This window comes from Emys orbicularis, chromosome 11, assembly GCF_028017835.1.
Source record: "Emys orbicularis isolate rEmyOrb1 chromosome 11, rEmyOrb1.hap1, whole genome shotgun sequence".
Classification (NCBI taxonomy): domain Eukaryota; kingdom Metazoa; phylum Chordata; order Testudines; family Emydidae; genus Emys; species Emys orbicularis.
In genome coordinates, this window is record NC_088693.1 from 53680282 (window position 1) to 53752370 (window position 72089).

A 72089-nucleotide genomic window follows, 5' to 3' on the forward strand; every position below is an offset into this window, starting at 1 on the left:
TATATGACCTTGGTGCATATCATTTGGATCAGGCGCTAGAAGTATTTCCTTGACAGGTATTCCAGCTATAAACTAAAGCCTCCTTCCTGAATCATGTCCTGACATGAAGGGTATCTCCTGTTTGTTTCTAATATATAGTAATTCCATTATTGCATTTTAGGTTGGCAGGGTTATGAAGCTTTAGCTGTGGTCAGTGGCGGATTAGCCACTGGGCCAACTGGGCCTGTGCCCACAGGCCCCGGCCAATTGGAGAGCTCCAGAGAAATGGGAGCCCCTGCACCCTGACCTGCATGCCTGCCCGCCACTTCTGCCGCAGATCTACTGTATTTCTGATTGTCCTTCTAACTGTACCAGTCCCTGGAAAACATCCTGATTCAGAGAGGATTCTTCCTTACATTGCCTTATCTGTCTAAATATCTGGCATCACATTCTTCCCTCCTAAGAGATGCAAAACTTACATAAGTTATCAAGCTTGTTGACTCTAATGGGACAACTTATGGTATGTTATTAAGTGCCCCTCTATGTAAGGCCTGCAAGATCAGGACCTCAGGAAGCATACAGGAGAAATGCACTAACTCTCAGTTGAGAATAGTTTATCTGTACTCAGTTCCTTCTATTCTTCACTGGCCCGCCAGGAACAAAAGGGTATTATGGCAAATGACAGCATTTCTAACATTGCTGGGAAAAATAATACTTCCCTTTGCTTGAGAAAATCAATCAGTAAGAAGTATTATTGACACAATATTGTAATCACCCATTAACTTTCAAGGAATCTTTTTTAAGTGCTGGAAACTGTTGAGTTCTTCATAATGACTGCGCCACAACTAAAGGTGGGGCAGAATTTGTGTGGGCTTACCCAAAGAGGAACAGCTCTGCTTTGTGGTTGGGGGAGGGGGAGGAGAGAGGAAGAAGGTCAGAAACTGCTGCAAAAGGTGCTTGGTGGTCAACTTTGCAGCAATGACTCACCCCCACCCCCCAGGAATGTGCATAAAGGTATGAAACCTGGGTGGGGCAAGTCTCTATGTGAAAGCAGCGAGGAAGCCAGCACCCACCCTCCCCTCCCCTAGTAGCCAGCAAGTGGAAGCGAATGGCAGGCTGGGTTTGGACCTGCTGTGGGCATTGCGCTAGTTGCCCCTTTTAAAGGGGGGCTGGGAAGGAATTTTCCCCACACCATCAAAATTGGCTTCGGTGAAGTGCGTTTTTTTCGCCTTCCTCACAGCGGGTGTGAGGATGGACCTTTTTGGTAGAGACTAAAGCTTTAATTTTGGACTATTTAAGTCTTAATGTTTAGGAAGAAAAGACAACATCAACAAATGAATTGTATATTTCAATTGCATCTTCAGCATTTCCAGGTATTTCTCAAAAAAAAAGAAAGTTGGTTAAAACTTACCATTAAAAGGAATGGTTTTATCTGAGCAGTTTCAACCCTAATTATTCAGAGTTTTGAAATGTCAATTTATTATTGAATTACCTAAAACCAAAATAAAATTGATGATAAACAAAATTCAGCTGCACAGAAGACAGTTGCAAAACACCCACTGACTTCACTGGGAGAAAAATCAGATTCAACTGTTTAAATATAAAAAAAGCAAACTATTCCATTTTCTGGAACACTTGAGGTCTGCAGGGTGTTCCAAGTTACATTTTTAAAATATATGTCAGCACTTTGGTTAGTTCCGTAAGATTGAAATTTTAACTTAGCAGAAGAACAAAGACTCAGTCTTCACATAAATTCTTACACTGATCATAAGAGATAAAGGAAAGAAAAGAATCTCTGCACTTTTATGTTTAGAGTTATAACAGACATTGCAGAAGTAGAAGAGAGTACTTTTGAAAAAATTGAACACACTGGGAATTTTGTCATTGACTTCAGTGTGGGCAAAGATGGACTCTGTGTGTTCAAGAGGACTAATAAAAATGCTGAAATTACAACTATTCAGATTAGATTAGAACAGAAAGAAAGTACTTGAGAGAGAGACTAGAATTGATGTATTGGAATATGGCACGCATACTCTGAGGTTACCACAAAAACATTAGCCAAAGACATAGACTGACCAGCAGTTTAGCTAAGACTAGTTAGTTTGTCACAGAGACTTTTGTGAAGTGTTGTTGGAAACCTATACACATAATATAGTAGGGCATAACTTCGCAACCTATATTATATCTTAGATGTATAGCTAGTAAAGAAAAATTGGGAATCAGTATTCCCATGGTATGAACAATAACTTTCACATGTCTAAATAAGTTTTTTTCCCTAAATGGAAACACTGATAAAGTTGTCCCAGGCCTGATATAATTAGTGCTATATTTTATCACCTAGGTATTAAATACCTGAAAGTGTACAGGGATAAGAAGAATACATTGGCCAGGTATGTGTGATAGATTAGTGTAGGTCTGTGCGTGTCTATGCTGTGTAGTTGTAGCCATGTTGGTCCCAAGATATTAGAAAGACAAGGCGGGTGAGGTAATATCTTTTATTGGACCAACTTCTGTTGGTGAGAGAGACGAGCTTTTGATCCACACAGATCTCTTCTCTGCTCAATGTGCAGCAGTCAAAAAAGCTAACAATGTTAGAAACCATTAGGACAGGGAAAGATAATCAGACAATAAATATCACAATGCCACTGTATAAATCCACGGTATGCCCACACTTTGTACTGTGTACAGCTCTGGTCACCATCTAAAAATATATATATTATAAATTGAAAAGGTACAGAGAAGGGCAACAAAAATGATTAGGAATATGGAACAGCTTCCATATGAGGACAGATTAAAAAGACTACCACTATTCAGCTTGGAAAAGAGAAGATTAAGGAGGGATATAATAATGCTCTATAAAATCATGAATGGCGTGGAGAAAGAGAATAAGCAAGTGTAATTTACCCCTTCACATGACACAAGAACCAAGCATCAGCCAATGAAATTAATAGGCAACAGGTTTAAAACAAACTAAAAAAGGAAGTACTTCTTCACACAATGCACAGTCAACCTGTGGAACTCATTGCCAGAGGATGTTGTGAAGGCCAAAATATAACTCGGTTCAAAAAAGAATTAGATAAATTCATGGAGGATATGTCCATCAATGGCTATTAGCCAAAATTGTCAGGGATGCAACCCACACTCTGTGTGTCCCATAGTCTCTGACTGCCAGTTGCCCCTGGACTACAGGGGATGGATCACTTCATGATTGTCCTGTTTTGTACATTCCCTTTGAAGCATCTGGCATTGGTCACTACTGGGGTACATGGACCACTGGTCTCATCCATAGGCCCCTAACAAATTCGTGGCCATGAAAAACGCGTCACAGACTATTAAATCTGGTCTTCCACCATGAAATCTGGTCTTTTGTGTGATTTTACCCTACACAATACAGATTTCAGGAGGGAAACCAGTGTTTCTCAAATTTTGGGTCCTGACCTAAAAGGGAGTAGCAGGGGGGATCACAAGATTATTTTAGGGAGGTTGCGGTATTGCCACTCTTACTTCTGCGCTGCCTTCAGAGCTGGGCAGATGGAGAGTGGCGGCTGCTGACTGAGGTCCCAGCTCTGCAGGCACCAGCGCAGAAGTAAAGGTGGTAATACCACACCATACCATCCTTACTTCTGCTGCCAGCAGCAGCACAGGGGTCTGCCTTCAGAGCTGGGCTCCTGGCCAGCAGCCGCTGCTCTCCAGCTGCTCAGCTCTGAAGGCAGCGCAGAAGTAAGAATAGCGGTACCACAACCCACCCTAGAATAACCTTGTGACCCCCACACAACTCCTTTTGGGGTCAAGACCCCGACAATTACAATGGTGTGAAATTTCAGATTTAAATAGCTGAAATCATTATATTTATGATTTTTAAAACCCTATGACTGTGAAATTGACCAAAATAGACTGTGAATTTGATAGGGCCCTACTCATCCAGTATGGCCAGTCTTATGTTCTTAGTGAGGCAGACATGGGCTAATGTTAGACATCAGGATTGGGAGCAAGGAGAACAAACAAGCTATGTTGCCATTTGAACTACTTATGAGAATTTTAGTAGCCCATGAGAACTGCTTATGTAACAGCGACATTTATACACCTTGTGAAATGTTTTCCACTGAATGGCAATATGCCACCTCACCCCCTCTTTTCAACTTTTCACCTTTGTTGTTATTTGGGACTAGATTAACCCATTCTTTAAAAAAACAAAGTAGTAACAAAAATACTACTTAGTACATAGAATTTATAAGAGATGTAGATGCGCTAATGATGAGGGTATTTTGATGGAATTTTCATCACCCAGCTCTTAGAACCACAAAGCATTTCTTTAACTGCAATTCTACTCACATGATTCCTTTTTGCTCTGTGTTTGTACAGTGTAACACAATGGACCCTTGTCTCTGACTGGAGCTCCTATGTGCCACCCCCATACAAACACTAAATAGTATAATCATTTGTGCTGCAAACTGTAACTAAAGATACAGGAATTATTTTCCTTTTTTACAAACACAAAAACAAAGTGAAAAGGAAAATAATCCCTAGTATGCCATAGATTTTATCGAATTCAGTTGAAACTCCAAGAAATAGCTTGGCCCTGTAGCCTTTATCTAAAATTGACTTGGCAGTTCTGTGTTAAACTATACTATCCATAGAGATTGAGCCCAGCTTCTGCGGTGCTACAGTTTTCAGATGAATAGGGTGAAAGTTACCCTTTACAATTCTCTTAGATTAGAAGACTCTTAGGAGCACACGAAGAATGAATACAGTGACCACAAACACAGTTACAAGTAAAAAATATTGTTTGTATTATAAGTTATACCAAGCAGCTAATTAAAGTTACACTCACACATCAGTATATGAAACCTGAGAGAATCCATGCGATAGCTACTGCTCTATTCATACTCACATAACCAAAGATGTTAGAGAGCATGATGGATCTCTCAACAGGTGGTCATTGATCAAGGGTTTGTTCCTTCAGGGATCTTCCCAATGAGGTCTTCCCACCCATATCCATACTAAGAACCCTTTAATCTTGTTGTTCTGACCATGCCTAACACCAAATGCATCTGCATAAGGGTTCCAACCTCCTTTTCCTGATCTTGCACACGCAATCAATTTTGGGGTGCCCTGCTTTTCATAGGTTATTCTCTAGTTCCCCTTATTCTCATTAGCATGTATGTAAACATGTTTCCATGGTAACCTGTGGTCCTAGCAGAGATTTCTGTGATGTTACAATCTGGTGTCTTGAGGTCTAGACGAGTTCGTTGTGACATATTTTTCAGGAACATCACCTAATGGCACACCCTTTACAGTAATCTTGTAACCTTACCGGCATAGGGTCATACCTGGATCACCCACTCATATCAAGTCTCCTTAAACCTGAGGCTTAGTGTGGCTAAACTGAAATTTTATAGGCCTTAACCTGTAGGCCTTGCTTTACTTATAAAGGTAACACACACATCACTCCTAAATACTTATCAGTTTTATACTCCTATGACCCTACAACTTAAATCTATTAATCACACATTGATTACATATGAAATAACATATGAGTTAACCATGACAATAACATAATTAAATGATAACATGAACTAAATGGCTATAGTACCCTGGATGTTTTCACTGTCCAGATTAATAATTTTACAAATGCTGACTACAGATCATTTTATGGTATGATATACCAAGGGTAATAACAACAATCAGACATCATTGACTAATTGCAGCCCTCATAAGTAGGCCTTGAGCTGCCCTTAGCACAGCTGTGAATTTCACGCAGCACGAGGAGTTTCGTTCTCTCTGAAGCTTGCTTGATGGCTGAAGAAGAAAGTTTAATCTGAAGAAGAAAGTTGTTTAAATGTGAGAAGAAGTCGTCTTAGTGTCTCTCTTACTGTGTGACTAATGAGCCCTTTTGATTTTTGTTGTATGGAAATCCACTGGGAGGTTTAAGATAGGTTTCTGCAATAAAACTATCAGGTCTTACTGGCCTTCTAGGCTGATTAGTGATAGATTGTTTCTCATTGTTCTCTTTTGTTCTATATCACTGTGCCGCTCCTTGAGCTACTCCAGTGATGTTTATGATACTAAATCTTATTTTTCAGGAAAGTGCAGGATGGTTTCTACAGCCTGATTTCTATGTCACAAGCAATTGCATAAAATATCCTTAGCAAAAAGTAACAGAAATGGTTATGGAGGGTCTTTCTTTTCAGTTCATAAATTGTATTGATTTTTATCAAATACAAAATACCATTAAATTCAAAGAGCAGATGGATATTATAAACCTTCCAGAGAAATAAGGGCTCTGATTCTCTGCTGTGTTCCAGCCTCTTTGTTGAGAAGCTGTCCTAATGCTGGTGTAGCTGGCCATGGGAAATTCAGGAGTTTCTCTGGTGGTATACAACAAGCATAGAGGCTATTACACTGTTCAAAAGGCGGTGTGATTAGAGCTTCCTTATGTCCTAGCAATTTCTGGCTGCTGTAATGACCCATTGGGGCCTTTGGCAGCTAGCACAACTTAGAGCAGCCCTCAAGCTGTTCTAACTTAGGCAGGAGACTGTCCCAACACACAGCCAGACAGCAGTGATGGCTCCTTTGCTACCGTTGCGGATCATGATAAAAGTATTCTGGTTACAACATAAATAAATAAATAACTGGAGTTCAGGGGGAAAAAATAGTTACTGAAAAATATTCGTGCAGAATTTAGGTAAATTAAAACTGGAGATGGCTCAAACCAACCCACCCAGATCTGAACATCCCTAATCTTTGGAAAAGTTTGTATCTATAATCAAACTTTGCAATCAGTCTCTATAATCTATAACAAAATGAACCAATAACTTAACTCCTTACATCTCTGAACTTTGGGATGGTTTAGATCTTCATCTGTAGCCAAACTTTGGGGCTCAGACTCTCCTCCAGTTAAAAGCTCAAATGTTAATCACAGATGTTGCCTTCTAATGACTTGTGTTATTACCTTGTTCCTTCACATTCAGTGTGATCAAATATGTCCATTTATCATGAACCTTCTTAGGACATTTCTTTCTTTAAGACACACCTTCTTCAAATGCAGAGAGAACAACTAAAATTAATCCAGACATTAACATTCAGTAATGTCTAAAAAGTACTTCCAATAGCCCAAGATTAATTCCAAAACAATAAGAATTAGAATGTCAATGCATTTTTGAAGATGGTATTGCTACTTCCTATGTGCATCAGTCCATGATTCAGTAACTACCACACAGAAAACATTTCACTGAAATACTAAGCAAGTTATAAAACACAGTTTGTGATTCACTTACACAGTATTTTTTCTTTTGTCCTTATAAAACCAGCTAATTAGGGCAACACATAGGATGGAAACAAGGATAAATGTATTCTTCCTCACAAGTTAACTGCTTTGTTTCAATGTGGTACCTAAAATTAAGTTTTGCCTTATAATTTTTCAGATTTATACAGTGATCTTCATCCCAAAGGATTTCTTCCATTTTTCTGCTTAAACATAAACTATGGCCCAATTTCTGGCCTGATTTATAAATATTTCAGCCACAGAGTTTTTAAGTTAGGACAGTACTTTGACCTATATATATATATATATATATATATATATGGTATGTACAAGTCTTATACAGCCACATATAGGATGTAAAGGGATCACGTAGGGTCTGATCCAAAGTCCATTAAAGTCAATTACTTTTGTCATTAACTTCAGTGGGCATTGGACCAGGCCAATAATTAGTACACTATGCTGCACAATAGGTTGGGAATGGAATTTTTTTTGTGGGCAAACCCCTCATTTTAATAAAAAGTGTTTTTGGGGATTTTAGTGTCAATGCAAAGCAGCCAGAACCTTGATTTATGAAGTAGAGAGAGACTCAAAGTGCCATATTTGGATCCTGGATACTCCAGTTGTTGGGATGACCATGGTGTTTACATTCCAATCTCTTTTCTGCCCATTATAAAGATAGTTTCTCATCCTTACCTCAGAAAGGTGTTGTGAAATTAAATTAATTAATTAATGGTTGTGAAGTACTCTGAGATCCTTGACAAAAGGTATTACAGAGCAGAAAAGTATTATTATTATTTGTAATTATGGAATTTAAATGGGTCCAGATTTCAAAATTCTTTCTGCATCCCTCCTCATCCTTTACCCAGCCTCACATTTGTGAGATATTTGGATATAGGGTTCCTGTTTGATCCATTATCCAAATCAGCCCTAAATATGAAATTCAGATCCAGGATCAGGTCCAGATTTCAAAGGCACATCTGCCACCAAACTCTGGAGGCAGTTTGGATTAGGGATTCCAGTTCAAACCATCTCTGTAGTAAGTAACATTCAAGGGACACTAATCAGCAAGTTGCAGAGAAGTTAATTTATCTTACCCGGAAGGATGAAAGGTTCCTTCTGCTAACAGTAACCTGAACAAGCTCTGAAATGTGAACTTTTCTGGGTTAGTCATTTCACTTTCTCAGATCATTTCACCTTCCTGAGATCTGGTGATGGACTCGCAAAGCAGAGTTCTTCTTGGTCAGTGACATAACAACACAGTTTCGCAATGTCGCAATGCACATGTCTAAAATCTAAGATATATCTACCAATTTAAACACAATGTAATGGTCAAGTTCAGCATTCTCATAACCACACTCCCATGTCCACCCAACTCCTTTAATTAAGCAGTCACTCTGCATCAATGCAGTTTTTTCAGTCTGTTTTCTCTCTCATTATTTCCTTTCCCTTCCTACCTTTAATCCCTATACTGTTATTAAGACATAAAATACAGGAAAACCCAACCATAAGGGCCAAATCCTTCTCTCAGTATTATGGATATAGAGAACATAGGGAATATTGCCCCTTTCACACAGTGTGTAGGAGAACAGACTCCTTGCCTAGTTCTCAAGGGACCAGTAGTAGAAGATGAGCCTGAGTGGCTTTCACATAAAATCATTAGTAATTGTTAAGGTCCTACCAGACTTTATAGAATCTCTGGCAAGTCTTTTTTCCTACTGTAAATGTCTGCCTAGGGTAGGATTTGGGTTTTGTTGGTGGGTTGTTGGTTGATATAGGCTTGGGAGTAGAAGGAGGGGAATGGTTGTATAACGAGCATCACTCATTAGGTTTGCATGTTTCCTAAAGACTCTGGATCAAAAGATATCTTATTAGGCAATTATCTTACAGACCTATAGATAAGAACCTGTGCTTGACCCCCCCAAAATTTGTATACCTTAACTTTTAGGTGATCTTCATTTCCTGTTTGAGGAAGCTGAAAGTACTTGAAGAGGCTGCAGTGTTGAAGTAGCTTTATGGTGATCTATAGTTTACCATCCCAGAACCTCCATGAGAAGATTCAGAGTAAAGTGCTTATAAAAGGTTTGGAGCACTTCAATAATTTCAAATCAATTTGCACAGTGAAGAGCAATTTGCAATTGTTGGAGTGCTTTAATATTTTTGTTATAAGTGCTTCAATTTGGAAATAAGTCAAGCTGTATGCTCTTAGAATAGTTCAAGAAATACTGAACTCATAAAAAAATTAAACATCCAATATGGAAAATAAAAATATAGGCAAGCACAATTTTCAGGGGGAAAATAGTGCCCCCAAAATGCAAGAAATCAATTTCGTCTGAATAAGACACAGGCAATTGGAATAAAAGCTGTTTGTGGTCAGCTGTGGTTACTGAGGTGAGATGAGGGAAAGTAAAGTGTGATTTTCCTGTTTTAGGAGAATAAGATAGAAGGAATGAACCTATAAAGCCTAAGCAACAGGTGGATGTCTTTTTATGCCTGTTAACACTCTTTTTCCAGGCTGACTTTTCTAGGGTTATTTCTTTCACATACCCAGGAGTATATATGTATTTCCTTACTTAATAGAACTACAAACATAGTCCATAAATCTCTACAGATGTACAACATCTGTAATGCTAGCAAACTAAGTATATTAATGAATTCAAACCTCAACATATAAAATCTGTACTTCCCCGATCTTGTTTTTCTTTTTATTAAATCACAAACAAAAGCATCTGATCCTCTTCATGCAAACTGCCCTTTTGTATGTGGATTGTAGTACTGTATTGTAATACTATGATACATACATATGGTATGATAAGTGGATATCCTTGCAGATGTTAAAGGTAGACTTTATCCTGACAAAAGTAAAACTGCTTTGTTTTTATTCCCATGTCTAGCAGTGGCCACATGAACGTTATAGGGCTGCGCCTTCTTCCACTCTCCTAACGTCACAGGAGAGTTTTCAAACCTAGACGGGTAGGTCCAGTAGACTTTAGATCAGACCATTAAAAAAAAGCAAAAAACCCACATTTGAAATTCTACACCAACATAGTGATGGTTTTCTCATACTGTTTTTGTCCTGTTAGTGATCTCATGAGAAGAGGTAACATAACCAACAAGGAAAAATAAAACTTGAAGAGAGATATGTAGTCCGTTCCCAGTTTCTCCAGGGTGAAATACACTCCAGTGTAAGGCACCAGCACAAGGCCTATGCATCACTTACATCCCAAACCATGTAAGCCCCATTTTGAGGACTCAAGTGAGAATTAATGATGCAAAGCCAATGTTGGCTCTCCGCACAGGGATGAATTTCACCCCTACCAAGAAACAAGTACATTAGACAACTCACATTCTGCACATGGGTCATACCCCAATATAGCTTCATGCTGATACTGCACCTTGAGAAGATTTTAAGACTTCAAATTATGGGAAAATCATGGACGTGCTGTAATTTTCTCTTCACATTAATTTGGGGTTTATTTCCATATTATGCAATCAATTTCTGGAGCTGTGTTTTGGTTACCTAAGAGACAGTCACTGGGTAACATTTGACTGATTGTGTTGTCAGAATGACTGTCAGAAACGTGGGTAGAGTTTCGTGGGGTAGATGCGTGTGTGGGATGTACAAAATTTAAATAAATACTTGGCAATGTTATTTCATTTTAGTTATATCATGAAAGGAAGTATATGAACAGTGGAGGGAAATGTACTTTCAAAAATTTGATTAGCTAGTGAATTATATATTGAAGTTAATTTATATAAAAGAAGAAATATAATGTAAGTCTAAGTCCCAAAAAGAGGGATATAGTTAGAATGTGATCTGTGTGGAAGAATTGGTACTAATATAAATGTATTTATACTGACAGTCTTGAAAATAACAGCATGTGTGTGCTGAACTTATCAACAACTGTAGCAGAACTCTCTTTTGTCATTGTTTTGCACAAGATGGATGAACAATGACTATATTTTGTAAATTTCTAACATCTGAATACACACTGTCTTATTGACTTTGGGTGCTGGGGCTGGATACAATTGCTTTCAGACCAGGTAAATTCAGATTAGAAGAACTTGCTCTACCAATTAAAGTTACTGAAAGCACTGATGAGGAGTGGATTTATTTATTTATTTATTTTCAATTCGGATGCCTGCAAGTAATGTTATCATATATTGTAGGAAAGAAAAAGTTCAAGTTCAGCCAGATATCATGAAGACAGACAGTGGAGGTACATTATGGTACAGGCTTTGCTTTATAGACTTAGCAATCCAGAACCTTAGCTGCTTTATATCAGTGTAGACCCATGTCTGTGGCCCATTGTATTTATAATTGTGGGATAGAGAGAAATAAAGTCACTTTAAATGCTATGGATCAAATTCTACTCAATCACACAGGTCTAAACTCAGAATAAATCCATTGAGGTAAATGGAGTTATGTTGTTCTTTCACTGGTGTAGCTGAGAGCATAATTTGACCCTGTATTTTTTAGAAAGAGGGGGCAACTATCTTAAGAACTGGTAAAGAGAGCTGGCTGGACATTTCTTGTTGGAATGCTCATTTCACAAAACCTGGTTTCCCATGGGGGAATTTTTTTTTTTTTTTTCAAAACTGAAAAGTCAATTTTCTGTCATGAAAATCAAAATAATGGCTCCCAGTTTGCCTGCCCGGAGGGCTCTGAGGTACTGAGCACTTGGCTTTCTGGTCCCAGAGCTGGGGAGGAGGCAGGGAGGCTGAATGCCCAGACTCTCTGCCGCTCTGGCCCCCAGAGCTGGGAGTGGGGGTGGGGAGAAAGGAAGTGATGCTGAGTGGCTGCGCTCTCTGTTTGCAGCAACTGTGGGGAGGGTGAGTGGCCAGACTGCTTCTCTGGCAACCAGTTTGCCAGGAAGCCAAAAAATCCCTTTTTGATTTCCAAAACTGGAATTGTTCTTGAAATCCCTTCCACAATTAAATGTTGCGGTTTTGCCATTTTGTCCCATTTTGAGACTTTTTTTCTCCTCAAAAAATGCAGAATTTTTCACAGGAAGAGATTTCCATTTCCTGGCCATCTCTTCAAGTAAATACCCAAACTGGGGCAAAAGTAAACTACATAGAACAGACTTTTTGTGCAATTTAAAGCCATTTCCTTTAGGTAGTATAACATTTCACAGTACTTCTACAGCTATTTCTTTCCACCTGTTATTTCATTCACCTGATTATAGTTGTCCCTATAATAGTGGGTTGGTTAAGCACATTTATGACATACTAGCATTTTCAGTTGTTTTCCCTACGACTGCTGGTACTGTATCAGAAAATGTCAGAAAGTATGCTGACAGATAAAACACGGCTGTTTTTTGCCTCTCCCTCTTCCCCTGTAAGATGAATTGTGTTTGAGCACTTTAGCATCAGTGATCCTAAAGTGGATGCTGAATATTTCAAATGAGAATGGAATTTTCTCTTTTGAAACAGAATTCTCTTTGGGCACAAGTAGTTACTGATGACTGTTTAGCAATGGCAAGGAAATTCTGAGTCTCTTCTTCTCTAACACTGAGCATGACACATTTGCTTTTAAAATGTTCTTGTGTCTGGATAGAAGCTGGGGTTTCTGGGTTCAAGTCTCAACAAGGTCAGTTATTTTTCTCTGATTTTAAAAAAAAAGTATACAAACTACTATAGCAAGGGTCGGCAAACTTTCAGAAGTGGTGTGCCGAGTCTTCATTTATTCACCCTAATTTAAGGTTTTGAGTGCCAGTAATACATTTTAACATTTTTAGAAGGTCTCTTTCTGTAAATCTATAATATATAACTAAACTATTGTATGTAAAGTAAATAAGGTTTTAAAAATGTTTGAGAAGCTTCATTTAAAATTAAATTAAAATGCAGAGCCCCCCAGACTGGTGGCCAGGACTCGGGCAGTGTGAGTGCCACTGAAAATCGGCTCGCGTGCCGCCTTTGGCACGCGTGCCATAGGTTGCCTACCCCTGTTATAGCATGGTGCCTAAACAGTCTAATATAGCCTCTTTAGTATATTGGCCTTCTGCTCTCAAGTACCAGTGGGGAATTTAAATGCACAATGAGACTACAATGAATTTCTGGGTCTGGGGCACTGGAATAGAGGGGGATATGAGACAGGTCTTTAGTTTTCGGTATTAAGAAGGTGTTTGGCCTTTGGGAAGGTAAACAGACCATATGTTTGAAGAGATGACTGACTTGTGCAGGGATTTGAAAGAACACAGATCTATTTTGCTGATTATTTGTAAAATGAGGATAGAGTGGAGAAACACATTAGGAAAAAATATCCAGTGTTCTAGAAGACTGCCCTGAGCCAGTGTGTTGCAATATACTTTAGATTATTTTGCTGCTAGTTACTGTGCATTAACAATAGGGATGGCCAGAAAACAAGAATTCCATTTTGTGAAAAATTTCAAGATTTTTTGTTCTGCTTGAAAATGAGACCTTTAAATTTTTTTTTGAAAAAAAATGTGACAGCCCCGCCCCTAGCATAGCCTTAAACTTCAGTCCCCCATATGTTAGGTGAGTGCCTTAACCACTAGGCTATAGAGTTACCTTGCTCTTTTTAGTTCACTGAATATTTAATTTATACAAAGGGAAACAGCTCCAACAGGAGAAATTGAGAAAGAAGGACTCTACAGCCCAAAAACAGGGCACTCATGTGATATGCAGGTTAAAGTCCCTGTTCCAAATCAGGAGGAGCAAGGATGTGACCCTGGGTTTGTCAGAGTCCATGTGAGTGCCTAAACCATTGAGCTATTGACTATTCAGGGTGTGGGATTAGGGGGTCCTATCTTTCCTCCTCCTCTAAAAGTCCATCCCGGACCTGAGGAATTTTCACTGAAACAGATATGTTTTCATGAATCAGTATTTTCCAATGACAAAATGTTTTGTCAAAAAAATTCTGATCACTGCTATAATGTAGAGTTTATAATTGAGGTGTGGCAAATTGGGGTATAAATCTACAGCACTCCAGCCTCACCCTGACTGTCTGTGTGGACCCTGCTGCTGTGCACTAGAAGTTCCCCAGTGCACTTTGACCTACTGCTATTTGAAGTGAAATGTAAGGCACAGTGCACTAACGAACTTCTAGTGTTCAGCAGCAGGATCCATGTGGCAGCTTAGTGGATAGCCCATGGGAGTGCTGTACATTTAAATTCCAGCTTGCCATGCACTAACTCTTCGTCTAACTAGACATGTGCTAAGAGGCAATAGGTCAAATCAGTGCTTTCATGGGCCTCCTCTAGAGAAATCCAGGTACTGCAGCATGTTGTGTTATTAATTCAGGTAGCAGGCCTAATTTACACTAGAAAGGGCTTGCTGGGCTATGCTGGCAAACTGACTTTTTAGGTGGTATAACTATATCTAGACTAGGGCTTTTAAGAGTGCGAGTGTGAGTGTGAGTGAGAGCGATTTGACACTTCTAAGGACATAGCTATTCTGGTACACTTTTAAGTGTAGACCAGACCTCAGTAGGAGGCACTTTTTTCTCTGAGTCATTATGGAAGCAATGCCCCATAGCAAGCTTCTGTCTTTCCAATGAAATGTAAAATCAAGGTTAAGATCCATTCTAAAGAGTAAAGATCACACAGACGTCTCTTCAAAAACAGAGCGTGATCTTTTTTGTCTTTTTTTTTTTTTAAGGTTGCTACTTAGCATTAGGTCATTGGTGTATTTTATCTCTGAAGTAAGTGTGAACTTAAAGATCTCATAAATTGTACATATTGTGTACAGAACATTTCACCTATCACTTCAGCATGTGCACCTCTCATGTGAAACAATATAGATACATATGGGGATTTCTCCATGTGTGATCCAAATGTTATGAGCTGGGTTACAACCTTAATGGGACTGATGGATGTGAATACCCTTCAATTAAAATATCTAAGGATAAGTTTATCACAAAGCCCCACCTAAAACAAAAGGGTTATATTAATCTGCCCAGGAGTTTTGGACTGTGTGGGCAGAGGGGCTTTGGAATGTGTGTGTTGGAAGGGGAGGGAGTAGAATACGGAATGAGAGAGTGACAGAGACAGCCTGAAGAAATCCAAACAGAAGCCTGTAAGCACAGTATGGCCCTGGAAGAAGCTAGAGTGACAGCTCTTGAGTCTTGTGCTGGCTAAAGAGGTTTGGGGTTGTAAGCCAGGAGGCTAGCCCCTGGTTTTGGTTTCTCCTGCATTCAAAGAAGCAGGATTTTATACATTCCTTATAAATAAACAAGACTGCATCAAAGAAAACACCAGACTCCATTATCAATTTCTATTCCCAACTGGAACATTCCCTGGGCCCTGAACTTTGACTAGCACTCAATTCAAAAAAGGGTAAACACTAACCAAGCAGAAACAAAGTGAAATCTATTCAAAGCCACAATCAGTCATGTTGATGTAATGTGGTGTAACGGTGAAACATCCATGTAGGCTGCAGGCAGGAAGCATTGCAGTTCAGCACAAGCCAGACAAAGGTATCAGTAAAAGCATGCCCGATCCATAAGGAAGATGCATTCTTTGTTAGAAGACACTGCTTTTTGGCTGAGGGAGAGATCATTGGCGAGTTTCTGGCCCACTCTCCAGAAACTATATGTTGCTGCAGCCATAATTGGGACACAATATCTGGAGGGGAGAATTTCCCAAGTGCAGGAGCAATTTAGCTGCACCACTCACTTTTAACATGCAGTATATAGCCATGCCAGGAGCAGGAGGGAGTGTGGTTTTAGTGTTTTGTACCCAATTGACAGCCAGGGGGAAGCAGCTGTAAATTAGAGAGTACAGACAGAAACTCAGTCCTTTATTTGGCTATTTATGAGACTTTTGAGGTATTTTCCAACTATACTATGCAAAGTAGAGGCTTATAATACAAACTATTGTGACTGGGATTTAACCTTATGTTTCAGGATTTTCTCATTATTTTGCTCATCTGTTAACAAAATCTGCTTTTATTGATGGCATTTAGAAAATGATCATCTTGGGCATTATTAAATGGGAACAATTAGAGACAGGTGCCTCAGAGCAACATTTAATTCTAACCCTCTGGGGAAGCAGGGAGAGAAATCGGTAATAGCCTGAGCACATATTGAAGGCTGAAGGAGGCTACAGTGTTCTATCCTCAACCACTGCAATGACCAGTGTATTGTTGACAAGCACAGAACATATGCATCCGAAGAAGTGGGCTGTAACCCACGAAAGCTTATGCTCAATAAATTTGTTAGTCTCTAAGGTGCCACAAGTACTCCTGTTCTTTTTACAGAACATAAGATATATGTACAGTGTATCTGTATATTTCAGTTCAGTAACTAAATAATGAATTTGTTACCAGCTAATGTTTTCTTACTGACTATAAATTACCTTTGGCCCAAAGAGGATATATTGTTGCAACTAGTGCCATAGCTTCCCTTTGTATTTAATTTGAAGTGAGACATTTATGTACAAGCTTAACTTGAAAGTTTCTAGTTAGAAGCTTGCATGGCATTGGTTAGACTGCTATCTAGATGTCTCACTTTCTGGACTCTCTTTTCTCTGTTAAAAGAAAGAAACATTCTGTTAAAGATATCCAAGGGGGTGTCTAGTGACTATTCAGTACGACTACTTGGGATAATCTTACACCATCAGCCATACAACCATGGAGGTGGTGCACATGGGGGATGGTGAAGCTTTCTCTGGGCCACTGAGCAAGGAATCATCTGCCAATATCCTGTGGATGTGTCACACAGTCAATTTCCTAGAATAGCACAGATGCTAGGTCCATCATCTATTACAGTTCTGTTTTTATAATTAGTGATTATATAATCACACCATTAGATTACTTTACGATAGTCAGCACACGATTAAAATACTTCCTACACAGAGTTAATTAAGCATTAACATTTCCTAGTTAATTTCCTAGTCATTAGGTCTGTATGATTCTCAGGGAATATTATAAAATTATCATTGGATTCTATTCTCCAACTTACTCCAGAATTTACTGCATTTTCTCGTATCTAAAGCATTGTGAATGCAACTGCTGGATGAGATAACGTGTCTAGATTCAGTTTGTATGTTTTTTCCCATACTAAGGGCTGAATTCAGTTCTACTCCAATATTCTGTATTCAGTGAGGAAAAAAATAAACTATTAGGCTTCTAGTGAATCTCCCCATTAGATAGTACAAATGAACTTTTCTCGAGTTCTATTTAGGCTGCTTTTAAGGCAACAATGCAGAGTCACATATTAAATTACACCACTTATGCTGTAGAAGGGGGGAAACTTCAGGGGGGAAATGAAACAATTACAAAGCCAAGGTAAACTTAATTGACACTTAACATTCAAACAGAGAGGAATATAATATTCAAACAGGTGGTAATAATGTCCTTTTTCATCTTTGCCTATGTTCAGCAAAATACACTTGCATGAGAGTTCTGTCTCACACGAGTAGTCCCAGTGAAATCAAGGGAGTACTAACAGCATAAGTCATTATGTCTGATTATGCCCTAAAACAAACTCTTGGTGAAAGACTTTGCATTTGTCTACACGGTCTGCATCAGAGGGGTGTAAATTTTATTTTGCACTTGTATGTCATGCATTGACAGGCCTGTGTGGACCCTGCTGGCATGCACTAAAAGTTCCCTGATGCCCAATAATGTGGTCCCATTTCAAGCAGTACAACATTCATGTGCACTAAGGTTTTTGTGCATCTGGATGGCTACAACACTTGAACAACAAGTTCTGAAATTGTAACCAAAACCACAAAAAAGGAAAAAAAGGAGTTTAACTGGGAATGGAATTCATCCACAGATGTATAGGAAATGTTAACCACAAAATGTGATATTAAGGTATTATTGGATAATGCAAATATATTCTAAACTGTAAAGCGCAAAATGAAATGATTGGTTGAGAAGTGTTTCACAACTAACCAACAAACCTACCTTTGTTGATAAGTAGGCCAAAACATCCATTATAAGAGCATCAAGTTGTAAAATTAGGTTTCATTAATCTACGACTTAATCTTGAGTGTTAATCGAAAGGTTGACATTTGACGGTGATTGGATAGTGATCGGTGTCTAGCTAACCACAACTGTAGAAAGGTGCAAGATGTTAAAGCCCATAACATTATAATCAATTCAAACCAATCTGAGCTGCATGCCAGGACCCTGGATTGGCAAGTGTCTCCTTTCTGTATTTGTTCTGATTTATCTTTAGTTACAGAAATTTGATTAAAAAAAAAAAAAACAGTTGAACTTGGCTGTTTGATGTCTCATGATTTATAACCTAAACCAAACACATCACTAACACTGTTGACATACCTAAAAACTAGGGCTGTCAAGCGATTTAAAAAATTCATCGCTATTAATTGCACTGTTAAACAATAGCAGAATACCATTTATTTAAATATTTTTGGATGTTTCAACAATGTTCAAATATATTAATTTCAATTACACAGAATACAAAGTGTACAGTGTTCACTTTTTATTTATTTTTGTTTACAAGTATTTGCACTGTAAAAGAAATAGTATTTTGCAATTCACCTAATACAAGTACTGTAGTTCAATCTTTTTATCATGAAAGTTGAACTTACACATGTAGAATTATATACAAAAAAACTGCATTCAAAAATAAAAATGTAAAATTTTAGAGCCTACAAGTCCACTCAGTCCTACTTCTTGTTCAGCCAATCTCTAAGAGAAATAAGTTTGTTTACATTTGCAGGAGATAATGCTGCCCTCTTCTTGTTTACAATGTCCCCGGCATTGCAAGATATTTATGTGCCAGATGTGCTAAAGATTCATCTGTCCCTTCATGCTTCAACCACCATTCCAGGGAACATGCGTCCATGCTGATGACAGGTTCTGTTTGATAAGAATCCAAAACAGTACGGACTGATGCATGTTCATTTTCGGATGCCACCAGAAGAAGGTTGATTTTCTTTTTTGGTGGTTTGTGTTCTCTAGTTTCCGCATCGGAGTATTGCTCTTTTAAGACTTCTGAAAGCATGCTCCACGCCTTGTCGCTCTTAGATTTTGGAAGGCACTTCAGATTCTTAAACCTTGGGTCGAGTACTGTAGCTATCTTTAAAAACCTCACATTGGTACCTCCTTTGCGTTTTGTCAAATCTGCAGTGAAAGTGTTCTTAAAATGAACAACATGTGCTGAGTCATCATCTGAGACAGCTATAACATGAAATATATGGCAGGATGTAGGTAAAACAGAGCAGGGGGACATACAATTCTCCCCTCAAGGAGTTCAGTCACAAATTTAATTAACCAGTGTCATCAGCATGGAAGCATGTTCTCTGGAATGGTGGCTGAAGCATGAAGGGGCATACAAATGTTTAGCATATCTGGCACATAAATAACTTGCAATGCCGGCTACAAAAGTGCCATGCAAATGTCTGTTCTCACTTTCTGGTAACATTGTAAATAAGAAGAGGGCAGCATTATCTCCTGTAAATGTAAACAAACTTATTTCTCTTAGCAATTGGCTGAACAAGAAGGAGGTCTGAATGGACTTGTAGGCTCTGAAGTTTTACATTGTTTTGTTTTTGTGTGTGGTTATGTAACAACAACAAAAAATCAACATTTGTAAGTTGCACTTTCACGACAAAGATTGAACTACAGTACTTGTATGAGGTGAATTGAAAAATACTATTTCTTTTATCATTTTTACAGTGCAAATATTTGCAATCAAAAATATACACTTTGATTTCAATTGCAACACAGAATACATTATATATGAAAATGTAGAAGAAACATACAAAATATTTAATACATTCCAATTGGTATGCTGTTGTTTAACAATGTGATTAAAACTGGGATTAATTGCAATTAATTTTTTTAATCATGATTAATTTTTTGAGTTAATTGTGTGAGTTAACTGCAATTAATCGACAGTCCTACTAAAAACAAAGCGGTGATGACAGAGATAGAAGGTCAGAGCTAAAGCACTTGTGTCTCTGTATAATGTGTATTATACCACATATGCATATTACGTTTTATATCTGTTTGATATTTACTAGCTTCCTTGATTAAGTTTTCACAGTATTTCCAGATATTGACATCTTGGAAAGGAGCTACTGTCACCCACAGGTGGATGCCATCTGGATATTGGTTAGTCTCCTGTTGGATGCATTGTGGCAAGGAGGAGCCATCTCTGGCTGATGGAAAATGGGGTCTCCAGGAAGTGCAATAGGTTTACCCAGCTTTCTACTGCTGCCAGGTGCCTCTATGTCACACCAGGAAGTAGCTAAGTAAGGAATCTCATATACAACGTGATACTGAAATTGTGGCAGAAACAAGAAGTCAGAATGTGTGGGTGGCCGGCAGAGCCATTGTTGAGTAGATGTAGATGGCAAAAGTGAAGATCTCTTCCAAGTCCTGAGCCAAAGCCCATAGAACTTAATTGAAAGATTCCCATTGATTTCAATTAATTTTGTGTCATGCCCTGGTGTGCACAAAAGGTAGGAAGGAAGGTAGAACAGAAATGGGTAAAGGGACAGGGCTTGTGGGTGCATATGTATACAGTCTCAGAACCTAAGAGTAGAATAAGGAGAAGTATTTTCAATACTGTGGTCTTAATGTTTAACTAGGTCAAATAATTGAGGGATGCAGCAAACAACTGTATCAGACTGCCATCCTCTCACCCTCTTCAGATGGAAATGCAAAGGAGTGTATACTGCAGTGTCAGTGTTGTGTGTGTACTGAATTTGAATTACACAATATTTTGCCTGACATTAGTGTAACTACAATCTAGGAATGCTCTTGGCACTAAAATGGTCACCGCTGAATTTGACGTGGTGGGGAAGATAGCATTCTACTAAAATGAACACAAGATCTTGAAGGAGATTTAGTTGAGACTATTGCTTATCCTGCCTTTACCCAGACATTTAGGGAACGGGACAGCTTCACAAGGCATTTGTGTAGAAGAATAAGCCTGAATAAATAATACAATTTTTTGTCAATAAAGAAAAAAGCCCATGTATTTTGTGTTGCTAATTTTCCTGTCAGTTCTATCATTACTTGTTTATTCTGAGATAAGGATCTACAGTATTGGATATGCTTCTAATCTTGTTTGTAAACCAAGCTAGCTAGCAGTTGAGGAATCACTTGTCTCTCCTCATCAGATAACTACTCTACCATTAATGATATATGCTAATCTCTTAATCAACACCCATTTTTCAAAGCCACCCAGCATGTCTTCATAAATATGGATACATTTGCTGTAGTCAAGTTCTCTTTCAGAGACTACTTAGTTATGGCACAAGCTAGGTCTTTAAAACTGATTACAAAAGTTATAACTCTTCACTAACAGATGGTTTGTTGGAAAAGTCAACCTTTAATCTTTCACTGAACTACTGCTAATGCAGACTATCGTGAACATTCATGTATTCAAATACTGACTAATATATGTATGAGAAATTAGCAGAATCATGTAAAAATATGAGAGGAGGCAGAAAGAGTCTCTTTTAAAAATGAAAATAACTGATGCTTCTGTCTGCACAGTGCATTCTGGAAAAGTGAAAAATAGAGTCAGTGATTAAGGGATACCAAACCCTTGGGATCTGACTTTTGGATTCATTTAGAAAATTCAATGGCTTGAATTCGATCTGACTTTGTCAATCCTCAACATAAATAAAAGTAGCTTGCTTCATGCTACATAAAAACCAACCCGAATGCCTGCTGGAAAGTGTTAGGAATAGGTGATATGCACCTTTACTTGGAAGCCCAATGTCTTTGTGAAATGCTTAATCCCCACAATGTACTGCAGCATAAGAATGTAATGCATGGTTTTCGAATTTTTGGAAACTACTCTATTCATTTTAGCATCTATTTTCAATATGGATCTTTCCAGGCCATTAGGTTTTTGGTTTTGTTTTCCAGATTGGTTCTATGTAAGAATTCCATCCATAGGAGTAGTGGTTGCACTACTAACATTAGGTTTAGAAAATTTTAGCTGTTGACCTTGTCCAAAACTAAAAGAAAGCAAAAGGTGAAAAAGTACTGCTAACTTGTTTTGAGTGGTATACTCCAGACTCTTCCTGACCCTGATATGGGTGCAGAGTTCCTTCCCAAGCAAACTTTGTCCAACTGGGGCAAGTGAGCCCTCTTTGAATATAATATTTATATTTTCATTTCAAAATCATATCTCTTGCACATACCTGAGACATTGACAAGAACATATATATTGTTTTGTTTACAGAAACTGACTCTAAGGCCTGGTCTACACTAGGTGTTTATGTCGAATTTAGCGCCGTTACATCGAATTAACCCTGCACCCGTCCACACCACGAAGCTATTTAGTTTGACATAGAGGTCTCTTAAATTTGACTTCTGTACTCCTCCCCAACGAGGGGAGTAGCGCTAAATTCGACATGGCCATGTCGAATTAGGCTAGGTGTGGATGGAAATCGACGCTAATAGCTCCGGGAGCTATCCCACAGTGCACCACTCTGTTGACGCTCTGGACAGCAGTCCGAGCTCGGATGCTCTGACCAGCCACACAGGAAAAGCCCCGGGAAAATTTGAATTCCTTTTCCTGTCTGGGCAGTTTGAATCTCATTTCCTGTTTGGACATCGTGGCGAGCTCAGCAGCACTGGCAACGATGCAGAGCTCTCCAGCAGAGATGGCCGTGCAATCTCAGAATAGAAAGAGGGCCCCAGCATGGACTGATCGGGAAGTCTTGGATCTGATCGCTGTGTGTGGCGATGAGTCCGTGCTTTCCGAGCTGCGCTCCAAAAGACGGAATGCAAAGATCTACGAGAAGATCTCTAAAGCCATGGCAGAGAGAGGATACAGCCGGGATGCAACGCAGTGCCGCGTGAAAATCAAGGAGCTGAGACAAGGCTACCAGAAGACCAAAGTGGCAAACGGACGCTCCGGATCCCAGCCACAGACATCCCGTTTCTACGAGACACTGCATTCCATCCTAGGTGCGGCCGCCACCACTACCCCACCACTGACCGTGGACTCTGAGGATGGGATATTGTCAACGGCCGGTTCCTCGGACATGTTAGCGGACGGGGAAGATGAGGAGGATGAGGCAGTCGACAGCGCTTACAACGCTGATTTCCCCGACAGCCAGGAACTCTTCATCACCCTTACAGAGATCCCCTACCAACCGTCCCCAGCCGTTAACCCGGACACAGAATCAGGGGAAGGATCAGCCAGTAAGTGTTTTAAACATCTAAACATTTATTTTTAACAGAACAGGAATATTAACAATAACAACAATGGGTTTCTCATGATTAGTGTGCCCTAGGCACTTAACGTTTCAGTCCTGGGCAGTGCAACTATTGAAAAAAAAATCTAACAATGTCCGGTTTTGCATGATTGTTCTGCCCAAGCCGCTCTACTGTTTAGTCCCTGCCAGTGCAGCTACAGTAAAATGCGGTCTATATGTCCGGGGATAGAGCTGAAATCCTCAATGGACATCTCCACAAAGCTCTCCTGGAGGTAATTGGAAAGCCTTTGCATCAGGTTCCTGGGGAGAGCGGCCTTATTGGGTCCTCCGTAATAGCAGACATTTCCGCGCCAGGAGACAAGCAAGTACTCCGGGATCATTGCCCTGCAGAGCATGGCAGCATACGGCCCTGGTCTTTGCAGGCTTTCCCGAAGCATTCTTTCTTTTTCCGTGTCTGAGATCCTTATCGGGGTCATGTCGCTCATGGTGACCTGCTTTGAATTAGGTAGGGGAATGTTAGTATTGGGACTGCTTGCCCGTTCCTTTACAGAACTGTAACCGGCGGTTTACAGCCACGCGGTGGAGGCGGGAGAGGGGCAGCATACAGGGATCTTTCCCTGGGACAGCCGCGAGGGGGTGGGACAGGGGCAGAGTTCATGCTTGCCGGATTGCTGGCAGCAGGGACTGGCATTGCTTTCAATGTGAAAGGAGGCCAGTGCAACTATTAAAGTTTTAAGCAGCCACAAGTCTACGGCTTACCATGTCGGCCTGCTACACAAATTCCGGTGTCCTGCCCCGCTTCTCTGATCTGCACTGCAAGACCCCAGGCACTGAATGCGAAGGCCGAAAATTCGACCTTGTCCTGAGTGCGCATGTGATAGGTGCTGTGCATGGTCTTCTTCACAGAGAAAGACTACGTTCTTTGTTCACAACTAAATTTATCTTTCTGAGGAATTCACTCCCTTTTCCCCATTCCCACAGCTGCGACTGTCTCCCAACGTAGCCTGGCATCACACTCCCAGAGGCTAGCGCAGATTAGGCGTAGGAAGAAGCGGACACGGGAGGACATGTTCTCGGAACTTATGGGCTGCTCCCGAGCCCAGGCAGCACAGCAGACCCAGTGGAGGGAGAACTTGTCCCAAATGCACCGTTCACACATGGAACGGGAGGAGAGGTGGCGGCAGGAAGACCAGCAGGCGACTCAAACACTGCTTGGACTAATGAGGGAGCAAACGGACACGGTCCGGCGCCTTGTGGATGTTCTGCAGGACCGGAGGCAGGAGGACAGAGCCCCGCTGCAGTCTATCTGTAACCGCCTTCCCCCGCCACCAAGTCCCATACCCCCCTCGCCCAAAGTCCAAAGAAGGAGGGGCGGCAGAGTCCGTGAAAACTCTCACTCCACCCCTGCAGACTGCTCTAGTACTAGAAGGCTCTCATTCCCCAAAATTTGACAAGTCCTTTCCTTCCCGCCTCACCCAAGCCCCCGTCCAAGTTTCACCCCCCAGTTTCATGTGTAGTTGCTAATAAAAAATATGTTTCTGTTAATTACTGTTTCCATCATGTTCTTTAGAGGAGAGTCTGTCTGAAGGGGGGGGAAGGGGGTTGGTAATTGGACAGGACAGTCACCTTTACCAGGGTACAGACGCGGGGGCAGGTTCAGCAGCAGGGCACACACACATTGCAGTCACTAGTTACCCTGGTCAGTCTGGGAGGTGGTTTTAGTGTTCTGTGTGGGGTGGGGGGTTCTCTGTGACTTTGTGGCGGGGGAGGGCAGTTACAGATCTTATGCAGCGGTCCTTATCCTGGATCACAGAGCCACGCAGCAGGGGATCTGTAACCGTCCTCCCCCTGCCACAAAGTCACATAGCCCCCCCACACACAGAGTCCCGAACAGGAGGGGTGGCAGGGTCCGTTGAAACCACCAGTCCACCACTGCAGAGCCTGTCATTCCTGGAGTTTGGAAGCGTCATTTGCATCACTATACTACACCCGCTCCCCACCACAGTCTGCGTCCCAGGTTCAACACTTTCCCACGAAAACAGTAATAAAGAAAACGGTGTTCATTAACAAAATTCAAGTGATTTTATTTTTAAACGTGTGTTGGAAGGGGGGGAACGGGGTATGTAACTGGAGAGGATACTGAACATTTAGTGGGTAAAGAAACGGGGGCCGGTTCAGCTTCTCTGTACACAAACTGAAAAGTCACTGGTTACTCTGCTCACTCAGGAACCTAGCTTTCAAAGCCTCCCGGATGCACAGCGCGTCCCGCTGGGCTCTTCTAATCGCCCGGCTGTCTGGCTTGGTGTAATCAGAAGCCAGGCTACTTGCCTCAACCTCCCACCCCGCCATAAAGGTCTCCCCCTTGCTCTCACACAGATTGTGGAGCACACAGCAAGCTGCAATAACAATGGGGATATTGGTTTCGCTGAGATCAGAGCGAGTCAGTAAGCTTCTCCATCTCCCCTTGAGACGGCCAAAAGCACACTCCACCACCATTCTGCACTTGCTCAGCCGGTAGTTGAAGAGTTCTTTTTCAGTGTCCAGGGCGCCAGTATAGGGCTTCATGAGCCAGGGCATTAGCGGGTAGGCTGGGTCCCCGAGGATCACTATAGGCATCTCCACATCCCCAAGAGTTATTTTGTGGTCCGGGAAGTAAATACCTTCCTGCAGCCGTCTAAACAGACCAGAGTTCCTGAAGACGCGAGCGTCATGAACCTTGCCCGGCCATCCAACGTTGATGTTGGTAAAACGTCCCCTGTGGTCCACCAGTGCTTGCAGCACCATTGAAAAGTAGCCCTTTCGGTTGATGTACTGGCTGGCCTGGTGGTCCGGTCCCAGGATAGGGATGTGAGTTCCATCTATAGCCCCACCGCAGTTTCGGAATCCCATCGCGGCGAAGCCATCTATGATGGCCTGCGCGTTTCCCAGGGTCACTACCTTTGAGAGCAGTACCTCAACGATTGCGTTGGCTACTTGCATCACAACAACCCCCACGGTAGATTTGCCCACGCCAAAGTGGTTCGTGACTGACCGGTAGCTGTCTGGTGTTGCAAGCTTCCAGAGGGCTATGGCCACTCGCTTCTGGACAGTCAGGGCTGCTCGCATCCAGGTGTCATTGCGCTTCAGGGCAGGGGACAGCAACTCACAAAGTTCAAGGAAAGTCCCCTTCCGCATGCGAAAGTTTTGCAGCCACTGGGATTCATCCCAGACCTGCAGCACTATGCGGTCCCACCAGTCCGTGCTTGTTTCCCGGGCCCAGAATCGCCGTTCCACAACATCCACATGACCCATTGCCACCGTGATGTCCTCGGTGCTGGGTCCCGTGCTTTCTGACAGGTCTGTGCTACTCTCAGACTTCAGGCCCTCACCGCGGTGCCATAGCCTCCTCGCCTGATTTATCTGCATCTGCCTCTGGGAAAGGTGGATGATAAGCTGCGAGGCGTTGACAATGGCCACAACTGCAGCGATGGTCGCAGCGGGCTCCATGCTCGCAGTACTGTGGCGTCCGCGCTGTCACTGACCAGAAAAGTGCGCGAACTGATTTCCCGCCAGCGCTTTCAGGGAGGGAGCGCGGGAGTGACGGTTGGATGACGACAGTTACCCAAAAGCACCCTCGACACATTTTTTTCCCCAGAAGGCATTGGGGGCTCGACCCAGAATTCCAATGGGCAGCGGGGACTGCGGGAACTGTGGGATAGCTGCCCACAGTGCACTGCTTCCAATGTCGACGCTTGCCCCGTTAGTGTGGACTCACAAAGTCGAATTACTGTCCTTAGTGTGGACACACACGTTCGACTTTGCAATATCGATTCCACATATTCGATTTAAGTAAAATCGAACTACTCTCGTAGTGTAGACATACCCTAATATAACTCTAACAATCTCCATTTGAACTTGGTGATGGCTCTGTTGCAGAATGAGCTTTTTGTAGTATCTCTCAAGTTCCTGCCTCATCTATCCCTTTTATGTTTGTGTGAGGAGAATAGAATATGCAAACATAAATTAGAAGAGTTTATTCTCATTATCTACCCTGACATAGGAGAACAGAGTGAACAGTACCCGCAATAATTTTGTTAAATGTTGACTGATGCTGCAGTATGGTGGTTTACAAAAAAAAAAAGACTCATTTGTTGCACAAAGTAACCATACAGCCAATCAGTTGGACTATGTGGATTCATTTTGGTATATTGAGTCCCAAGACATCCAGTGGCCTTGCCACACTTATTACTGTGAGTTTTCCTTTTCCTATTTTTCACCTCAAATGTATTTTCTTTTTTCCATTTAAGTGAATTTTGTGCTTGTGAGAAGTACAAGCTTGGCAGCCCTGGAGACTGAAGTGTTCTGTACAGTGATAGAATAGATATATGGAGTTTTACCCAACACCTCCTATGCAGTCAGTACATATGTACTAGGAATGTTTGCACTTTTTGTCTAGCACCAGTGTAGTTTCATTTTACCACCATGTCATTTAACCCTGCAGACTCAGGAGTACAAAACACCTTTGGAGTTTCACTGGTGTTAAACAAATGTTGTAAAAAGTCCTAGTGCAGAATATGTCAGGATCTCTCAGCCAGGCTCTTGAGAAAAAATGGCTATGGCCGAAAGCAGACATGAGTTTTGATGCCAATACAATCCTTGGCCTTTCTGCTGTGAGTGCCAGGGTTAATACCTATAGATAGTGGTTGTTGTTTTTTTATATGGGAAGATATTCACTAGGGACTGGACTGAGTCTACAGATTTATTTTACATACTCCATAAAATCAGTTATCAAAAGACAATGACTTAATTATTGACATGGCCTCGACTTAAACTTGGGACCAGGAGGTGAAAAGATCTGTATTAAGCTTCCAGTACCCAGAGTCAACAAGTCCCACAAGTCATTGCAAAATTTGAAAGGTTCTGAGCAGATCAAAGCCTTTACATTTTTAAAGATTTGTTTGCAGATTTACTTATGCTTTGCCATAAACAATCATAGCTGGGCCTCTACAATCTGTTATCAGTGAAATGCTTAGCTAATCTGCATATGTAAATGGAAAGCAATTCAAAGTTAAGTGTCTATTTCCATAAACATTACAATATCCTGCTTGATAATATACGCATATATTTGAAATACTATGTCTAATTAGACCTCGAGAGTATATATAAATAACTTTTATTGTTATGCTGGTTTGAACTTAAGCTATCAGGCACTAGAACTCCAACATCAAGTGTGCGTGAGTGCTTTTTTTTTTTTTTTTTTTTTTTAAGTATAGTCACATATAGTCTCTCTGATCTTTTAACATTAGGAATTTCTCTGCTGTAATACCCCCCCACCTCTTGTTCATAACTATGCTAATTGCAACTAATTCAGAAAATGAAGTAATTTCTCAAGAGTTCCCTTCTCCACAGGTTATTTTGCTATTCAGGACTGAGTAGGAATAATTTCTCCTATCACATGCAGTTTCTGCTAGTGGAATCCAGGAATACTGGGTAGAATTTAATGATTGCAGTACATATTTAATTTGAATGAAATATATGCATGTTTTCTACTCGGCATTTGTTCAGATGTTGATCACGAGAATTTGTGGTGGAACCACAAATCAGCTGTTACAACAGGAAGATAAAATCAGGGAAAGGAAACAAAGAGATGGACAATGCTGGCTATATAAAATACAAAATATTTATGCATACTTATTGACTATTCTCAAAGAAGTTATGATTTTTATGTCAAGCCAGTTTAAATGAGGTGCAATTCTAATGAGTTACAGTAGATTAAACTGAATCCCTCTCATACAACACACGGACAACCACTGTTCTCCATTCATTTCATTCAAGGTTGCAGATGAGTACAGGATTTGGCCAACAGTTCTAGCAATTCCATGAGATGCATTTTTCCTTTAAATTAATAAAGGAAAATAAATGCAGACAGATGTAAAGTTTAGAGCTATATGAATGATGAAATTTTGGGGGATGAATATTTCAATTTAGTCACGTGTATCCCTTTTATATTTGTCTTTCTGAACATCCAAGTGATTGATTTTTACTAGTACAAATGCTTGAGAAAAGTGATTTTTAAGCTCAGAAACATACATATTTCTGGAAAGTGAATCTTAGAATATGTCTATAGTGCAATTCAGAGGACGGAGGTGTGACTAGCTTCAGGATATCTACATGTGCTGCAATCACACTTCCAACTGCATGTAGACATACCTTTAGAGCATTTACACAAGCAAACCAATTGTAAGAATTACATAAATCCAAACAGGGAACAGAAACTATGTCATTAGATTTTACTATGATAGTAAATTATTTGGGATAGGGACCACCTCTGTTATTTGTTTGTACAGCACCTAACACAAATGGGCCATGATAATTGACTGAAGTGTCTAAGTGCTACCACAATACTTATAAATAACCATAACAACACTAACCGAAGATGACGTTCAACTTTTGAATTTTAACTATTGAATATACAAAGCACACTTTACAATCAATGGATGGACTGAAATAAATTAACCAAAATATGAATGACTAAAGCATTTGAGAAAATCATGATGTTCTCATGGATATTCTACAAAGTCTTCCTACTAGATTTCAGGAAGAGAGGAAAGAATTAAGCTTCCACTGGTGCCTCTGGAAGGTGAATGTACCCTTATGGTTGTTCATGACCCTGGTAACGCATTTTGGGAAGAGATGGGCAATGGAGAAGGGAGATAAAAATGATGGGATGAGACAGAGGCTTTGGGTAGGTAGGTCACTGGAAAACAAAGTTGTTTCAGGGAAGAAATGTGGAGTGTGAATTAGGGCTGTGAATGGGTGGAAAATTGGGTATGTAGGAAGGCAGAAGAAACTGACAGAAGTTGAAAGTGAGATTTATAGGATGTGGGAGAAATTGAAAGAACATAGAGAAAGAGGAAAGGAACATCTCCTCTGAAGTGACAGTGGAGTTGTAGCTCCCACTTATGAAATGGATCATAGATAAATTTAGATACCTCTTGAGATTCTTTTCTAAAATATTGCTGTCTTAGCCATGGGTGCAATATAAAACTTGATATAAAACACATTTCTTCACAGCCGTTGCTGACTAGCTTTCTGTCATCATGCTGCACAACAGTACAGGGGGACATCCCTAGAGCTTATGTTTCACACTAAATCAGTGTTCAGTTCACCTTATAAAAACTGAAATATGACAGGTTTAAAAATAGCTGCAAATCTGACCTGCAATTTCCCCCCTCTAACTGGCATGTCCTAATCTCTCTCATTTGATCTCTTCCTCATCTGAGAAACTTGACACTACACAACAGGCATATTTGTTTTGCCTTTCCTCCACTAATAATTTGGGGTACAACCGTTTTTTTGGTACACACCAGAGGAGTTTGATTTTCAGAAGGTGCTGAGCATGCACTTCCTGAAAACCAAGCCCCCTTAATGGTTTCTCATGTTGGGCACTGTGGTGGGGTGTCTGCCCCATCCCCCCATGCTAGAGGGGGCTGCAGTAGGCCAGTGCGCCTGTGCAGCCCGGCAGCCAATAAGAGAAGGGCTTATTGGTAGCCAATCAGGGCCCGGATTGGAGACAGCCAATCAGGGCCAGGCTCAGCCCTATAAAAAGGCTGCTCTGAGGGGACCCAGAGTAGCAGGCGGGCCTGAGTCCCCCCTTTTCCCCCTTGTGCTGCACTGGGCCGTGGAGCAGTGGCCAAGTCAGGCTGCAACCTGCCCCTGACGTAAGAGGGGCTAGACTTGGGGGTTGTGGCAGGCCGCTGAAGCCAGTGTAAAGATTTTTGTTAACCCCTCTCCCCCCCCCCCCCGGAAGGGGGTATGGATGGGCTGAGGGGCACTGCCGGAGGGCAGTGGTCCTGAAGAGGACGCCGCGAGTTGGTGAGCGACGTGGGCTCAGACGCCAACCGAGGGCAAGACAATGGGCGGGATACCACTGAGAGGGGACGCTCCACTGGACTGCGCTAATTCCCAGAGTAACCAGTAGGAGGCGCCGCGGTGGTGAGTCCCAACCCCGTTACAGGCACTCAAAAGCTGAAGCACCCAAAATAACCAGTCACTATTAAAAAATGAAGCTGAACTGTGTTTTATTTGCTGAAAAGATAATGTAAGAGATAGATGGTATCTGAGGTACTGAAGTAGCAGAGTTGAGTGAGTTGACATTGCTGAAGACCTTAGTTCAGCAGATTCTGTGCTCTTAAAGGTGGTAAGTAGGACAGAACGGGGGTGTCTCCCCCTCCCACTCAATGGATTGTCATTTAATGCCACAGAAACTGTGTTCACTATATATGCATGAAGCTACTCATGAATTTTAACACTTTTCATTACTCATGTATCAAATATCAAACATGAACTTTTTTTAAAGTAATAAAAAAGGATAAAGTGGGTGCAAGGCCCTTAAATAATATGAATGTGAAACTAATCTGAGAATTGCATACCAAATTAAGTGTCTGAAGCAAACAGAGTGAAGCAGAGCTATAGAAGAGCTAAACTAACCTCAGGGCACTGCAAACATCTACAGAGTGCGGACTACTAAAATTACCCTCATTAACACAGCTAGAGGTATAGAATGCCACACTGCACTTTCCAGTGTCAGTCAGAGAATGTTTTTTAAATGTTACCATCTCTTTTCCTGTTTGTATACACTGTAGCCTTTATTCGTTTATATCTATATAAAATGAATAAAGTCTATAGTTTATACAAACAGGACATGGTAGCAGAAGACCAAGTCTTTTTGCTGAAGTGTTAGGACCTAAGATGTTGCTGTCACTGGGAGATGAAGGCACTTCTACAGCATCAGAAACTTTTTCTTTTTAACCTGTTGAAAACATGAAGAAAAATTAAATGCAGAGCCAGTATTTACATTTAGTTACTACAGCTAAGGGAGCCAGTTTTCATTCTGACCTTACCTCATCCAAGGTGTTTCATCTCTTTTCGGAATTTCCAGGCATAAGCCTGACAACCCCTCATGATACTGTTGTGCCTTGATAAATATTGACCAAGGTTTGTTTAGAAAAAAATGGGAAAAAAACATTTTCAAACTTTCAAATTAATTCCTGTTTGAACTAGAACATAACTTTTAGAAAAACATCCAATCTTGACTTAAAAGTTGCCAGTGATGGGAAACTTGTTTCTTCATATCAATAGTCCTACATTCTGTGCTGGTGCATATGTTTCATTTACATGCACTGACTACTTTCAAACAAACACATGCATTGTTTCCGCTGCCTGGTACTGTGGTCTGCATGCTTACTATATGTATGTATGTTAGTCTTGTTGATTTATTAGGAATGATTAATGTAAAATGTTTTGTGAGAACCAGAAGCTAGAGTTGCAAGTACCTTGAAGAGCCAATGGAAAATGGAGTTCTCTGGGGGGTCACTGAGTTTTTCCACTTTGAAATTAAATTTGAAACAAATTTGGTATTCAGATCCTCATATTTAGATATAGTATCAAATATTAAGCTCAATTATGCATAATTTGTGGTTGGATTATCTCCTTGTTATTACTTTGTCTTTTGTCTCCTTTTGTCTTTCATGACCTGTGATTATAAGGCAGAAAAAAACAATCTTTCTGAGCAAGTAGTCAGACATTTCTTTTCTAATTCAAAGTCATAATTATGATTTTTTAATAATTCAGAGCAAACAATAAAACAGATAAATTCTCAGTATGTTGCATTCTATGGAATAAAATTGAAATCTGTGCAGTTTTAAATTCACTAATGCAGATATTCTTAGCACATGAAGATAAAACAAGGTACTACAACACAATTTATGCTCACCAGCCTACATAGATTTATACAATTCTGACAGCTTGTTGAAGAAAGAGCAAACACATAAACATTTCCTGCAAACTCTATTAGCTATTATTTTTTATTTATTTAAACAGCAACATTTCATAGCAGGGATAATTTCTGTGTCTTTTTGGATAAAGAAAAAATTCAAGCCAAGATTTCCAAAAATGACTGAGTTTGGGTACTTCAGTTTTTCAGTGCCTAGGTTGGAATGGCTCAAAGGAGCCTGATTTTCAGAGGGTAGGTATTCAGCACTTTTTGGAACTGAACACCTAAACACATGAATCACTTTTTACAATCTTGGCATTGGCCATGCAGAGAGTATATTAGCTTGTTTACAGACACTGGAATGGGAAGTCGGGCTCTGGCATTAAAATGCTGAGGTTTTGTGAATGGCCATAGTACCTATATAATGGATTTAAGCCCTACAGGGGCAGTTAGCCACCTAAGATGTCCTTAGGAATCCTTAGTGTCTGTCCTGGTTCTATTAGATATAGAAAGTCAAATCTTTTTTCTCTTCTCCAGTATGTTGTACCATTATTTCCCACTCTTTTCTCCCTGCACCCTCCTCCTTTACCACATAACGAGCTGTTGTGACTACTCTTTGAGTGATTGACCATTTCAGACCAGAAGCTTAGTAGGGAGAAGAATTTACTGTGTGTGGCAGTTTCTGTTTTGCAGATCAGCAACAGAAAAAGCAGGTAATGGCAGGCTTAAAAAAAAACTAAAAAAAAAAAAAAAAGACTTCAGCAAGGAAGGTAGCTCTGTTTAGGTCCTAGCACTAGGCGTAGCGAGCGCCCTCCGTACCCTCCAACCGGAGGGGGCCCCGCAAGGAAGGGGGCCCCTAAAAGTGGCAAAATAAATACCGCATTCCAGTTTCTGCATTGTAAGGGGCCCCGCCCGGACATATGTTCGGAGGGGGCCACCGTTCGGAGGGGGCCACATTCTTTGTTGCTACGGCCCTGGCACTAGGCTCTGCTGCTACACCAGTGGTGAGCTCAGCAATGGAAAAGGGGATCACACACACCCATTAGAAAATGCCTTTTTGCCTTAGTCCTCTTATAAATTGTAAAACAGCATTTCACCAGTCTTTGTACCTTGGCTCCTAAAACTCCTCCATTCACACACACGTACACACACTTATATCTATCCTGTCCCTAATCGGTGCTCAAAAACCACAATGTCTTTTAATTAGAATTTAACTCCATATCCATATCTCTAAAAACACAAGTTACCATTATTTTATAACACCCACAAATGCTAAGCTCTTAACAGAATGGACACATTAGACAGTTCCTTGAGGCATTTACAATCTGTAATGAGAGAGATACCGGCATATTCATCCTCTTTGAAACAGTCTATCGAATCTTTAATGAGAGGAAGTACCTTAGACTGTTTTCATAAATGTAAAGTATGCTGTGAGCAATTTGCCTGTTCACACCTATCACTAACATTAGGATTAATCATGTGAAATCTAGTTAATGTAATTGTCTTAAATGATGGACTTTAAAAATAAGTTAACCTCGTTATAGAAAAATATAGAACTTGAGAACATTCCAGACTGCCTATCTATTTCTCTGCTGGTACTACAAAGTCCTCTTCTGATGTGATTTTTATCTCTGAAAAATATATTAATGCACCTAATGGCAATATGTAAATCATTGAGGGTTGATTGTTTTTTGTAATGAAGTCCTGGGACTGCCTGGATACAAAGTAGAAGAGCACCTGTGACCACTTTTGTGCCAGATACAGCAGCATAACCCCCGTGGAGAATAATTTTGGTGCAGAGGTACCTGCCAGGTACACAGTCCCCAAGGGCTTAATTCTGCCTTTAGATATTCACTGCAATAGCAGTAGCAACATGTGCTTCATTGGGCATGACTTGCTCTTAAGAGCAAGATGTCATCCAGAGTTCTGGATTGCAAGAAGCCAGAATGCATGTCAAGATTGCCATTTGCCATTTCACAGCAGCGCTTGTTTCTGAGCTCTAGGAGAACACAAAGGGTTAAATTAATAGTCACTCTGTGAGCACATTTGTGCCAGCTATAGCAGCACAAAGTGACAGCAAGCAGCTATACCACCTCAATGGGGAATAATTCTGGTGCAGAGGGCCAGGTACATAGTCACAACCCACTCCTCTGGGGAAGCGGGAGATCTGGGTGCTTCAGGAGTATACAAGGGACATTCTGGGGCTGGGAGATAGTGTGGACAGGACTATTTTCCATATGCACAAATAGAATATTCCTCTTTGGGTATGCCTACACTGTAAATAGACTAGGGTGAAAGTGTGAGTGTGAAAAATCCAGACAGGGGTGGGAGGGTAACAGGTGCCTATATAAGACAAATCCCTGAATATTGGGACTGTCCCATCTGGTCACCGTACCCATGGCTGGCCCATGCCAGCTGGCTTGGGCTAAGGGGCTTGGGCTCAGGGGCTGTTTAAATGTGATGTAGATGTTCAGACTTGCCCTGGAGCCTGGACTCTAGAACCGGGTCCCAGAGCTCAGGTTGCAGCCCAAGCCCAAACATCTACAATGTAATTAAACAGCCCCTTAGCCTGAGCCCCACAAGCCTGAGTCAGCCGGCATGGGCAAGCCGCAGGTGTCTAATTGCAGAGTGAATACACCTAAAGAGACCCTGAACAGCTGAGCTGGGTGCAAGTTAGGACAAGCATCAGGGCTCCCCTAGTGAGCCCTGACATCAAAAATGTGCAAGGTCCTCCCACCAGTTCCTGTTCTGGTCTCTGCACCAGCACAGACTGGAATTTCAGTCTGTATGCTCTCCGTTCATAAAAGTTGTTTAGAGTACAAGTAAGAGCAGAATTTGTCCCTGTGTGTGAAAAACCATCCTAAATCTTTACCACAAAACAAATGTGGGAAACCAGGATTACTGTATAAAGGAACAAATTCAGATCATTGAACATTCTATTTAGGCTATTTACAAACCATCACCTCCAAATGCCAACTGTATATATCAGAACTTCTGAGACTCCCTTTGCTCTACAGTGCAGTAAACTTGCCAAGTCATTCCTTTCATAGAATTATCTTTGATATTAACCTAAGCAGTCAGATCCTGTTGCACAGACAATGAATTAGCCTGATCTAAGATTCCCAGGGGGAAAGTTAGGAGGGAGGAACCCACCCTTGATATATCAATGAAGCAGAGAACTAAACCAGAGAAATATACTTTTCACAAAAATGTAAGTGTAATTGCACCTATCTCTCTCTCTCAAAATACATTTTGTATAGGGAACCTGATAATGTTCATCTGCTTGCTCTGAATGCTTTAATGATGTTATTACTGTCAATGAATGACAAAGGGAAATCAGTCCTTGAATCATGACCAATCTGATTTCTAATGAATTTTAATGGTTCTTCTGTGGGGAAAAAATGAATGTAGTAATAAAAAGTCCAAGGTATGGCTCCATAGGTGGTATTATTATTTTAGTTTTAGCCTCTTTCTTATAACCTGTGCAAAAATGAAAGTAAACCATGAGGACTTAAAATCACATTTACACATACACCATCAAAATACATTTCTTTTGGCTTCCTTGTATGAGGACAATGCATCAAACCAGCCTAAAAACACAGTAGTTTAAAAGAATGAGATCATCCCAAGATTTTGCTTGCAGCCTTTCCTCCCTCCACCTAGAAGATTTTCACTATTTCAAAAAAAGTTTTACACTCTTGATTGCTGACCAGCATGAATTTTAAATTGAATAAACAGGAAGTTAATGCCACATTGGGAATTTAAAGACATACAACTCCTACTAATTGGAGCTTCACAGGTTATTGAAACCTCAGCTAGAGAAGTGAAAGTCTTAAATATTCTTGCAGCTTTAACAAAATAGAGTGACTAACCATTTGAATAACAATGGAGGTTATTTTAGTGCCATAGGGAAGGATGAAAAATAATAGGAAAGGATAATTAGCATGTAGCTTAGTTCTAAAATTTGAGAGTTAGAGGCATGTACACGAGTGCTAGAAATATAGACAAATATCCTACAGGATTCTATTTCAGCCATTGTTGGTATGTCTGCGTATTGTATATTATCTTACAAAGAATAACAAAACATTAAGACATTCATTGAGCCATTAAGCAAACTGATGGTTGTATGTTACATAAAACTGAACTAGAAGAGGTTGAATGCAGGAATGGGCTTTGAGAGAGTAACAGAATTATTCTGTCAGTGAAAACATGGACAAGGCTTTTTAGCATGAAATGCAAATAAAAATTAGAACTCAATCTGAATCAAGATGTATATCCAAATAAATCCCAATGTTGGGAGCCTTTGGAAGGTTGAAACCCAAAGCAGATTTTTATGGTGTGGGCCATCTCTAAACCTGTTAATTTTCATGTCAAAACTCTTTACACAGAGAGATTCATTAAAAGACCCATATAGCCATATTGGGTAGTAAGGAATATTTAACAATTACTTCAGCCACTGCTGAAATGCAGCCACTTCTGGGGAGAATGAAATGTTAGGTTTCAAGTCACAAACTAAACCCACAGTTTACTTTTCAGGGGATGTAAGCAACCCAGAACTGCACAGAGGTTTGATTTGGATGAACTTGAACTTGCCGGAGAGGCCATACCCATGGCCAGTCCCACTAGCATTTTCTTTCCTTGCAACCTCTGACCCCAAACCATGCTCAAGAATGTATTGCAGGAGGAGCACACAAAGACAGAGGAATACTGGACATCTTTGAAGAACCTCAGGATTATGTTAGCCTAGCTTTCATGAACAGAGGCTGAGAATCACATAAATTGAATCCACATCTAAGATCAAGTGATCCCGAATGTTCTGTGCAAGAATTGTGTACATTTTTTTCATTTACTTCTTTTGGATCAGAATGAGCTTTGTTTGATGTTCAACAAGCTTTGGATTGGGCCATTACTGCATATAGACCTGAGAGAACATACAAGTATTATAGTATTTTCTAGAAGAATCATTACTGCAGACATTGGATGGGATTTTCAAAAGAGTGACGAAGTGAAAGTCAATAATACGCTCCTAGGTCATTTAGGCATTTTGAAAATACCACCATATTCTGTTAAAGAATATTTAAGTCTTACCAAAATTGCCAGTATGTCTCACTTACAAAAAAATATAATAAAATCTGAGCTACTAAAAAGAAAGTTGTGGATTAAAACATGAGATGTCTATGAAGATCATCCTAAGAACAATAAACCCATAATGTAAACTATTGCTCTGAGTTAATAATTTATCAGGAATTCTTTTCAGAGAATCTGCTTAAAATTCATTGATCTTCCTTGGTAACTAACATCTCTTGACAAGTATGTATTACCCAGCATTTCCTTTTAAAATATATTGTGATTTTACGTATAAAATAATACAGAAGAGTCCTATGGCTGTAAACTGGCTGTTGTCATAAATTAGTATTCCTTTGTCAACTGCAAACAAACAAAATACATGCTACAATGTATTCTTTTTAGTTAGCAATAAGATTAAGGGAATGTGAAAGTCAACATCGATTTATGTAATACATGAGACAGGAGAAAGTTTCTCTTATTATAAATCCAGTGTAATTTTGAAATTCTCAGTGAAAATAGTCATCTTCTATAGTGGCCAATACTGATAATGGTAGAGTCTGCCTAGCTAAAGTTCCTCTTTCTGTGGCAATTTGGAAAATTATTCTTCATTTATTGTCATATCAAGTGTTTTACTGTATTGATGTATCCTTTTAAAGAGTTGCCATGTTTTCCCCTGGATGCAGTGGGTAAAGTTGTTATATGTAGGCTTTAACCCTGAGTTTGATCTGTAAAGATGAACCCTTACTCCATGCAGAATCCTACTGGAGTTTAAAATCATCACTTAAAAGTCAATCCGATTTTTCACTGTGCCTGTTCAATGGCCTGTTTTCAAGTATTCGTAATGATAGTGTTTTAGTCATATTTTCCCCAAAAATATCCATAAGCATTTGTTATTCACTCTGTACTATAAGTGCCATACACAGTGTTTTGTGTGTACACATTCACTGGCATTTTTAAATCATTCATCAGAACCCTCCCAAAAGTGAACATTTGTGTTTTACAGTGGGGAAAACAGATTTTATTTTCTCACATCTCACAAAGGTGAAGGAATATGCTCACTTAAAATAAAAATCAACTTTGGGAAGAGACAAACCATGAATAATTTTAGCAAAGGAAAGGAGTGTGTGAAAACCGGGGGTACTTTGGAAACTGTATTGCAACCTGAACTGCCATTCTTGGTGACCACTGTTATAAAATAAATGATGGTTAATAGCCTTAAGGGTCAAGAGACTTCAAAAATCCCTGTGTAATAATTTTGGCTTGGAAGAAAGCTCATCTTTGTTGCTGAGTTAAGGTTCAGACCTGCAAGATACACATGCCTCCCTGTAACGGGGTGACGACTCACCCTGCGGTGCCTCCTGCTGGTCGTCCAGGGAATTAGCTCAGCAGCCTCAGGAGCGCCCCTTTCAGGCCAGTGTCTCGCTTGCCACTGGCCCCAGTGTCCCTCCTGGACCCTGGTGCCCCTTCTCTCGGGGTTCTGCCCCCTGCAGTACCCCACAGTCTCACTGGGTCTCCCCTCCCCAGGAAACCCCCAACCCCCTATCCCCACCTCGCCTCAGTCTTTGGCTACTGCCAGTCACCATCTAGCCCCCGCTCACTGGGGTGGACTTCAATATAATTGCCACTCATCATTGGCAAGGAGGGTTTGGACCTGCTGCCTCTGCCTCTGCCTACCCTTGGGCTGCCCTCTGCAACCCCAGTACCTTTTTCCGGCCTTTAGTAAGCCCTGCAGCCTGGGAGTTTTCTAGGCCGGAGCTCCCCAGCTCCTCTAGCCTTTCCCCAGCCCTGCTCCAGTCTAGGTCCCCTGCTCTGCTCCCAGCAGCCAGGCCCATCCCTCTCAACAGCTAGAGAGAGACTGCCTGAGCTCCCGCCTCCCAGCCGCTTATAAGGCCAGCTGCAGCCTGATTGGGGCATGGCCTCTGCTATGGCTGCCTTCCCCAATCAGCCTAGCCTAAGGCTTCCAGCCCCAGCCCTCTCCAAGGGCTGGCTTTTAACCCCTTCTGAGGCCCAGTGGGTGACCACCCCGCTACACTCCCCTTGTGGTAGTTGCACAACACCTTGCAGCATTAGGCTCTTAGGACCTGACTAACTTCCATTTAAATCAATAGAAAGACCCTCATTAGCATCACTGGAAATGATATTGGGCCCTCAGCAAGCTGTGTGTCCCTAAAAGGGTGAGTCATCTAGTTCCAGTACTTGAGGAGAGGCAACAGGACACAGACATGCATACACTGCGCCTTCCTTTAAGAAACACTTGTGACTATTAAAATATCACGTGCGCTTCCATCAGCTATCAAAGAGACAGTCCCACAATAACTCTCATGTCAGAATATTCTAGAAATGTGCTTCCCTGCCGTAGGGCTTTTGGGGATTCTAGTAAATATTTCCAAATGTTCTTTTTTCAAAAAAATGATTCAATTGAAAAGGGCAGTTTTAACTCTTTGTGGCCGCTTTGGAAATCTTTTACATCAGGAGTTCTCAGCCATGGGGCGGGGGGGGGGGGGGGAGGGGTGTGTGGAGGCTATGATACCCCCAGAGAGGTGCAAAAATATTTCAGGGGATAGTAGCCATTCTCCTTTTCTTCCTGGCTAGATTCGGGGAGGGGAGGGGTCCAGCATCTTTTTCATTGAGTCCTGTAACATGGGGCTCACAATACAGAAAAGGTAGAGAACCACCACTTCAGGTTACTGCAGTTCCATGCCATTACAGACTCTGGGAAGGAAGCTGAAATACAATATAGAAATAACATTTTTTATACTTTAGACTAAATTCTGGTACTGGCAAATATCCACACTGAGAATACAGCATACTGGCACCACCCATTGCTTAATGCAACCACGGCCTATGCTAGCACAATGATTGACGGTGTGCGACAAAAGGATTCAGCCTTTGCTGGCAAAGCGCTTAGTTACAACTTTTACGTTGGTGTTTGTTTACAGAAATTAATAATCTAAATTACTACAGTTGACAAATAAATTAGGATATTACTTGTAAATGGGTGAAGACATTTTAGTTAAGAATTATATCAATGATGTTTTGAACACTTTTTGTCAAAAATATCAGGAAGGGTTTGTTAGAGGATATGGGGATAATTTTTTAAACACTATATAATGTGCAAGTGAGTTGGTCACACAGAAACCTTCCATGTAGTGTTGGAGGGGATTGAATGTTCTTCCCCCTGTCCGGAGCACTGGACTATACACCATGTTAAGAACATAAGAATGGTCATATTTGGGGGTCAGACAAATGGTCCATCTAGCCTAGTATCCTGTTTTCCAGACAATGGCCAGTTCCAGATGTATCAGAGGGAATGAACAGAACAGGGCAATTTATCAAGTGATCCATCCCCAGTTGTCCAGTCTCAGCTTCTGTCAGTCAGAGGTTTAGGGACACCCAGAGCATGGGGTTGCATCCTTGACCATCTTGGCTAATAGCTATTGATGGACCGATCCTCCATGAACTTATCTCATTCTTTTTTGAGCCCACTTATACTTTTATGTTCTGCAGTGAAGGTATTTACATGAGTGTTATAGAGCAAATGGGGTCCAATATTTTTTATAGTGCTAGGCAAAGTTTTTCAAACTTTTTTTAATCTATAGAGATAAGGAATGGGGTGAAGGGAGAGAGAATGGAGGTGAGGATACATTAGCTGTGAGTGTGGGGAGGGATGGTGCTAACTTAAGAAAGTTAGAAAGGTGTTTTATGTAGGAATTATATGTACAGGCACAACCATTCACTATAGCTTGATTGAAAGCTTATATTTTAATTAAAAATAGCTGATTCTGAATTTCAGATGTAAAATGCATGTAATAGTCCAGGAGATTTTTCAGGATGTTTTAGAATAAAACTGTATGGAAGGCATTACATCTGGTTTAGCAGCACTTGTAGAATGTAGCAATGATTGGAACAATGTAATAAAATGCTGGTTCAAAATGGAGAACAACATTTCCATTATCCAGATCATAAAAACTTAGCTTGAGCTGTTCAAGAGACATACAAATTATCATAGCTAACACAAGAGTTAACAAAAGAGTTCAACCTTACTCTAGGCAGAACTGCAGGGAATGTGAATTCACAGTTAATTGTGACTATATCAGGTGAAACAAAATGAAAATTTTCCTTATGGAAGTAGGATGAATAGAGAGAAACAAGGGGTGAAAAACAAGGGGTCTGGGAAAGGATAGCTAAGGAGCCCTTAATTTATTGACTTTTGTAGGGTTTCATGATTGATTATGGAACATATAAAGTCTTGGAATTCAGGCTGGGTGGCTGCTGAACTTCTCACCAGTTATTCGATAGAAACTATACATGAATTTTCCACATTGTATGAAGTTACACTTCTTATCTGTATTTCCACCATTGTCATTCCCATGCTTGACATTCAACCATGGCAGAATCTTTCAAAATTCTCTTTAGCTTAATTGTAAGTACTGTACTATGCTTCTAAACATAAATACCATATGCTTATTGTAACTCATGTATCACTTGTCTAAGGCATTTCCCAATGCTTATTAATTCTAATTAGGATTTAGCCCTTCTTGCTTCTGAGATTTTTTTTGTAATTAATTAATTAATTTCGTAAGGCCCAGTTTTTCTCTCGCATTTAAATTCTCTAGTGATTTTAATTAAGCTTCTCTAAGGCTCACAAGTCTGGCAGGTTTATATATATATATATATATATATATATATATATATATATATATATATATATATATATATATATATATATATATATGAAAAATAGGAAGAAAAAATCCCCATGTGTGTTCCTCAGGCATTCTGACTAAATCACATCTTCATATATAACTTCAATCCACTATGCTAGAGAAGAATCTACTCTTTGCTTATTGATAGCTTTGAATTAATAGGAACCTGAAGCCAGAGAGGATGGCTGGAAAAGGAGTGGGGAAGAATAAAGAATTTTTAAAGATCACATTAAAATTTCAAAGCCTGAACCTAATTCAGGAGTTTTTAAATTTTACCACCCATTTGAATAGGCACCTACAGTATAAAATGGGAGGTTTGTGAATATATATACCTACAGTATAAAATGGGAGGTTTTGGTGCAGTGGCTGAACTGAAAATTGGGGGGTGGGGTGGACCCGAAACATTTTTTTGTAAAATTTGTTGGCCAAAAGTGAATCTATATGGTTTTCAGCTTTTTAAACTGACAGTTACTAGAAATAAGAATCCCCAAAGTTTCTACCACCGGAGGAGTACTTGTGGCACCTTAGAGACTAACGAATTTATTTGAGCATAAGTGTGGAGGGCATTTTTCAGATATTCAGTGTGGCAAGATCTCATGGGAGATATTTAGTGGAATCAAGGAGAGCCTTTTCTCAAGATTTCCAGCATTCTTGGGAGGCTTCTGAAGTTCACCAGTGCTTTAGTAAAGTTTGCTCTGCAAATTCCAGGCTGCCTGGGATAAGTAAGGACTTCAGAACTCTTGGAAAGCAATGAAACATGTGGGAGGAGCCTACAGAATTGAAGGTTTCAGCTGGGCTGCTGTCTGATCTTTTGATTCTTACTGCAAATACCTTCACTTATTGTAGTCAAGTCAAACTGGTAGCTAGGAGATTACTAGCTTGAATGCACACAAACATGTGACTAAGTTATACGTGACTTATTTGATTGCATAACCTTTTAGAAATTTAGGGCAACTTTAAACTATACAATATTTATTTATTAGTATTTATACATTGGGCCAGCACAACATTTTAAAAACACAAATAGTTGTCAATTGCACAAGTACTGAAGACATGTCTAAAATACCTCCCTTGTTAGCCTCCAAATCTCTGGATTTGCACTGAAGTAACAAAGATGAAGTGTAAGTTAGTATCCTGGGCACTACCATGGTGTTTCTGTATTATAAAATTGAAGGGATATTTTACCTACCCACCTAGGGAAAGAGGCCCTTTCTAATAGTAGCTAACACAGTAGTGTAGTCTAAGGCAAACGCAGGTAAACTGAGTTTACCCACATCTCATTTGAGGAATGTTAAGTTTACTCACATTTTTTAGTTTACAAAACCATTAAAATAATTAAATAATGATTAAAACACAGTGTGGTGACTTGTCAGTGAAAATGAGTGCCAAAAATGCATTTTGGTGGAACCTCTGGTTTTCCTATCTGATGTCATCCTAACTTAAACCCAATTCAAAATAAGGGCATCTCTGCACACCCTGAGTGCCTATCCTGCCAAGACCCAGCCTGAAACACCAAAAAGGTCAGTTTACCCACTTCTTTCTTTAACCATTACATCACTGACCTAACAGTTTACAATTAAGAGAGTGTCACAGTGAGCAGCCTTAATTGTTGCAGCCTTAATTGCTATAGCCTACTGTCATGGGGAAGCACCAAAACCAGTCTTAACAGGTTGGATCAGGCTGGGAGAACCATCTTGAAAGGCCTACCAACACACAGGAGGATCTGAGTTTGCTACAAGTTGATTAAGTTGCATTTCTGTAATTTAAGAGGAAGTTTATCTAATTTAGCGTCTACTTTAGCAGAAGAATAAATTAGATTAAATATATATACAGGCTCTCTTTATTCCTTTGAAATCCCCTTTCCCCTAAGGCTTCAGTCCAACTACCTTCTCTCTTTGAAGAAAAAAAAAAAGAAAAAAAAAAAAGGAAGATGACAACAATGACTTAGTCCAGCTCACTGGTCACAGCTTCCTAAAGACAGGAAGTAAGTTCAGGTGCCCCAAACCCAGAGAGAGCTGCAGGGTGATGAACAGTTGGTGACACACAGGGTACTGTAACTAGGTCCTAGTCTAAGAGTAGAAGAATTGCAAAATTCCACCCTGAGACAGGGAAGGACAAGAACGATGTGATACACTCAGGGAGACCAGAAATGGGAAAGGGGTGCAGCTCCCCCTCACCCCCTCATAACCATGAGAAAGCCAATGGAAGTTTAACTGAGTAAGGACTGCAGGATAAGTAGGAACCCACTGAGAATACCTTCTAATCCTGTGCTACTTTTCTTTACTAATTTACATAGTTGAGACCATGGATGATCACACATATCTTCTGTAACACCTTACTTTATAATGTAGGCTTGCCTCTTCTCTCTAACTTTTGGGAAAGAAACCAAAAAACAGATCACTCATACACACTATAGTTAAACTTAGTATAGTCTCAAGGGAAAGGTTCACTTGGGATCGGTTGTTTATTAACCTTGTATTATGTTGTAGTGATGGGACAGGAAGCCTTCTGTGGCCATCTCTCCCTGGAGCACAGATGTCCATTTTCCTTCCCATGACTGCTAAGGGAATAAATCTGGTCTGGAAAAACTATTTAATTTTCCCTCCATTCTGATGCCTTTAAAGTGATTGCTATCCATGATGTCAGAATTTTGAAAGTTGGGTTATGTCCTCTGTATTTTTCCATTAACAAAAAGCCCCTACCCATCTCAGCACGGGGATGACCCATCTCCTGGGGGGAGAGGGGCAAGCTCATGCCCAGACATGCTGTAGCTGAGCCCCTCCCCTTCTGCCCCAAAGTGCATGTAGGAATGCACCTGGAAGAAGGGCTTCTCTCTATCTCTTTGATCAGCCCAAGCCAGGGGATGCAGGGAGCTGATTGGGTCTCATGGCACCTCTCCAAATGTAATGCCTTCCCAGGAGCCCTGGGGCCATCTTGCAACTATTGCTGCTCTTCACCCTCTCCCTGGAAGGAATTTTTCCCCATTGTGCCAAACTAGCAGGAGTCTGGAGGGTTTTTTGCCTTCCTCGCAGTATTGTGGAGGCCCAGCTCAGGTGAAAAGTAGTAAGAATAGGATTTTTAATGTTAGGTGGTAACATCAGAATGTTTAGCTTTTTGCAATTTGCAGCCAGTGTCCATTGAAGATAGAGGCTAAAAGGGCCAGCTCCCAGAAGTAAATGAGACCTGAGATTTTATTGTTGAAACTTTTGCTGTAAGGAGATGGGGAGACCCACAGTCTTTGCAGTCTGGGGTTCCACAGAGGGGTTGCAGAAGGATTTAGAAATGAGTTGAGTCCTGGCATTGGTTGAAGAGAGTCTACCCCCAAGTTATTGGTTATATGGTGGGAACTCTGTAACCCCACACTGGACCCACTTAAATTCCTGGTTTGTGAAAGGAGGTGAGTGGATCACAGGCTTCCTCCCTCTCCCCCCCCCACCACCATTGTTAAGTTAATAAAGTTGAAACCTGAAATTTAAATTCATCCCTATGTCTGTGTTTCAGTCATGTGTGCCCTGATTGAGTCATCTTTCAAACTTTTCTTCACTACTCTAATGGTCATGTGACTCAGAATATATCCCTTATTTTCCAGTCGTCTCATTTCACATTGTGAACACTATCTATCTGCAGGTTATTAGTTCACTAGTTATTTTTATTGCCAAAGAAAGAACAAACAAGTTAGCACACCTACAATAAGTTGTTTAGAGTAGAAGCTTTACAGAGACAACATTTGGTCACTGTAATCTTTCCTTGCCAAGAATTCTTATCTCCTTTATGGGTTCCCATGACAGGCATTTTAATAACTCCATGGATTTTGCATCTTTATCAATTATTGTTTACATTATATTAAATTATTTCTATCACCACTCTTTGGCTAGTTGTATTATAGTTTGTCAATGAAACAGTTTCATTTGGTATCAATCAAGGATTAATACCAAGACCTTTCCAGCTGGTATGGAGAATTAAACAAGATCAGGCACCGGCCAATCTGATTCTATACCAACTTATTTGGAAGAGCAGCTCTATTCCTTTTCATTTACAAACCTATTAGTTTTACATGCTGGTTCAATCCATATATGGAATTAACTGTGTCACAGTAAAATCAGTTTTATACACATTATCTATCTCTGTAAACCAGTGGGATTTTCAGACTAATGTACATCACAAAAGTACTATGTTTGTTCTTACAAAACTGACCTTCTCGTCCCTACTCAGAAATCCAGAGCTAGAAACATTGGATTTCAATTATTTATTTCAGTGATTTTAAAAAAAAAATCAATTATGTTGACATCACCAGAAAGTGAACAAACAACACGGAGTGTTAACACCCACAATATGTCTTCTTCTAAAGCAAAAAAAAAAGTGTTAAAACAATTTCTATTGACTTTTCCTATTGAATGAGACAGTGACAAACGCAAAGTATTTCAGTCCTGAAATACTAACACACAGTACATTAATATTCCAACAGTTCTACTGAATAAAAAAATAAAATGTCTCCAATTGCATCTCTCTCTCTCTGCTCCCTCTCTTCCCCAGGTATAAACGCAAAGCTGTTGTGATAAAATCCAAACTGGTAGTAGGAATACCATTGTAAACTCATGTAAAATGAATTTTGCGCGTCAGATACATGTCAGATTGACAGAACTGGCTGAAGGAAGCTTCCCCCTTGCTTCTCCACAATTCTACCAACATTCTTTAATCTTAATTTGGAAACCCTGGGGGTAAAAAGGAATAATTGAGTCTCCATGCATATATAACCCAAGGCTTCTTGACTGGGCCTGCTAATAAGGGTGACAATATGATGGTGATTTATTATGTGGACATTGGTCAAGAACTGAATTGAGAACATCAACTTATTTCACACTGAAGAGTATTGTTGTTCGTTTTGTGAATGTCTCAGATTCTTGAGCATAGCCCCACATTTAGAAACTTTCAGAAGAGGAAGTATTCCAGATCATTATCTGTTAGAGTGATTATTTTATGAGGAATTAAAAGGATTTCACATATTCCTTTAAGATAATTAGCAATTTAGTCCCATAACCAACAGTAAAAATAGACTTTCCTTTGTTACTTTGGTTTCTGATTACAAAGGCCATCGACTGCCTAAATGAATAGAGACAATTAGTATACACAGAACTGCATGTACGTGGTGTCAGTAAGCACAAATAGGAGGATACGTAGTTGTGAAATCACTTAGGCCAGTTCTACGCTGGACATTTTTGCCAATATCACAGTGTAGGCTGCAGTGTGTTTGTTTGTTTTTTACCCCATTTTTAAAGATCCCTACTGTAGATGTACTTATATTGTCATAAAAGTGTTATTGCTAACATAGCTTATTTTGTTGGCCAAATTTAAGCTATACCCAAAAAAACTTTTTTGTTTTGTTATAAACAGACTACACTTGGAGGAGTTGCTGGTTAAGGGTTTCCTGCGATAGCAATATTGGCAAACCTTTTCTAGTGTAGACCTAGCTTGAGATACCATGGTGCTAGACATGGTATAAGAAACCAAAGAGTCATTGAGCAAGAGGACATTGATTAACTAGGAACTATGTGCATAAAAACATGTTTTCCCTCCCTTTTTGAAAGTCTGGTATGTTGCATGCACACTGGGCAGAATCTGTTCTCAGTTATGAATCTGAATCTTTCTGTGCTATCAGAAGTTGGTTAGGTGCAGCACCTTGATGCAGTGGGAAGGATTATGTGTTCCAGTGACCCTGTGAACTATGCTAGCTAGAGTTTTAATTCTTGGACAGATCAAAGGGTATGGGCTAGATGAAAAGTCTTTTAAAAGGTTGGAGGTTAAAAAATGAGCCAACAACTTATCCTGGAAACACAATTGTTAGGCATTCCAGGTAACAGCAGTGCAAAGTAACAGTTCTCAATTACATGAGCTTAAATCAGGTGCATCTCCATGGACTTGCAATTTACCTTGGTGTAACTAAAACCAGCATCTGGCCCAATCTCTCATTTCTCTTTGAACAAGGTATTTCTTTGCTCCATTTCTTCCCTTGCTCTCTAGTGCACTATGAAGGCCTGATTCTTCTGCCACAGATTATAATTAATGCTCAGTGGCTGGAGAAAATGGGTCCCCACCTAGCCAAATGACCTCTTGGGGTTCCCCATACCAGATAGGGTAAAAAGGAATGTGATTAGTGTTTAATCATACTGCATTTTACTGTTTGGGCTCAATCAGAATTACTCTTAGGGCTTGTCTAAATAGGGAAACTTACCTGTGGTAGCACACCACTATAGTTATACTAGCATAACTCCTTAAGTGGATACTCATTCCAAAATAGCAGTGCCTTTTTCTGGTTTGGCTTTCAAAGGGCTAGAAACTCAACTAGAAAAAGGTACCCTTATTCTAGAATAAAAGAGTGTCCACATAGGGAGTTATACCAGTTAACTATAGCTAGTGGCAGAATAGCCACTGGGCCAACGGGGCCTGTGGGCAAGGGCCCCGGCCAATTGGGGGCGCCCGGTAAAATGGGCACCTCCACATCATGACCTGTTCCGCCCGCCGGGAAGTGGGGTCAGGGTGCGGGGACTTGTCCTGCTCCGCCTGCCCAGTGCTCCTGCCGGGGAGTAGGGATTTGCCCCGCTCCACCCACCTGCCCGGCGCTCCTGCCAGGGAGCGAGGTAAGCCCCCATGTCTCCCCACCCTGCTCCCTGGCAGGAGCACGGGGGGGGGGGGTGTGGCGGGGGAGTTGGTGGAGGGGACTGCATGCAGAAGGGGTGGGGAGGGGCCCAGGGCCCCACAAATCCCTAATCTGCCTCTGACTATAGCAGAATAATTTTATCAGTAAAGGAATGCCAGTGAATTTCCTGATGTGGAAAAATCTCCTCTCTTCCTTTTTCCAGGACTAATGAACCCTGTTTTGGGGTCTCTTGTCACATGAAAACGCTACTACGTTTCTCTGGCCCTTTCAATTGCTCTTCTCTCAACCTTTTCAATCAGTTCTGGTTTCATGTGAGCAGAAATCAGGTATCTGAATCAGTGGATTTTAGTCTAACTGGATATGATTTTCCTATGATTTTACTAGTAAAGTTAATAATAGCTTTTATACTGTAGTGTATCTGTGTGCTAAATGCAGGATGATTATAATTGGATTTTGGAAATGTGACAACCAAGATAAAATAGCTTTCTTTCAGTGGTAGTGGTATAAGAAATGCATTTGCAATTAAGGGTTTACTGCTCATGTATGATATTAAGTTTTCTTAAATTGCACTCATTTTTTTTTATTTTTTGCATTTTATTCATACAAAGCTGTTATGCCCCAGGGAGTATTGTAAATGAGGTGTGGGGGTTTTTTTGTTTGTTTTCACCTCAGTAACTACTCAGATTAACTGTATTTAATAATCAGCACATACAGTTTAGAAGAAAGGCAACATTTTTCGACTGAAACGTCAGTCTGTTTTTCCTAACTTCTTAATGTTTTTTGCTGTTCTTTAGAGTAAGTCTTGGCCTTCTAATCAAATCAGAAGAATGAAGGCAAGTTGCTAACAGAGACAATCTTCTCAACAGCGATATTCCATCCACATTTAGCTGAAAAAGGACTTTTTCCAAATGCAAGTTTATTTTTGTACCAAAAACTTTTCACTAGCCTGATCACACAAATCAGCATTGACACACACTAATGGAATCGTTTTGGTTTGCAAACTAAGATCACAATTCAAATCCATACTCCTGCATAAAGAAACAATATACAATGTGGCCAAGTAGTAAAAATTGTGTGTGGGGGGTGGGGTTTGTGTGTTTTTTTCCCCATTTGTGTGTTGTGTGTGGTTTTTTCCCCCAAAAAAACACACAAATGGGACAACCAAATCAGGTAGTAACTACTCTTACCTTCATCTAGTTACTTTTATCAGATAGAGAGAGAGAGAGAGAGAGAGAGAGAGCGAGAGAGAGCGTGATCATAGTTTATTCATAGATGGTAAGGCCAAAAGTGACAATTGTGATCATCTAGTCTGACTCCTGTATAACAGAAGCCATAGGAATTTCCTGGATTAATTCCAGGTAGAACTAGAGCATATTTAAAAAACAAAAACCAAAACCTTGATTTAAAAATTGCCAGGGGTTGAGAATCCACTACCACCCTTGGTAAATTGTTCCAATGGTTACCCTCACCTTATCTTCACTATGATTTTGTCTAGCTTCCACTTCCAGCCACTGGATCTTGTTATACCTTTAGACTGAAGAGCCCACTATCAAAATGTCGTTCCCCATGCAGGTTTAAAATGTGATAAGTCACTCTTTAACCTTCTCTTTTTGAAGCTAAATTGGTTGAGTTCTTGGAGTGTCCCTACTCGATATTCCCATTTATACATCCATGGGTCACATGAATCCTTTTGGGTATGTCATCAATCTGAAAGCACATGTTCATGACCTTCAAGTCTTTTTCAGAGTCACTTCTTTTCCAGAATAGAGTCCTCCATCCTGTAAGTGTGGCCTAAATTCTTTGTTCCATCTTCTGGTATGATATACATGAGAATGAAGAGTAAATTTGCTTCTGTCCCCAAGACATATCCATTTTGCAGCCCCAGTTCCCTTGGAGAAGGTTTAATATCCTTTCACAAATGGATGAGGTTCAACTTCCCTGGGAACCACAGATTGGGGTGCTGAATACTGGCCGGTCAGAGCAGAGCCCAGCAAACAGGCCCAGACAGCATCCACCACTTCCTGGACACTACAGTGCAAATAAGCGATGGTCACAAACACCACCCTATACCGGAAACCTACTGACCGCTATACTTACCTACATGCCTCCAGCTTTCATCCAGACCACATCACATGATCCATTGTCTACAGCCAAGCCCTAAGATACAACCACATTTGTTCCAATCCCTCAGACAGAGACAAATACCTACAGGATCTCGATCAAGCATTCTTAAAACTACAATACCCACCTGGGGAAGTGAAGAAACAGATTGAGAGAGCCAGAAGGGTACCCAGAAGTCACCTACTACAGGCCAGGCCCAACAAAGAAAGTAACAGAACGCCACTAGCCATCATCTACAACCCCCAACTAAAAGCTCTCCAGAGCCTCAAGGATTTACAACCTATCCTGAAGGACGATCCCTCACTCTCACAGACCTTGGGAGACAGGCCAGTCCTCACTTCCAGACAGCCCCCCAACCTGAAGCAAATACTCACCAGCAACTACACACCACACAACAGAAACACTAACCCAGGAACCGATCCCTGCAACAAAACCCATTGCCAACTCTGTCTGCATATCTATTCAAGAGACACCATCATAGGACCTAATCATATCAGCCACACAATTGGGGGCTCGTTCACCTGCACATCTACCAATGTGATATATGCCATTATGTGCTAGCAATGCCCCTCTGCCATGTACGTTGGCCAGACTGGACAGTCTCTACGCAAAAGAATAAATGGACACAAATCAGACATCAAGAATGGTAACGTTCAAAAACCAGTAGGAGAGCACTTCAATCTCCCTGGACACTCAATAACAGACTTAAAAGTGGCCATTCTTCAACACAACAACAACAAAATCAAAAACAGAGTTCAATGAGAAACTGCAGACCTGGAATTAATTTGCAAATTTGACACCATCAAATTAGGCCTGAATAAAGATTGGGAGTGGCTGGGTCACTACAACAATTTTTTCCCCCTCTGTTGATACTCACACCTTCTTGTCAACTGTTGGGAATGGGCCACATCCACCCTGACTGAATTGGCCTCATTAGCACTGACCGCCCCACACTTGGTAAGACTGTATATTTTCATGTGCTGTATATTTATACCTGCTTACTGTATTTTTCACTCCATGCATCTGATGAAGTGCGTTATAGCCCACGAAAGCTTATGCCCAAATAAATTTGTTAGTCTCTAAGGTGCCACAAGGACTCCTCATTCTTTTCACTTGTCAGTAGCTATTCCAGTGCAGAGCATACATAACCTGACCATTGTTTTGTGCCAGTTCTGTTTTGTGCCCGCACCCCTAGTTCCTGTGCCTATGATCCTGGCTGCCACCCTGTGACCCACACCCAGGTCTGGAACCGCGCCTGGGAGGGACAGGGGCTGGCTTTCAGCACCCCACTATTAAAAATGTTCCAGTGCCACTGGCATTAAACCTAATTGGGTGGTCCATGGCCCACCTGTGGCTATGCTCCTGTTCTTTCGGACATTTTTAATCTGCCTAAAATCAAGGTCAGTTTTTTAGCAATAATGAAGCGACACTATGAATCTGGCAGTCAAAAACACACAAAAAATGAAGGCAAGGCAAGAAGACAAAGCTAAGCAAAAAGACAGTTTGCCATCTTATTTTAAAAAGCTTGAAGTATTGAATAGTGGACATTCATCAAAAAGTATGGACGAGGAAACATCTGAATTATCTGATTACTTGCCGAGTTGTGGGGATACCACGACAACTGCAAAAGTTGAACAAGTGGATGCTGAAGTGTCAATGGAACTACAAAAATTGGTAATTTTGTCAAAGTAAGGGAAGAAACCTACCCTGAAGACATTGCATTATGGCCAAAATCTGTTTAATTGGATATGATAGAATTTTTCTTAGTAAATAAACTAAAAAACATAGGTAATACGACAAATTTGAGAAAAGAGTATGAGGTTGGAGGACAAAAATAATTTAGAGGTCTTCCCGAGTCCCATTTTCTGAGGATGAAGAAAAATGGGACAACATAAATGAGAAATTGGTTGATTTTTTTCGGAAACAACTAAGGCAGTCTACTGTTATGTTTGCAAATTATTCCCTGACCATAGTAAAGGAAAACAAACTTTTGTCGAGTGGCACTCTAATTGGAGAAAGGTGCCACAAGTACTCCTGTTATTTTTGCGGATACAGACTAACACGGCTGCTACTCTGAAACAGTGCCACAAGTACTCCTGTTATTTTTGCGGATACAGACTAACACGGCTGCTACTCTGAAACATTGCAAGACATATTGCTGATCATGAAACTTCCAAAGCTCATGTTAATGCTATGTGTAAGTTCATTCAAAGTATCTGGAAGAATTGATTCTGTGTTATCGGCTCAGCTTGAAAAGGAGTGTTCTTATTGGAGGAAAATGCTGAGACATGTTGTTGCCATGGTCAAACTGCTGTCTTCTTTGGGACTACCTCTAAGAGGACATGATGAGTCATCATTGTCAAATCGAAAAGGTAATTTTTTAACCTACCTTGAATATCTTCGTGAATTTGACAATTTTCTCAATGAACATTTGAAAAATAATCAATATTGTGGCTTAGGGAAGACCAACTTTTTAATGCACCAAACCGACAATGAATTCATCACTAGAATGGCAGAGCAGCTCAGAAACCAATTCACTGATGAAGTAAAGGATGCCAAGTTCTGTTCCATAATAATCGATTCAACACCAGATGTGAGTCATGTAGCCCAATTAACATTAATTTTAAGATATGTGACCGGCAATGGTGAAGTTATAGAGCGATTTCTTTGTTTTGTCCCACTAAAATCCCACACTTCTGAATGTCTAGAGACAACTGTTTTGGAAAGCATTGCAAATTTAGGTTTGGACATCAAAAATTGTCTTGGGCAGAGCTTTGATAATGCCGCAAATATGGCAGGAAAATATTTAGATCTACAGGCAAGACTGAGCAATACAAATCCCTCTGCTTTTTTCATACCATGTTCTAGCCATTCCTTAAATTTAATCTGCAATGCTGCAGCCGAATCTTGTGAGGGAGCTACACATTTTTTTTTACTTCGTTCAAAACACGTATGCCTTTTTTTCCAGTTTCCACACATCGGTGGAGTATGCTACAATCACGCTTGGAGCAGGCATATGGAAAAAATTTGACCGTCAAAAGAATTTGTGACAACAGGTGGTCTGCTCATGCAGATGCTGTTTTGGCTTGAAAATGAGCTATAATGTTATAAAGAAAACCTTATTAGACATAGCCACATCAAATTCTGAAAAACCACGTGTGAAAACTGAAGCAAAATCCTTAGTAGAAAAGTTTGAAAAGTACGATATTGCTGTTTTTACTCTTTTGTGGAACCATTTACTTCAAAGAATTAATGCCATCAGCAAATCGCTGCAAAAGGTTAATACAAATTTATTGAATGCTGCACAATTATTAGCCTCAGTTACAAGTTTTGTCATGGAAGTTCGAAATGACTATAGCTAGGTAGAAGCAGAGGCATTAACATTAACAGAAAATATAGGTTCCTCGGATATATCTGGTGAGAAGCATAAAAAAACAGGAAGTTATTTTTTAAAAGGGAAAGAGAAGATCATCATTGAGACAGTCAATGTTATTTGTGACACAATAATAGCGCAATTACAGAGTAGAGGTGAATCTCTAAAGAAAACTGTTGATTTATTTTACATGTTTTTTGACAAAAGTATGGATGAAAATGCTAAAAGCCACTACAGTAAGAAATTAAGTGAATTCTACCGAGAGGACATAGACATAAATCTTTTTGAAGATGAAGTGAAACATTTCATTCATTTTACCAAAAATGATGGTGTCTGTGCTTTGAGATCACCAGTTGATTTGAATAGACATGTATGTGACAGTTTTCAGGCAACCTTTCCAAATGTAGAAACCATTCTGAAAATATTTTTAACAATACCTGTCACAAATGCTTCTGGTGAACGTTAATTTTTAACTCATTTCAATACAGAAAAATATTTGTGAAATACGATGAGTCAGGAACATTTGACAAGTTCAGCAATATTGACAATTGAAAGTGCCTCTTTACAAAATATTACTTACGATAACTTAATTGATGATTTTGTAAAGAAAAAGTGTAGAAAAAAGCTATCTGAATAAATATTTTTTTTCAAATTGAATAAGTTTCTTCAGAGGAAGTTAACTTTTATTTTTCCATTCATGCATCATCTATACTTTTTATTTTTTTACACATTTTTCACATTAGCGTAATGCAAATATAAGCTTTCATCTAGACCTGAAGTTCCCAAACTGTGGTCCAAGAACTCCATTCAGGTGGACCAAAGACTTTTTTTTTTTTTTTTTTTTTTTTAATAAAACAATCTTATTCAAAACACTTTCCAATAGTTAGCTAATGGTACAAACAATATTTGGAAAGATCATTAAGTGGTCTGCTGAGACCCTCAGCACATTTCAGTGGTCTGTGGAAAAAAAGTTAGATTACAAAAAAAAAAATCAAGGTACCTCACTTTATTTTCATTTACTTCCTATTATTTATAATATAGGAGAAGGAGGAAGAAGAAAAAAATGAAAAATGGGAGGCGGGGATAGGGTGACTAGATGTCCCAATTTTATAAGGAAAGTCCTGATTTGGGGGTCTTTTTCTTATATAGGCTCCTACAGGGCCGGTCCACAACATTTTGGTACCTGAGGCGGGGAGCTCAAATGATGCCCCCATGCCTCCTCGCTTGGGCCAAAACTTTGAAAGGTCTCAATTCTGCCTTCTTCCTGTTCTACTCCTCTCATGGTATTGCTCTGCTACCTACCCCAGTAAAGGAGAACTAACAACTTAAAATGCCTTGTTCAAAAATTTGAAGTAACACTTAACTTTCAAATGCCTGAACAGCAAATGTAACTTTTCTTGTCTGCATAGTAAACACTGGCATTTTTATCTGTTTGAATAATCAAAGTGGTGCTTTCCATGCCTTCTTGGTTGCAAAGATTTGAACTGCTTCCTGCTGAAGGTCCACAGTCTGGGCCAGCTCATGCTCTATTGAGATGGTTACAAGGTCAACCAGCCTCTCCTGTGTCATTGTGGAGTGCAGATGTGTTTTTATTAACTTGAGCTTGGAGAAGCTGCATTCACCACTGGCAACTGTAACAGGAAGTGTTAGAAGTATACGCAGAGCAATAAAAGCATTTGGAAAGAGGGTGGTCATCTTATTTGTGCACATATATTCCAGAACAGTCTTTGGAGTTGATCCTGTTGAAATGTATCTTGAAAGGGCTTTCACTTCATCACATAAATCACTTGCATCAATATCGCGCATGTCATCATGTGTCAACACTGTCTCTAGTGCCCTGCATTGCTGGTGTAGGTCTTCTTCAGGAATAGTGAGGAGTTTTGGAATATCATACAACATCCCAAATATACTGCTGTGTTCCTTGAGCTGCATGAAACGTTCTTCAACTGACTGTATTGCACAATCTAGCACCTGGTTAAAGAATTCAACTTTGAATTGTTGGTTTCTTGCTAGTGAAGGCAGGGGGCTGGACTCGATGATCTTTCGAGGTCCCTTCCAGTTCTAGGAGATAGGATAGGATAGGATAGGGTTGGAGTCTCTTATGGGATTATCCCATGCCTCGTAATCAAAATGTCGTCTTCTTCGGTGACTCTTGTATTCTTGAATGGGTGGGAAAATAACTTCAGGGTGAAGTTCCTCTGCTAACTTCTGTGCACTCTTCAGAACATTTTGAAATCCCTCATCTGACCGGTAAGACTATAGGTATGACTTTGTTTTGTCCAGTTGTTCCATTGCTCCAGATATATCAAGGTCAACACCTTGGAGTCTCTTGCTTACAACATTTATTTCAAATAGTATGTCATGCCACAACATTAACTACAAATTTCTGTGTGGCTTATGTATGTTTCTGGTGATTCCATTTCCCTCTGCCACTGTTCTCCCACAAACAGTTCCTGTCATAGCATTATTCTCCATAATGGCAACTATGGCATCATCTATCTTTCCAATCTGGTGTTTGATAGGCTTTATGCCTCCACTCGACTTTCCCATCATGTGGCACTCAGTGGTTTCATTGTCTTTGGGGAACATGAAGTTTTTCACTTGCTGTGGCCCATGCAGTACAAGGAGCCCCTCAGGCTCCTGCTCAAGAGGGTCCACAGTCCTGGACCATCTAGACTTAAGGAACTAAATTCAGCAGCAGCTGTTTATTGCACCTCCACCACACTCTTCTTTGATCTACACTTTTCTTTAGGAATGTGCATTGTTATATCCATTTGAGATGGAGATATGGATGCTGCAGTAGCTGCCAGGTCACCTGCACTCTGACTAACTGGAAGATCAGGCATCTCCTCACCATTCCCATCCTCACTGGGGCCAGAAGGCTCACCGTGAACATTTGTGTCTATGTATCTCAGGAGAGCTCCTTCCTGCTTAGATAGAAAAGCTTCCTTTGCTTTCTTTCTTTTTATGAATGCTGCCCCAGAGGGGCATTTTCTTCTTTCACTCATGACTGTTGTTCTGTGCCAGCTATAGTGGCTCTCAACACTCAATTGAAGGGGACAAATATGCAGGCTGATAGCAGGGCCTGAGTGAGGGAAGATATCAGCGTCTTAAGGGCCTGTCTCCTTCAACTTCAGTTGACTGCCTGTTCTCCTCAAGTGGGTTCAGGGAAGCAGCAGGAAACAGGAAGCTCCCTGAGAAGCTGGTGTTACTCAGTCCAGGCTCCTGGGGGTGCTAGAGAGGTACATAAGAGGCTTCTCCTCTCTCTCCCTACATAGAGCATGGGTTTTAGATTGGTTGTTGTTCATTGCCTTGGTGCCAATGCCAAAATCTCTTTAATCATCCAAAATATTAGTATTGTTCTTAATCCTTTTTTGGAAGCATATATACAGAAGGAACCTCTTTTGGAAATTTTAAAGAAACTTGTCACACACAATCACATAGACTAACAGGAATTTTTTTAATTTTTTTTTTAGATACAGTGCATATCTCCTATGGTACTTGAAAACAGCCAACATGCTGAATTATACCAGCCAGAAGACTTCTTTTTAACTATGCCAACATTTCCAAAGATACAACGTAGGAAAAAAAATGAAACTGTGTTCATGGTGATAATCTGAACTTGCAGTAACTCAGATCGCCTGTATTCAAATACAATTTTCCCTTTTTAGTCTTAATTACTGTATGGCTCATTAATGGAAACAAAACCCAGCATGACACGAAAAATCACTTTAGTCTCTGGTAAAAATGAAGTAAATCTGTGTTCAGTAGCATAAGTAGCTTAGCTGGCTTGTAAGTGAGAGCTGAGCAGTAATTACATTTATTTATTACAAAAACTGTTTATAATTTTAGTGTAGTTACAAAAACTACAGCTCTGAATAAGAAAGATGCATTCCTGCAAAGGGTGAATTTTTTTTTTTTTAAACTTTCCTTTCATACATACATTGCATAAGATTTTAGTGCAACTCAAGTTTCAATTTGCTAACTGTTCCCTCTCCACCTCTAATTAGGATAACTTGCTGTCAACACATTATTAACACTGAACTGAATGAAAAAGCCAGACATTTTTTTTTCTCAGCTAGTTGCTGACATATTCCTTGAACTAAAATTTAACAGAACCCCAGTTTTTTTTGTCAGAGATTTTATTGGGAGATCACCAACACACTCAGTGACAAAAATAGGCAGGTTGATTATAACATTTCATGGAGCTGTTATACTAATAAAGTCATCTGACACTGTTTGTTCAAACTTCTAAAGGGACATCTATCTTTAATCAGAAATGTTATAGTGTAAAAACAACTAACAGTTTTGGGACTTGATTCTCCAGTCTGTTACTCCATTTTTATGGCAGCGTAACTGCATTGACTTCAGTGGACTTGGATACAAATAATTTCTTAGTCGACTCCTTTGTAGTGTTAATTTGTAAATATATGAAAATAAAAAGAGCTGTAGGCATTATCATGTTATAAATTTAGTTTAAATCATAGTTTGTTTGATTCTCTGTACCCACAACAAGAACCACAAACCCTTTTGTCAAATTGCTCTGGAAGGAGAATTCAACCTTCTCTGTAAACTGAGTCATCTCCATCGGCCTAGGCAGAAGTCAAAGTTCTCTTTCCTTGGAGAGTATCAGCTAGTAACTTCCTCTGCTATAACAGAGCATACTGACCCAGTTTGGATTAGTTTAAGTAATACTTATTTGCAATTTGCAGCATAAAGAGAAAAACAAACGAAAGAGGACTGCAAGCCGATACTTTCCTAAATAGACAGCACGAAAGCATTTTTAAACAGACTCTAATCTTTAAATTATAGAATAATGATATCAGATTACTTCATGTCACAACGCTATAGAAATCTGTCTGACTCTAACACCTTCCACTTACTCAGCAGAGAATGTGTTATTAATCTAAACAACCGGCCAAGTTATACTGCATTTTAGCACTTATGGAAAAGTGGCAGAGACTGATCATATACATTTAGCATTTGATTACACCACCCTTTGGTCATTAAGGAAACCACAGTTGCATCTTCCTGTTATAGCCTATCCGAATAAGTTATATGATATATCCTTTAGCATTATTGACTTCCATATACAAAAGGTAATTTCCTTTGTTGCATGTTACCCAACTTCTACTAATGTTTCCTTTTGAAGTGTACCTTGGGGGACATATTTTTTATTTCCTCTGATGTATCACTGGTCTTTTTTATTTATTAATTTTTACATTTTATTATAATTATGCACATCATACCTTGGACTAGCCACTTCTTCGTTAATTATAATGTGACTGTAAGGGCTCTGGGAGATCATAATTTTGGGTTATAGATTAAATACAGATTACCATTATTTAAAAAATGCTATACAAATAGTCATTTAAAATTGAAATTGAACAGGTTGGCTGTAAATTTAGAGTAGGAAATGACAGCATTCATTCTTTCAGTAGGCTACCTAAAGACTGTGTAAATGTTTACATAGTAAGGGGTACAACATATTAACCAACATCTATCTCAGAAGAAATGTACTTATCCTATTGTTAGAAACACAAAAATATAAATATAGGAAGAGTGCTATTCCATTCTCATTACAATTAATCATTAAATTTTTCTTTTTTTTCCATTTAAATATTAAACCTTGAACATAATTTGAGATTACCACCCTTGAACACAGTGTCATACTCTGAAATAGATCACGCTAAGTAAAAAGAAAAAAGAAAAAGAAAATGACTGATCAAAATTACCTCAGATTCCCACTAGAGACTGACCTGTACTAGAACCCCAGACCAGATGACTCCCGACTTTGAGGAGATTCAGGTCTGGATTCAAACTTTGCAGTTTGGGCCATCTTTAATTCTCACTTTGAACAGCAAGCTTTGACTCAAGGGGATTTAGATTGTCCTGTAGTAGGGGACAAATATTCGGACTCTGCAACAATTGCTATGTTCATAGCATACCCACAGAGAGAGAAACAAAACAAATACTCTTCCTGAAAGGCTGCAGTATAACACTATTTTGTTTCTTAGAATCCAGAAACCTAACACATACCAACCAAATACCAAGAGACATAGCAGCTGCTTCCTAAGGAAGAGAAGCACAACTCTACCATCTAAATCCAGATTGGCTTTTTCGTAGGTTGCCTAAAAATACTCACATACAGCTTCCTGCCCAGCCCCAAGTCCCCTTTATAATTTAAAGTGATAGCTTGTAATTATAACACAGTTTTCAGTACACCATACCAACCAAAATATGTATCTACCCCCCCCCCCCAAAAAAAAAAAGTTTAAACACACTCAAGGATGAAAATCCCAACTTTTCACATTTATTCTAGTTAAAGCATGGCTACTAGACTAAATACCAGCAGTTATTATATGTATAGGGTGCGCATGCATGCCATCTTTCATTTGGCTTTTAAATGGTCTCTATTTTCTCTCTTCTGAACTCATCTTTGATTTGTACTTTACAGCTGACTCTCTCCAAGCTCATAATCAGAAGCAAGCTTTCTACAGACCAGGATTCACCAACTCAAAGCAGCACCCGATCCTGCTAGAACAACAGATGCAAAACCTGTAGACATAGCTCCACTGCTACAATGATCTCAACACCTTCTCCATAACACACCTTTCAAGATCCATGGGCCCTACACATGCCTATCACAATAGGTGGTGTACCTCATGCACGAAATATCCCAACAACAACTACTATGTGGGTGAAACCAATCACTATGCTCTCAAGTGAACTCACACACATACAAAAAACAAATGTTAAGACACCCTATCACTTATGGGTGAACACTTTTCACAAAGTGATCACTCTACAGCTGACCTCTCAGTCCTCATCCTCAAAATAAACTTGCACAACACTTTCAAAAGACAATCCTGGGAGCTTAAATTCATAACTTTGCTGGATACAAAAAATCATGTGAAAGCTGAACGTGAAGGCCCTTGTTCTACTTGAATATCTGCACTTATCTGGAGGCTGCTAGTCATTTTGAATTTGAACAATATTTATGTGATGTTGTTGACATGAACTGTGACCGTATAGATCACTGTTGCAACCAAGGTCCTATAGTTGCACCAAATCTTGTACAAAGGAGGTCAAATAAAGTGTCTATGGAAAGGTTGTAATTTGCTAGTTATGATTATGCGGTCTCTGTGTGTGTATGATTTTTGTATTTGAAGTTATGAATATTGGCTATATACTTGTATCTCAATGTGTTTGATTCTAAGTAGCATCACTGAAGCATTTGGTCAGCTTCTTGAGAAAGGACTATTCTGAGTAAGTGCCCAATCAAAAAACACTTAGCTGACAATGAACATTGGGAGATGCCAATCTATATCTGAGCTTTCCTGGGAACATTCAAACTAATATGTAAACAATGGCGTTGGCCTGCAAAAAGCTGAATCATTCATGAACATGTGACTTGCACAGGTGGCTACAAACTCCATCTTGTTGTTGTGATTTTTCACAGAAGAACAAAGGGTTTTCTGCCCACAAGAGAGAGAATATAAAAGGCCCTGGAAGCCTCTCCATTTTGTCTCCAGCTGGCTCAAGAGATGGCCCCCTCCACCCCAAAGAGATGCCTGAAAGAAACTGAAACAAAGGACAGTAACTACAGGGGTGTGAGTGATTGCTGGACCCAGGCCATAAACTACAACATTGGTCTGGAAAGGATTGGGCCCAGACTAGAAAGGAGTCTAGTCTGTGAAAGAAGGTTATTGGAACATCTCTGAGGGTGAGATTTACCTGTATTCAGTGTCCTACTGTATTAGGCTTAGACTTGCATGTTTTTGTTTTATTTTGCTTGGTAACTTACTTTATTCTGTCTGTTATTACTTGAAACCACTTAAATCCTACTTTTTATTCTTAATAAAATCACTTTCATTTATTAACGAACCCAGAGTAAGTGATTAATACCTGGGGGAGCAAACAGCTGTGCATATCTGTCTATCAGTGTTATAGAGAGCGGACAATTTATGAGTTTACCCTGTATAAGCTTTATACAGAGTAAAATGGATTTATTTGGGGTTTGGATCCCATTGGGAGCTGGGTGTCTGGTGCTAGAGACACGAGCACTTGCTAAGCTGTTTTCAGTTAAGTCTGCAGCTTTGGGGGTGTGGTTCAGACCCTGGGTCTGTGTTGCAGCAGATTAGCATATCTGGCTCAACAAGACATGGTTCTGGAGGCCCAAAGTGGCAGAGAAAACTGGCTCAGAGGTAGTCTCAGCACATCAGGTGACAGTCCCAAAGGGATCTCTGTGACTGAAACATCACAGGTTACTTCCAATCCTGACAAGAAAACACATCAATGTCCCAAATGACACTGACCACTAAAAGAGAGAGGAAAAATGAGATGCAAGATCCAAGGTTTTGGGGATTTCTGGAAGCTACATGAAACTTTTTGGGAAAACAAAGTCAGTAAAAGTTACAAATGTGTGGTGTACACAACCCCTCTTACTATTTTCACTGGAGTGGTGACTTCACACAGAAGAAAGATCCACTCTAACACTAAATACTCTAAGCAAATGTATTTAGTACTCGAGAGAACTGGAAACTTGTGCAGACCCTCACCACATACAATGAACAGCAGCACCATAAAAAGGTCTAGAAACGTGCTATGCAATTTGTAACTGGGCCCATTCCAAGCTTTCAAAAATCGAGTCAGAAGCTCCAAAATCATAATATTTTTCAAAAATAATAATAATGTGGGGTTGTTTCTATTTGCCTTCAGTTTTATTAAGCCTTTAGGACTCATTTTTTCAAGAGTTTCTTCACCGCCATTAAGGTTAGAAACATTTTTTTTTAAATAAGAGCTGAACTCTCAGATAATCACTTGGCTCCAGTATCTGAGGCTTAAGCACCAAATACCACGAGATGCAGGATAAAATCATGAGCTGAAGAATTGTGTACCAAATCCTTTAAATCTTCTTTCTATAGGCAAGGCAGCCATTTTATTTAGTTGAGTACAAATAGTTAAATAGTTAAACAAGAAACTGCAGAGTGTACATGTGCATCTCACAGACTTTTATTTCCTGTCTTATTTTCAGTCTAAACTCAGAAGTTATTGAGGATGAAAGTTTGCTCTGTTTAATGAAGAAGCAGAACAAAAAGCAGCTGGGGCCTGCTCCTAAATCCATAGAAGTCAATAGAAACCTTTGTTGGGGACAAAGGCAAAAGAGCTAAAAACGACACACACACAACATCGCTCCCACTTCTCTGCTACCAGCTCTTTTATTCTAAACTCCCTTTGTATCCCACTGTACACCCTATTTGACTGAGGGCTTATAGGAGAAAGTGGCTCACTTAGAGTGTATCAGTATCTGGACATTTATCTAATCTCTCTTCAGCCAATAGAAAATTAAGATAGCCAAACAAAGCCATGTTCATTTGAAACAGGCAGAAAAATAAACAAACACAAAGAACAAATATCAGTGGGGAGGTGGGGGGGGGGGATGTTCTTGGTAAGATATGCTTGACATCGTCACTGTAATAAAATGAAAAGTTGGGAGGAAGGTGACCATAGCCTGGATTCAAACCAACCAGTGAGAAGGCCAAAGATATGCTGAACACATTGCACTATGAGGGAAGCATTTAAATGTTTCCCATTGTTATTTTGGAATGAGTTGCATTGTAAATGGGAGAGGGGAAAGTTTCTATAAGCATATTCCATCATATTTCACTGCTGTATTAGGGGGCCCACACTGCCTTCCCAGCAGTGCTGGAGTTCTCTAAAAACTGAATCACCCCTTTGAGATACATGGCACTCTGGGAGGGTGATGCAGGGTATGAAGAAGGAATTCTGCATATTGCAAAACTCTGCTCAGTGGTGCCATCTTCCCACAACACCATAGAGGAGACGAGGCACAGGGGAGGGGAGTTGTGTTATGCTTGACTGCAGCCTGTAACTTCCTGTTGTACAGACCCTGCCTTGTAAAATGGAGAATGAGCTTTGGTCTTATTCAGCTTCCGGCTGTATCATGTCACCTTTAAACGTACGTATTGGCTCAGTTGATTTGCTTATGCAACGTCTTGTACTAAATGAAATTTTTGAGATTCCATGTGGCCTTTGGATTTCAGTGAAGTAAAATACAGAAGCTTGCCATGCAGCTTCAACCAACACTTCTATAACTTTGTCTGCAGAGGCAGATGAAACACCACAAACAGCCTTTTAAGCTTATATATCTAACAAGCGGCCTGTCACAGTGTTGTAGGAGTAGGTTATTTTAGGGAAGTTTTGCTTTTTTATGAATAATTTGGTATCATTTTACAGGGTTTGCCCAGCCACAGTAGAAAGATGCTAAAAAACAATATCCTTCCTAGCAGCCCAGTCTCTCAGATCTGGCAGGAGGTCAGCTCAGGACTGGAGATGGAAAGCATCCTACGTACTGCTCCAACCCTCAGCTATCAGTGCATTGTGCCAGTCCTTTACCTGATGTGTCTGGAGGCTGTTCTAACATATCAACAGTCAAAGGGGCTGATATGGCAGATGAAATAAGTGGAATGTACGATATACCACTTTTTCCCTAGCCACATCCTCTGCATCAGCAGTATGGAAAGATGTGAGTGTGCATGAATCCCCTTAAACAGAGAGGATCCATTTTCGGTCATCTTCAAGGCTATGTTGTGGCCGTGCTGTGTAAAGTGACCACAGCACAGGAGAGAATCTGAGACATCAGGGGTCTTTTTTTGTACTGTGCAAATAATATGGATAAAAATTTATTCTGTCAGTTTGTTCCTATGCAGCTTTTCCTCCTTCCTTTCCTTTTGGTACTTTTATCGCTTTCCTCTAGCACAGGCTGTGTTTTTCTCTTGGGACGTCCCTCTGGGCCAATTTTTAAACTTCTGAAGGTTTGCTGCTTTAGAACATGTGATGGCAGCATTACAGCTGGGCAAGTTTAAGACATTCTGTGCTGCCTTCAGACTTAGAAGTCTAAAATGAAAGACTGTCATTTCCATTCGGCTCAAATCACAGGTCAGCTTTTCTCTGGGGCAGGTTTTCCAGGATCAACATCTTCCTGCTACTGGCCAGCCAAAGCCTTTTCAAAGATTCTCTTTTGATGTGTAACCAATTGACAGTACAGGTTCTAAGTTCAGAAAAGCTCATGGTAAACATTAGTGGTTTTATCTACAGAAAGAAAACAAGAGTGACAGTACATAAATCAAGATCTCATTTTGAATAGTTACTGGAAGAAAGATAGCGAGCCTAGGAAATAGCAGGTATTTTGAGGATTTTTAAAGCAAATGTTGGTGCTTGTGAAAGGCACTTGAGTTGGAGTCCTGATACTAGTAGCATATGCTTCCCAGCATTGCCCTACTAATGTGCTTCTGCCTGGAATGCGCAGGCAAGAAGTTCAGTTTCTATGGCCTTTTAGTTGCTAAAACTAAATCCATCACAGAGTTGCATCTACTATTCCCCATGAAATCCAAGGCTTAGCCCTGGTCTACACTACGAGTTTAGGTCGAATTTAGCAGCATTACATCGATTTAACCCTGCACCCGTCCACATGACAAAGCTGTTTTTTTCGACTTAAAGGGCTCTTAAAATCTATTTCTGTACTCCTCCCCTGATGAGGGGATTAGTGCTGAAATCAACGTTGCAGGGTCGAATTTGGGGTAGTGTGGGGTAGTGTGGTCGCAATTCGACGGTATTGGCCTCCAGGAGCTATCCCAGAGTGCTCCATTGTGACCGCTCTGGATAGCGCTCTCAACTCAGATGCACTGGCCAGGTAGACAGGAAAAGGCCCGTGAACTTTTGAATCTCATTTCCTGTTTGGCCAGCGTGGCAAACTGCAGGTGAGTGCAGATCTCATCAGCAGAGGTGACCATGATGGAGTCCCAGAATCGCAAAAGAGCTCCAGCATGGACCGAACGGGAGGTACGGGATCTGATCGCTGTATGGGGAGATGAATCCATGCTATCAGAACTCCGTTCCAAAAGACAAAATGCCCCAAAATTAAAAAAAAATCTCCAAGGGCATGAAGGACAGAGGTTATAACAGGAGTGCTGAGGGAGGGTCGACTGACGACATGGCTTACAAGGTTGGCTTACAGGGAATTAAAATCAACAAAGGGGGTGGGTTTACATCAAGGAGAAACACACACAACTGTCATACAGAATGGCCCCCTCAAGGATTGAACTCAAAACCCTGGGTTTAGCAGGCCAATGCTCAAACCACTGAGCTATCCCTCCCCCACTATTCCAGGCAGGACTGAATCTCCATTAAACTTTTCAAGGTGCCCCTGACTGACCTCACCGAAACGATTGTCGGCTGTTGATTTCACGGAGGGAAGGAGGGGGGAGCAAATGAATACAAATGAATACAAAATAAATCTGGTCTCTTTCTTGTTTTGATCCACTCCATCTCTCTTATATATCGTAGGCTGGCAGCAGACAGTGCAGTACGACTGCTAGCCATCGTCGTCTCCTGGCTGCTTGCCAGAAGAGGGTGCAGTACAAATGGTTAGACATCGTCTCCTGACTGCTCGCCAGAAGACGGTGCAGTACGACTGCAGACAGGACTGAATCTCCAGGAGATAAAACTTAAAAAGAGAATGACCTGGAGTCACTCCCATTTATGTCCAGGCACCCCTGACAGACCTCACCAAGGTCTTCCAGGAGCACCCATGTCTGCTCAGGCGCCCCGACCGACCTCACCAAGGTCGGCTAAAAGAACACCCAGGAGACGACGACGATAGCTACCAATCGTAATGCACCGTCTGCTGCCAAAAGGCAATGAGCTGCTGCTGTGTAGCAATGCAGTACCACATCTGCCAGCACCCAGGAGATGTATGGTGATGGTGAGCTGAGCGGGCTCCATGCTTGCCGTGGGTATGGCGTCTGCACGGGTAACCCAGGAAAAAAAGGCGAGAAATGATTGTTTGCCGTTGCTTTCACGGAGGGAGGGACAAAGGGAGGGGGGCCTGATGACATGTACCCAGAACCACGCACGACAATGTTTTTGACCCATCAGGCATTGGGATCTCAACCCAGAATTCCAATGGGTGGCGGAGACTGTGGGAACCGTAGGATAGCTACCCACAGTGCAACGCTCTGGAAGTCGATGCTAGCCTCAGTACTGTGGACACACTCCGCTGAGTTAATAGTCTTAATGGTCTTAAGTGGGGATACACACAATCGACTGTATAAAATAAATTTCTAAAAAATCGACTTCTATACATTCGACCTAATTTTGTAGTGTAGACATACCCTTAGTTACCTTTGGTACAGTGTGTCCATCCCTCTGGTTTACCACATTCCATGTTCTATAATCTATAGACAAGCTTTAGAAGCACACATTGTTATGATGTTGGTCAGCCTTAATTTTGTAGGTCCAGGAAACTGACTCTGAAGCACTATCCTTGTTCCACAACTCTGCATGGATAGGTTTTGCAAATATATACCTAGTGAAAGCGTTGCTGTTAATCTGATGATAGAGTCTGGAGGCACAAATTAACCCTACAAAACTGCCTACATCAGCTCATCATGCAAGTGAACCAAGTGGCAGGTTATCTATATGATCCTTTGACAGCTTCCTCCTGCTCCATTTCAAATACACTTCTCTTGAAAAACAGCAACTCAATCAGCCTCTTTGAGATTCCTGGGTCCTCCCCTGGAAGTTTTCAGAAGGAGTTTGAGCCAAATCCAGCAAGGCATATAAAGAGACACCATTTGATGCCCACAGGAATTTCCTGTTTCCAGGCCTGCCAACAGAGCAGGGGGGCAAAGGGGGCGATTGCCTGGGGGCCTGGGTGATTTAAAAGGGCCTGGGGGCCAGGGCCGGCTCCAGGCACCAGCCAACCAAGCACGTGCTTGGGGCGGCACCTGGTAAGGAGCAGCCAATCTTGGGGTGGCGGGGGGCAGCGCGGCGCGGCGCTCGGCAGGGGGTGTTCGGCAGCGCGGTGCTCCGCGGGGAGGGGTTCAGCAGTGCGGTGCTCGGCGGGGGGTGTTTGGCGGTGCTCTGTGCGGGGGTGGTTTCGGCAGCGCGGCGCTCCATGGGGGGCAGGGGGTTCGGCAGCGCGGTGCTCAGCAGGGGGTGTTTGGCGGTGCTCTGTGCGGGGGTGGTTTCGGCAGCGCGGCGCTCCGCAGGGGGCAGGGCGGTGTTCGGCAGCACAGCACTCGGGGATGTTCGGCGGCGTGGCACTCGGCGGCGGTTTCGGCAGCGTGGCGCTCCGCGGGGGGTGGGGGTTTCGGCAGCACGGCGCTCCGCGGGGGGCGGGGGTTTCGGCGACGCTCCGCGCGGGGGGGAGCTTCAGCAGTGTGGTGCTTCGCGGGGGGCAGGGGTGTTCGGCAGTGCGGCGCTCGGCGGGGGGTGTTCAGCGGCGCTCCGCACGGGGGGTTCAGCAGCGCGGCGCTCGGCAGGAGGTGTTCGGCAGTGTGGCAGGGGGCGGGGGCTGTTTGGCGGTGTGGCGCTTGGTGGGGGGGTGTTTCGGCGGGGCGCAGCAGCGTTGGGGGGGGGGGGTGTTTCGGCGGGGCGGTGCTTTTTTTTGCTGCTTGGGGCAGCAAAAAAGTTAGAGACGGCCCTGCTGGGGGCCCCCACCGCAGTAGCAGTGGCCAGCAGCCCCGGGACCTTTTAAATTGCCCAGGCAGGCTGCAGGGCTCCTAGACGCTCATAGGGTGACCAGATGTCCCGATTTTATAGGGACTGTCCTGATTTTTGGGTCTTTTTCTTATATGGGCTCCTATTACCCCCGCACCCTCGTCCCGATTTTTCACACTTGCTGTCTGGTCACCCTCGGTGCGCCTGGGGTGGTACCGGCGGTGGCGGCCGTGCCAGAAGAGAGTGCCCAGCAGTGTAGCGGGCAGCAGTGCAGCGGATACCAGCTCGCTGGCACCAGCCAGCGCAGGCATAGCACCACACACACACGTTCAGTGAATGCCATTGTCACGTCACATATTTGTATCTTAAAAAAACCCCAAAACCTAGCAATAGTCAGGAAGGCATCTTTGGCTATGATGTTTTCAGGCAGTTCAATCTATCACTATCAAAAAGATTGGTCTCTGTCCAAAGATACAAAGCCCCACATTCAGCACATGCATTCAAATGACTTTTCCTCTCAAGATCAGATAAAGTCCAATATTTTTCCTAGCAATGAAAATTTGTGTTGTATGTTTTATTTCAATTTCCTGTTCCATAGGATATGTACTGTATGTGATCCTTCATATCCTATAAAGAATTAATTTCATACCAGATAATTGAAGGCTGCTATCAAATCCCCCCTCATTCTTCTCTTCTGTAGACTAAATAAGCCCAGTTCCCTCAGCCTCTCCTCATAAGTAATGTGCCCCAGCCTCCTGATCATTTTCATTGCCCTCTGCTGGACTCTCTCCAATTTCATTCCATAATGTATTTAATTTAAACACATAATTCAAAATAACAAATTCTATGTCTTATATTTAGGCTCACAATTTGTTTAATACAGGTGCTGTAACTGGAAAAAAAAAGTTAACTACATCAAGCAATGCCACAACTTACATATAGTGGGTTCTAATGTGTTATCAATAGGATAAAAAGTATTGTTGTAAACCTCAGCCATCCCTTTTTAGGGGGCCCATTGACTGTTCTGCCCCGGGGCCCGGCATTGCTGTCAGTGGGCCTGCTGGCTTCCACAGCAGTAGCAGCAACTGAACACCCTTCTCCGAGATATGTGACCCCATGAATTTACATGTCCTGTTTTATCCTTCCATACAAAGTAAATAAAACTGGACCTAACTGCTTCCTCAGACCAGTCACGCTTCTCTACCCCCATTCAATTAATTGCCTTGTATTAATATCCTCTGTGTTTCCATTTGTGCAGTCAGTTCTCAGACAATATGAACATGCGTAGAGCCATCCTCATGTGAACTAGTTTGTCTAGTAGTACTTTTGAAGCACTAATTCAGATGCTTTAATTAAATTAAATTCCAGACATAATACATCTACTGCACTCCTTTCAGCCAATAATTATATAATTGTGTGGGGGGGAGAGGGGGGAGAGAAAACTTATGTTTGTCAGGCATGATTTGGTCTCTGTGAACCTACATTGTTCATTTACAATGTAGATAAGCACCTGAAACCCTTTTACAGTCAATGTACTGATCTTTATATTTAGACACTTTCCTTGCACAAAAATTGTTGTTATTGTTGGGTTTTTGGCCAGAAACTATGACAGAGGAAAAGTCCAACAGGAAAGCATGTTTTAACAGTGCTTGAATTGGGGAGTTCATCATTGTACTGCCTCTCAAAGCTGCCAGTATTAAAAAGGAAAATAAAAAACAACCACATATTGGAAGACTGAAGGCAGATAAATGGGAGAAAAATAATGCAATTCCTTTGTCCTCCCTTTTGTGGGCTTTCCATCACTCCCCTCCTCAACAATCTAAACACTAGATTTGATGCTCAAAGAGCTCCTTTGCACTGTTGCTTACTTAGGGCCTTTATAGGTATTTTAATTTGGTCGTTTTGATTTTCTCATAACGAGCATGTTCACAAAGTATGGTTTCCCATTTTATCACAGCTCTAGCTTGAATGAAGCAATTTAATTTCCAAAACACAGTTTATATAATCACACTTATCCTTCCCCCTCTCAGCCCCTATTCACAATGTTTGGCACTAATCCTGGCTCCGTTATAAATTTGGGTGGACAGAGAAATACAGAATTAGGCCTTATGTCAATAGAAGGACTCAATAAAACCTTTGGAAGTATATATTTGAAGTACAATTACATCTTTACAACTTGCTGTTTGGTTTTTGTAACGATGGGGAAAAGTGTCCTGCTACATTAGAACAATGCATTGTTTTGCTGCAGAGACAGGTTTGGTATACATTGCACTTACAATGGCTTTTTCTCCCCATTTTAATTATTATTATTTTTAAAATAGTGGTATAAAATTATAGTCCTTCAGTGATTCAACTATCAAACATATTATTCTCACAGATTATGGAAACACTGCATAATATCTCTGACTTTTGCTTTTTTTGCTTTAAACCACTGTTAATGGATTTCTTTTTTAAAGTGTGACATAGAATCCCCAAATTAAGGCCCTGATCCTGCAGACACTTTAAATGGGTAATTTTACACGT